Here is a 72,089-nt window from a genome sequence, read left to right as displayed (position 1 = left end):
TTCATGTGACTCGTTAGTGTTACAAGGTCTCAGGTGTGATTGGGGAGTAGGTGTGTTACAATTGGTGTTATTGCTCTCACTCTGTCATACTGGTCACTGAAAGTTTAACATGGCACCTCATGGCAAAGAACTCCTTGAGAATCGGAAAAAAGAGTTGTTGCTGTACATAAAGATGGCATAGGCTATAAGAAGATTGCCAAGACCCTGAAACTGAGCTGCAGCATGGTGACCAAGACCATACAGTGGTTTAACAGGACAGGTTCCACTCAGAACAGGCCTCGCCATGGTCGACCAAAGAAGTTCAGTGCACATGCTCAGCGTCAAATCCAGAGGTTGTCTTAGGGAAATAGACATATGACTGCTACCAGCATTGCTGCAGAGGTTGAAGGGGTAGGGGGTAAGCCAAACAGCTGAGGACAAGCAGACTAAGGATATGGATTACTGGAACCACATCCTGTGGTCTGATGAGACCAAGATAAACTTTTTTTGGTCAGATGGTATCAAGCGTGTGTGGCGCCAACCAGGTGAGTACAGACAAGTGTGTCTTGCCTACAGTCAAGCATGGTAGTGGAAGTGTCATGGTCTGGGGCTGCATGAGTGCTACCGGCACTAGGAAGCTACAGTTCATTGGGGGAACCATGAATGCCAACATGTACTGCAACATACTGAAGCAGAGCATGATCCCCTCCCTTCAGAGACTGGGCCGCAGGGCAGTATTCCAACATGATAACGACCCCAAACACACCTCCAAGATGACCACTGCCTTGCTAAAGAAGCTGAGGGTAAAGGTGATGGACTGGCCAAGCATGTCTCCAGACCTAAACCCTAATGAGCATCTGTGGGGCATCCTTAAACGGAAGGTGGAGGAGCGCAAGGTCTCTAACATCCACCAGCTCCGTGATGTCGTCGTGGAGGAGGACTCCAGTGGCAACCTGTGAAGCTCCGGTAAACTCCATGCCCAAGAGGGTTAAGGCAGTGCTGGAAAATAATGGTGGCCACACAATATATTGACACTTTGGGCCCAATTTGGACATTTTCACTTAGGGGTGTACTCACTTTTGTTGCAGCGGTTTAGACATTAAAGGCTGTGTGTTGAGTTATTTTAAGGGGACAGCAAATTTACACTGTTATACAAGCTGTACACTCACTACTTTACATTGTAGCAAAGTGTCATTTCTTCGGTGTTGTCACATGAAAAGATATAATCAAATATTTACAAAAATGTGAGGGGTGTACTCACTTTTGTGAGATACTGTATATGGACCTAACTGTATGTTCATGAACATAAGGCTGCTTTCACAAGCGTAAGGCGGTAAAGCGCTGCTCGTTCTAGCGGCGCTTTACTGCTGTTCTAGCGGCGCTATTTGGGCGGTAGCAGGGCGCTTTTAACCCCCAAGAAGGGGTTAAAAGTGCCCGTGTTGCGGTGCTTCCAAAGCGTTTTTCAGCTGCTTCAAAAGCACTGCCTATTCATTCCAATGGGCAGGGGCGGTCTGGGAGCGGTGTATACACCGCTCCTAAACCGCCCCAAAGATGCTGCTTGCAGGACTTTTTCTAACGTCCTGCAAGTGTACCGCCCCAGTGTGAAAGCACTTGGGCTTTCACACTGGGGTCGCAGTTTTCAGGCGCTTTACAGGAGCTATCTCTAGCGATAAAACGCCTGAAAACTGCCCAGGTGTGAAAGGGGTCTAAGTCTTGCAGATAGTCATGAAAGCAAAATATACACAACTGAATCACAGGAGTGACTTCAGTATAAAGGTATGTATCCCCTTATCTGCAAAGACGTCTCCAAGCCGAATAAAGGAGTGCTGTAAAGCATTCACAACACACCATAGAGTGAATGCAATTCACTTCAGTATTGCTCTTGGAAACTCTTGGTATTTGTTCATATTCGAACACAGGGTCTCTGCTGTGTCTGGTAGTGGCCCTTCCTATTAAACCACTGATAGCTGTATGTCCAATTCCTTGCTCAGTCTTCATTAATACCCAGTTTCTTTGCTGAACTGTGTACTCCTGGCTCCTCCCGTGAACTTCCCATGTCTCTGAACTTGTTTGCTTGTTTTTTGTGCTTATGCCAGTATCCTTGCTTTTTGCTGCTTATTGACTACTACTCATGTGCTGCCAATTCACTGACCACTCTTCTTCGGTCTCCACTTCAAACCTCATAACTTGGACTACTGGCTTTGCCTGTATCTCTGACTGTGCTTCTGCCTCCTATACTGCTATTTGTGTACTGAACCCAACCTTTTAAAAAACACAAACTTGCCTCCTGTTTCAGCTACTGGATGCTGATCCTGAGCCCTGACTACACCCCTGCTTTTGATATTCAGTTTTAACTCTCAAAATGAAACGTGGATTGTAATAAGCACGAATAAGGCTCAAGACAATACATGGATGGTAAATTGCTGGTATGTACTCATATGCATAGAAATATGCACTATATCCAGATTGTCAGCAAACATCACCCTTGAAAGAAGCCTTGGAGGGGAACAGAAGTGAAATACATTGCATCCAAGATGCATTTCATTTCCTGTCTGGTAATTTTTCCAAATTGACATGTGTTGGCGAGCTGTGTGGCTGCTAAACACATCTCTGGTGTCCAAGGGGTGCCTCTTATAATGTCATATCTTGTGCAGGGTGACACTCCAAGGCTCTCTAAGGAACGCCATGCACACAATTTCTATTAAGAAAATTATCTGTAAAAAAACAAAATAATATTAATAATAGTAATTAAAAAAACAAAACAAAATGGTTTGATCTAGGTCATTGCCGGTTTTAGTGTTTGGTTTAGGGTCAAGGTCAGTTTTTTTTTTTTCTTTTTACAGGATTACTTCTTTTTTTTAATTAGCATCAGTGTCAGTTATAGGGCGTACACACGGTCGGACTTTGTTCGGACATTCCGACAACAAAATCCTAGGATTTTTTCCGACGGATGTTGGCTCAAACTTGTTTTGTCTACACACGGTCGCACAAAGTTGTCGGAAAATCCGATCGTTCTAAACGCGGTGACGTAAAACACATACGTCGGGACTATAAACAGGGCAGTGGCCAATAGCTTTCATCTCTTTATTTATTCTGAGCATGCGTGGCACTTTGTCCGTCGGATTTGTGTACACACGATCGGAATTTCCGACAACGGATTTTGTTGTCGGAAAATTTTATCTCCTGCTCTCCAACTTTGTGTGTCGGAAAATCCGATGGAAAATGTCCGATGGAGCCCACACACGGTCGGAATTTCCGACAACACGCTCCGATCGGACATTTTCCATCGGAAAATCCGACCGTGTGTACGGGGCATTAGTGTGTTTTTGGTAAGATTAAAAAAAAAAAAGAAGCAAAATGCGCACTATTGTTTCTGGGCACAAACAACAATTAACAAACATATATGTGGTATCACTGCGATCGTCAGGCGCAGGTGGTTCTTTGCTGGAAGGTTATGGTAGTAGCAAGAAATATACAGCTACATTTAAAATATATATATTTATATATACATATATATTGTAGGGCCTGCAGAGGTGTCAAGACTTTTGTGATCTGAGAGCAGAGGACGGGTCAAAAGGCAGTGCAACAAACTAGAAGTGCAAACTGCAAAGTGCTCATGAGATTGCTAAATGGGAACATGCAGATAGGAATCTTGGATATCCAGTGATGCCAGGTATTTCCCTTGTCCCTGAAGCAATTATTGACCTTGCAGATTCCACGTGGAATTTGAATGAATCTGTTGAAGGATTTTAGGGCCAAAATAGGGTGAATAACCCTGTTGGCTTTGGTACCATGAACAGGTTTAAGTAGAGACCTTTGAACCTTTTATTATGAGTATGGTGCTAGATAATTCATACACGACATACCTTTTAATCAAATTGGCAGACAGTAGAGAGAAACATGAGACTTTATCTGGTGCTTACCTTTAGAAAAAAAAGAAAGCAATAGGGTAATGGGACTTTAAATGATGTGCATGATTACATGCACCTCCATCCCCAAATCGGAGAAATTATGTAAATTGTTTAATTGGCATAAAAACAAAGCATACCTCATAACATGTGATACATGATTGAACATGAGTATTTAAACCATATACAAGACGATGACATACAAAAAAAAGAAAAAAAAGAATATATATATAAAAATATTGCATACATGTGCATCGGAAAATCGCATAGTATCCCATAAAAGTAACTGGTAAAAAAAGGCAAATGCTTATTTTGGTAAATGAATAAAAATGGGTTATAGGATACAGATAACACACAGTTGAGGTCAAGCTATGAGAACATGATGACACTGAATAGGCTCGAAGCGTTTCGTGTCCAGTTTCCACTCATCAGGAGCAAATGCATAGCGTATGTATAAATTGCTCTAAATAAGCAGTGTTGCAAGCGAGGATCTGCAAAGCGAGTCTATCCCAGGAACTGAGGGAATGAACCCAAGGAAAAAACGAGCGCACGACACACCCCGGGAGCACCCTCTAAACGTAATGGGCAAGGGTGAAAAAAATTTGAATAGGTCTGGTGACATTGCACAGAGACATGCTTGAAGACATGATGTGCATGTATATGCTATGTGTTTGCCCCTGATGAGTGGCAACTGGCCACAAAACACGACGAGCCTATTGAATGTCATCAAGTTCTTAACACATAGCTTGACCTCAACTGAGTTTCATCTGGATCCTATAACCCATTTTTATTCATTATCAAAATAAGAATTTGGCTTTTTATACCAGTTACTTTCATGGGATACTATGCGATTTCAGATGCGTGCATGTATACATATATGAATTCTTCTTTTTTGTATGTTATCGTCTTGTATACGGTTTAAATACTCATGTATAATCATGTATCATATATATGTATGTTATGAGGTATGCTTTATTTTTTGCCAACTAAACAATTTACATAATTTCTCCTACCACGTGTTTTGTGCCTCACTCAAAGTTCCAAAAAACTCTCTTCCTTTTTTTACCTTAGAAAAAAAAAAACACAAAAAATGTTATCTGAATTCAGAAGCTAATTTAGGTGTGTTTCATCACGCAAAGACAATGTTTAAAAGTAAATCAAATGGCAGGATAGTATTTCACATAGGGTCAAAGCACAAAGTTATAATAGCATACCTGACCATCACATGGCCAGTAGTGGCAGGATGAATAGGAAGCTGCAGCTCTACCCCCTGCTCCTGCCGTGGGACATAACAGATGCCCAAAGGAGTCATAAGCTAGACCAAGCATGTGCACCCAGTTCCCAGTATTGGTTATGTTCTTTGGCAGGAGCACATCTGTGGGGGGGGCTGGAGCTGCAGCTTCCTATTCATCCTGCCACTACTAAACATGCGCTGGTCAGTTACATCATTTTGGCAGCACACCCATGCCACATCAATGATCTTGGCCTACGGTCTAATGCCAGCCTATATAGGCAATTTGACTTGGCAGCGGTCCCAGGAAGAGACACATGGTCACACCAGTCCAATGGCAAGTACTTTACCTATTTATTTTCCTTTTTTGTGAAGATCAATGGGCTTGGCATCCTGATGGAACTTTATTATTATTTTTATAGACATTTTTAATAATTTTTCTGACCATTGAGCAAATACTTGAGCAAATAATGTCCCATATGCTTACCATAGGTTAACACTTAATGGGTTTTATTTATATGGTTTATGTTAGCAGACCAACTTTTGTGTGCATACAAGTGCCTTTGGTCCTCTGGTTGTCCTCCACCTTCCTCTATGGGGGTGCGGATATGGATGTTCTCTCCTGGGGCTCTTGTGGATCACATTGATCCCACTTGTTGATACAGGTTAGAGCTTTCTGTAAGTATATTTTATGGGTTGTGATTCATTGCTCAACTTGACAGTTATACCCCTTTCACACTGAGGCAGTTTTCAGGCATTTTAGGGCTAAAAATAGCGCCTGTAAAGTGCCTGAAAACTGCCTCTCATGCTTGCCCAGTGTGAAAGGCCAAGTACAGCACTCCTACACCGCCCCTGCCCATTGGAATGAATGGGCAGTGCTTCTCAGGAGCTTCAGAAGCGCAGCAACACAGGCGTTTTTAACCCCCATCTTGGGGTTGAAAGCACCCCGCTAGCAGTCAAAAAGTGCCACTTAAACAGTGGTAAAGTGGCGCTAAAACTAGCAGAGCTTTACCGCTAACAAACCCACCACCCCAGCGTCAAAGCAGCCTTATGGATGGATGAATGCAATACTTGCAACAGTTTTTATTGTTGTTCAGATTTCCCTAATAGCACCTCACTACCTGCTGTGGAAGCTATAATGTGAAATGCGTAGATCTTCAATTTTTCCCCACACCCAGTAAAACTATTGCAATTTTATAGAACATGCATATGCAGTTATATAAACACAGTGGTAACATAGGATTAATTCAATTGGGTGAGATAACAGGCGTTATGACATTATGCCTCGATTCCATGTGGATTATAATACTGGCATTTTATTTACTTTTAACCATTGTCTTTGCATGACACTACATGTAATATTAAAAAGAAAAACACAGCTTCTCTCTCCCGTTTGCCAAAACCTTTGAACCTGTCACGTGGAGGTACTGGCACAACAACTCCATGGCACAAAAATTCTTATCTAAATACCCAGCACAGTAGCCATAATGGTGCCACATTCTGATGAGCAAATACAAAAAAATTGGATTTTTTGACTTACCATAAAATCCATTTCTCTGAGTTCATTGACAGACACAGCGCTCCATTATTCAGAACCATAGGGTTATACCGCCCCCTACAGGAGTAGGACACTGGGCAGAAAAAAAGGACTTGGCTACGCCTGTGGGCAGTCCTATGTGGTATATACCCCCCTCTCTGCTATAGGCCTTCAGTTTAGCAGTGTCAGAAGTATTAAAACTCCTTAGAGGGGTGGGTGGTGTGTCTGTCAATGAACTCAGAGAAATGGATTTTACGGCAAGTCAAAAAATCCCATTTTCTCTTTCATTCATTGACAGACACAGCGCTCCAATATTCAGAACCATAGGGACGTCCCAAAGCAGTGCCAAACATGAGGGGTGCGACAACGAAAAATCCCAAGGCTAACACAAGAGACAACAAGGTAACAGGAGCTCAACACAGAACAAGCTGGAGCCCAACCTGAACAATACCCCTTCAAGAGGGAATAGACCCTCTAAACAGTAGCCTGCAAAACCTTGCGACCAAAAGAGGCATCCGCAGATGCCAACACATCCACTTCGTAGAACGCTGTGAAAGTGTACACCGACAACAAGTGACTGCCTTGCAAACTCGCGCAAGGGATGCCTGATGACAGAAGGCCCAAGAAGCACTAAGCGCCCAAGAAAAATGCGCTGTAACAGGGAAAGAAGAAACCCGATCCCCGCCAGAATAGGCCAGAGTCATCATCTGTCTGATCCATCCAGAAATGGTCGCAGAAGAAGCAGACAGCCCCTTTCTTGGCCCACCCGTGATCACAGTGAGTCTGCCCTCCAAAAAGACTTAGTGGCTGCCAAATACACCCGAATCACCCAAACCACATCCAGGGCAGATAAGGCAAATTCCTTAGGATGTGTTGACCAGGGACACAAGGAAGGCACCACAATGTCCTTATTCAAAAGGAAATCAGAGGAAGGAACGATAGAAAAGGGAGAAGAACCACCTTAACCTAGTGTAACCCTGGGTAAGGTGTATAACAAGATAACGCCACCATTTCCCACACCCTGTGAGCAGAGGTAAGAGCCACGAAGAGGCCACCTTCCGAGACAGTGTAAGCAGTAGAAAATCCAGAATATTTTGAGAGAGAGGCTTCCGGAGAACCGAAATCACCAAGTTCAGATTAATATTATACAGATCCCACAGCGGTAGAAACAGACGTCGAACCCCTTGAATAAAGAGGTACGCACCAGGGAGTACAAGACCAGGGGATGCTGAAGAAGACCACCCAGGCTGACATCTGGCCCCTGATGGTACTCGAGGCTCATTCCTGCTCAACCCCCCGTGAAGGGAGGTAGGAATCGGAGCCACGGAGAAAGAACGAGGATGAATGCCGGTGACTCACACCAGGATATATGCGCTTTCCCCATCCAGAGGTAGACTCTCTAGCCATCAGCAGCGTTAGAACTGCAGCACCTGGCTGATCACAGCTAGGCCATTAAAACCAGTGACTCTAAAGCAGGATGGAAGAATGGCCCTTGGGACAGTAGATCCTTCCTAAGAGGCAGTCGCCAAGGAACGTCGGCGACCAGGCGCACCCGGTCGGGGTACCCAGACCACAGAACCCATCCTGAGCCAACAGAATGACCGGAATCCCCACGGCCGTGATCCTGTGCAAAAACCATAGAAGAAGCTGGAGAGGAGGAAAGGAGTAGAACAAACGTCACTGGCCTCATGGGCCACCAGAGCGGTTGAGGTGCCCACCAGAGGATCCCATGACCTTGCCAGAAACCTTGGTACCATCCTGTTGAGCCAGGACGCAAACAGATCTAACTCAGGAGTGCCCCATCGGCGACATATCTGATGAAATACGGCCCGGTGAAGGGCCTACCCCGTGGTCCTACCCTAGTTGACTGAAGCATCCTACTCAGTATTCCACTATTGAAATGCGTACGTCGGAGAGGGCCTGAACGAGACGTTCTGCCTACCGGGAGGTCACCCGCCTCCCAGGCCCAACCACTGCAGCAGGTGGGCCCAAGGGATACCTCCCAGTAGCAACCCCGAGGGTGGGGGGGTACAGTGTGTCCCAAAAGCACCTAGGCCAGAAGCCTGAGCCTCACCCAGGAAGGAAGGGAGGGAGGGGGTGGAGAACCCTGGAGGGACCGACCACCCCAGGGAGTACCCACGCCCTACACCATGTCCAGGGAAGGAGAGGGGGGCCCCCATACTTACCGATCCAGCGAAGCGTGCGGGTAACGCTCCCAGACAGATCCTCTCACCACCGATGTGGGGGGCTGTTGGCCATGAGCAACGCTGCGACTCAGGCCAAGCCCTGGTCGTATGCGAGCCCGCGAGACGTTTAACTTGCAGGGCCAGCCCCCGTCCAGTGGGGCTATGTCGCAGCCAACCTAGCGTGTAGGTGCAATCTGCTCGCACTCGTTGGCAAGACTGGGGAGACCACTGGATCTTACTGTCCAGCCCGTCAGTTGATTGTAGATCGCACCGGAGAAAAATCCAGGAAAAAATTAAAATAACAAACAAAAAAATTCCCAGGACTAGAGATCCCAGCAGGGAACTAGGTCCTTACTCCTGACTAGGCAGAAAAAAACTGAAGGCCTATAGCAGAGAGGGGGTGTACACTACCTAGGACTGCCCATAGGCGTAGCCAAGACTTTTTTTTCTCCCTATGGTTCTGAATAATGGAGCGCTGTGTCTGTCAATGAACGAAAGAGAAATGGAGATTTATGGATGGGACTTTTGAGAAGGCACCACTACGTATATTAAAAATTACAAACTTTTTTTTTATTGGATACAATCTTAAAACAGTAAAAATACATGCAACAGTAATACATGTTAAATTGTTTTCTACTTGTGGAGGCTTTGGAGGGACCCTGGGTTCTTGCATACATGCAGCCTTTGCCATATGCAACAAGTTGATTTATTTGAGATTTCCCTATACATATGTGTTTATATGCATTAATGTTTTCATGATACTTACCACTGTTTATATTTTAGACAATTGTTCAATCTATTGTTCTTGAGAACCCCCAGACGAAGACCCATGAGTCAAAACACGTAGGGGTACCCACTACTTTTGGGATATAAAGCTATTCTTTGGATGAAAAAAATCTCATCAACTCGTGCTAATTTTGCATGTATTACTGTTGTATTACTGTTGCATGTATTTTTACCGTTTTAAGATTGTAGCCAATAAAAATGTTGTAATTTTTTTATATACAATTTTGTGCCTGCTCAAAAGTCCCTTTCATAAATCTCCATTTTCGTATTAACTCCATGACACAAAAGGTGGTTCAGGGTTTCTTGCAAATTTACCTGTCCAAAGGCAGCCTTTAGATAATTTGAAAGAAGACAGTGTTGGGGAAGCGATTTGAACTCCAGTCTGGGACAGCTGTGACCTAGCGAGAGGCAAACTGTAACAGACATCCAACTTTTTGGAGTGAGGGTGCCCATTCATTGTGAAGATGGCTTTAGGGAAAGCTTGTGGTCATGTGCTTCACCAGACAGACATCTTCATTGGATGGGCGTACATGCGAGTCATCTTTTGCAGACAATTTCAACAGTCCAAGCTTTAAGCCATAAGATTCTGTGCATGAAAACAGATATTTAGAGCCATTCTGGAAATATGACATGTTCCATTGCATCCACACAAAAAAAGCAGAACATGGACGGCTGTTCTGCCGCAGCTAAAAGCATATAATATGTTCTGTGAAATTCAAGACTCCAGGCACTGCGATCAGCTGCATTTGTACAGTGTGATTACCTTACTTTACTTGCGCTTACCTGCAGCTGTGTTTAGAACATTCTTGCCATTTCTGATGTGCTTCCTGTTGCTTTTCTTTCCTTGTTGCCACTGCTATCTGCAGGAGAAATAGTACACTGCAATTACCTGCAGTTATGTGCAGATAGCTGCGCTAAATCGCTCCTGGACGCAGTCAATTCTATTTTTTCTATCCCCACGAAACTGCATGTAACTAAATCGCAGCTAAACACAGTGTGTCAATGGGGCCATAGGAAAGCATTGTGTGCTTTTAGCTGCAGTAGAAAACTAGAAAATCCGCAGCTAAAAGCACAATTCCATCCGTCTGTGTGAAAGGGGCCTAACAGCACAACAGAACAACGTTGATTGTTCATTGTCCTAGTCCAGTTAGCAGCAATTTGACATACTGAAATAGCAGCAAGAGTTGGTGGCAGGGTTAATGGTGCTTGTGATCCAATCAAAAAGAAAAGCAGCTAGCACACCACAAGGTACAAATGATTATAGAGCACAGAAAAAAAAAAAAACTGTGCTGCGCTAATCAACATATGTAAATAATCATACTGCAAAAATGTAAATAATCAAAATTCTGTGCAGGGCTGGACCTGCAAGAGCAAAGAGAGCCTTTAAGAGCATCTCCAACTTTCTATCTGCATGAGCTTGAAAAGAAGAAAACATCTTCAATAGGTACAGCGAGATGTTCGTTTATCCACTTGCAGATCACCCCATTGCAAAAATACTGACAGGGCAGCCGCTCTTCACTGGATCATGTACATGATCCGGCAGATTTGGGGAGTGAGTCGGTACAGCAAAATTCTAGCAGGTGCTAGCTAATGATTTATGGCCTGGACCTGCTGATCAGCTTAGCAAATGACAGTACAGAGCCTTGTGGTTACGAACACAGGGTTCTGTACATGGAGCAGGGAGAAAAACCAACATTGATTAGTAAAAGCAGCACACATTGTTAGGCACAGTGTTAATTCCCTTCTCAGCTAGTATCATTGGTACAGCGAGTGCATTTTAGCACTGATTAGTGTCACTGGCGATGTCAGTTAAATCCTAACTAATGTCAAATTGCCCGCCACACAATTACAGTCCCCCTATAAGTTGCTGCTCACCATCAACAGGGTCTTCAGGGACTGGGCTCCATAGCGAGGGATCATAGCCCTAGACCTGTAGGGTAAGGTGAATGCCCATGCAGGATACAGTGCCTGAAGCAAGCATTGCACGCCAATCCCCACAGTGTAGGGACCAGGTACAGCAAGATTGCACCAATCCAGATACTCTGCTTTTGTGTAGGCATTAGACAATAGCAAGGTGTTCACTTCACTGAAGAAAGCAAAGAGAAGAGAAAAAAATAAATAAATAAGAAAAAAAAAAAAGGGGGTGGGTACTACAATGAAGATGAATTCTCCACGAAGAAAAGCACAAAACTGGAGCTTCACAGAGAGGGGTAGGGAGTCTGCAAAGACTGGGTCAGACCAGAGACTTGACAGAAGAAAAAACAAACACATTAGTAAAAATGATAGAACTTTTCTTAATTGAGAGATTGGTTTTAAAAGGTGACGTCCAGCCAAAGCTTGTTTGGCCGGGCTTCTCCTACGGATCACAGGAGTGCAATTTGTTTTGCACTCCTGTGACCTCTTTTAAGCAGAGAGCGTGCTATGAAGTCAGCTCTCTGCTGATGTCACGGATAGTGGTCCAGACACCTCATCATCCTGACAATGGGAGTCTGGATACGCCAGGTGCCTGGACTGATACCAGTCTCAGCAAGCCACTGAGAGCCTGGGACGGCTGCTCCCTGCCCCTCCACAGCTCAGCACTCCAGTGAGCGCAGAGGGAGATGAGCAGAGAGCTGTGATCGGTGGGGTTCAATTGCTCAGTTTTCAGTGCAGAGACACCGGGGGACAGATGCAGCATTGGACAGATACTGCATCCACCTAGACAAGTATGAAACTGGAGAAAAAAAAAAAAAATATATAGGATTTTTTATAACAGCTTACCTGTAAAATCCTTTACTTGGAGTACATCACAGGACACAGAGGCTTTACTGATGGGTTATATAGGCACCACTAGGTGATGGACACTGGCACATCCTAGACAGGAAGTTTAGCCCCCTATATAACCCCTCCCCTAACTGGGAGTACCTCAGTTTTGTAGCAAAGCAATACATGTGCAATACATATCCCCCCCAAAAAAAGGGACGGGAGCTCTGTGTCCTGTGATGTACTCTAAGAAAAGGATGTTACAGGTAAGCTGTTATAAAAGAATCCTATTTACTTTATCGTACATCACAGGACACAGAGCCTCAATATTTACTGATGGGATGTTCCAGAGCAATGCCACCTGAGGGGAGGGGACACAAACAAAAGTAGAGAGCAATCAGACCTGAGGACCCTGTACCGCTGCCTGCAGCACACTGCGCCCGAAGGCGATATCCTCATGCCTTTTCACATTCACCTGATAGAATATGGTGAATGTATGGACTGAAGACCAAGTTGCAGCCTTACAGATTTGAGCCATGGAGGCCTGGTGATGCACTACCCATAAAGCACTAACAGCCCTGGTGGAGTTTGCTTTGATTTGAAAAAGGTGGAACTTTCCCCTTTAAACCATAAGCTTGAAAAATTACCTGTCGAATCAATTTAGCAATGGTGGATTTCGACGCTGCCTGTCCTATCTTAGGACCTTCAGGCAACACAAACAAAACATCCGTTTTGCGAACCTGAGCGGTCGCTTCCAAATATAAAATAGAACAGGAATCTGGAAAGAATGAAGGCAGAACAATATCCTGGTTTAATTTTCATTTTTATAATTCTTTTTATATTTTTTTATCCATAGACAATATACCAAGGTTTCGCTCCTGATGATAGGCTATAAGGCCTTGAAACGCGTAGAGCTAACACCGACATGTATACATTCATGAATTATTTTGTATGGCCGTTCCTATTCAATTTAATCTGCTCCTTATTCCAGCCTCATTTTGGTGGTATTTCCATTGTTGTGATTTATTTAGCTATTTTTGCTTACACAATTTTGTCCAATTTCATGTATTCTATATATTCGTACCAACTCATTGTTGGAGTGCTTATCTATGTGCAATATTTGGTTCTGATGAATTGTAATGAAATGTACAGATATTTGTATATAGCAAAATGCATTAAATATTTTGATATGAAAATTTATGACAATTTGAACCAATTTAAAAACAATCTCCAATTAACTTTATCTTGCTACCGTGTGCTTCGTTAAAGTCCCATCAATTTTTCACTTTCTATAACATTACCCGGGATGGAGGTGGGGACTTGAACGGCCCCGTCTTACCTCATTTAAAGTCCCAAAACTCTCCATTTCAATATCCTGGTTTAGATGAAAATCTGAAACCACCATCGGAAGAAAACTAGGATGAGGACGCAATACTACTCTATCCTTATGAAAAATTAAATATGGCTCTTTACAAGAGAGCCGCCAATTCTGATACCCCTCTCACAGAAGAAATGGCTACAAGAAAAATTAGCTTCCTTGTCAAAAGGACCAAAGGAATATGTCCTATCGGCTCAAAAGGCTGTTTCTGTAATGCCAACAGAACTAAATTCAAGTCCCAGGGGTTCAGGGACGCTCTAATCGGTGGATTAAACCGCGTTACCCCCTGAATAAAGCGTCGGACCAAAGAATGCGAAGCAAGCAGACGTTGAAACAATACCGACAAGGCCGAGACCTGGCCCTTGATAGTACTGAAGGCCAGCTTCATCTCTAACCCCATTTGCAGAAAAGCAAGGATTCTCCCTATGACATACTTTCAGATATTTCTGATTATTATTATTATACAGGATTTATATAGCGCCAACAGTTTGCGCAGCGCTTTACAACATGGGGCAGACAGTACACTTACAATACAAATCAATACAGGAGGGATCAGAGGGCCCTGCTCGTTAGAGCTTACAATCTAGAAGGGAGGGTCGAGTGGAGACAAAAAGGTAATAACTGTGGGGGATGAGCTGATGGAAAAAAAAAAATGAATGAAAGTACAGTTGTTAGGTGTGGGTAGGATAGGCTTCTCTGAAGAGAAGGGTTTTCAGGGATCTTCTGAAAGCTAATAAAGTAGAAGATAAGCGGACAGATTGGGGTAAGGAGTTCCATAGGATTGGAGAGGCTTTGGAAAAGGCCTGGAGGCGAGCATGGGAGGAGGTGACAAGGGAGCTAGAGAGCAGGAGGTCTTGAGAGGAACGAAGAGAGCGAGTAGGTTGGTATTTAGAGACCAAGCTAGTGATGTAGCTGGTGGGCGAAATTGTGGATGGCTTTGTACGTAGTTGTTAGAATTTTGAATTTAATTCTTTGGCCGAGCGGAAGCCAGTGGAGGGATTGACAGAGAGGAGTGGCAGACACAGAGCGATCGTTAAGGTGGATGAGTCTGGCAGCGGCATTTATAATGGATTGAAGAGGTGATAGACTATGTAGAGGTAAGCCAATGAGAAGGGAGTTGCAGTAGTCAAGGTGAGAGATGACCAGCGAGTGAATTAAGAGCTTTGTTGTGTCATTGGTTAGAAAGGGGCGTATTTTGGAGATGTTGCGGAGGTTGAGGCGGCAGGATTTGGACAGTGATTGGATGTGTTGCTTGAAGGAGAGTTCAGAGTCTAGGACTACACCTAGAACCTTGGCATGTGGGGATAGGCTTATAGTTGTGCCATCGATTTTGACAGTGAGATCAGGGGAAGAGGCATAGGGGGAGGAAAAATTAGAAGTTCGGTTTTGGCTAGATTGAGTTTAAGGAAGTGGTGAGACATCCAGACTGATATATCTGAGAGTAAATTACTGATACGTGAGGAGACAGAGGGAGTGAGCTGAGGGGTAGAGAAATAGATTTGGGTGTCATCAGCGTAGAGGTGGTATTGGAAGCCATAGGAGGCTATCAGTTGACCCAGGGAGGCAGTGTAGATTGAAAATAGTAGAGGTCCAAGAACGGAACCCTGAGGGACCCCAACAGAGAAAGGAAGAGGAGAGGAGGAAGTAGAGTTATATGAAACGCTAAAGGTGCGGTTGGATAAGTAGGAAGAGAACCAGCGAAGTGTACAGTCACGAAGACCAAAGGCGTGTAGTTTTTTGAGGAGGAGGGGGTGGTCAACCGTATCAAAGGCAGCAGAGAGGTCCAGGAGTAGGAGTACAGAATAGTGTCGATTGGTTTTGGCCGTTAGTAGATCGTTTGTTAGTTTTAGGAGAGCAGTTTCTGTGGAGTGTTGAGGACGAAATCCAGACTGAAGGGGATCGAGAAGGCCATTATCAGCGAGGTGGACGCTCAGTCGGTTGTAGACCAGAAGTTCGAGGAGTTTGGATAAGAAGGGGAGTAAGGAGATGGGGCGTAGGTTGTTAAGATTGGATGGGTCCAGTGAGGGCTTTTTAAGTATGGGTCTGACAAGTGCATGTTTTAGATAGTTAGGGAAGATGCCAGAAGAGAGGGAGAGATTGAAGATGTGGGTTAGAGAGTGTAGTATAGGGCCAGAGGGTGAACGTAGCATTTGTGAGGGAACAGGATCCAGAGGGCAGGTGGTAAGGTGGACATTAGCAAGTAGTTTAGCAACTTCGTCTGTAGTGGTGGGGTTGAAAGAGGGAAATAATGATTGTGCCTGTGGGCATGAAGTGTAAAGCGTGGAGGGTGTCGGCACAGTAGAGATCTCAGCGCGAATAGTATCAATCTTCTGTTTGAAGCGATTGGCGATCTCCTGTGCAGTGAGTGAGTTGGCAGGTGGAGGCGGTGGAGGACGAAGTAGAGAGTTGAAGGTGGAGAAGAGTTGACGGGGACAGGATGATAAGCTGCTAATGAGAGTGGTAAAATTGGTCTGCTTGGCAGAGAGGTGGCAGGAGTTGTATTTTTGGAGGGCAGATTTATATTGGTAGAAATCTCCCTGGGACTAAAGCTGGCCATACACCATACAATTTTCTTATTCAATTTTCTTTACATTTACCTTCAACTGTGTAATAGAATGGCTTGCCTGATTGCATGCAAATTGAAAAAGTTTAGGTTTGAACTCCTATTAGATGTTTTTGGTAAATCTAAAGGAAAGTTGCACAAGAAAATTGTATAATGTATGGCCAGCCTTAGTCTTACACCACAGGCGCTCCAGAGCATGACTACGTTTTTTCAGACTTCTAGTATCATCTGTTTGCCAAGGCTGAAGGGGTCTGGGCTTGATTCTGTGTGTAGTGAGGGGGGCAAGTGAGTTCAGTGAGGCTAGAAGTGAAGCGTTGTACACAGAAGTGGCTAGGTTGGTGCAGGATAGGGGTGAGATTTTGTTGTAGAGGTTGTTGATAGCAGAGAAGAGAAGGGTTGAGATGACGTAGGTTTCTGCAGGTAACTTTAAGGTGGTTGGAGGGAGAGGAGGTGAAGGAGAGGGAGAGAGTGAAACTAATAAGGTGGTGATCAGAGAGAGGGGATGGATAGTTAGAGAGGTTGCATGGAGTGCAAAAGGTGAGAGAACACGAGGTCAATGATATTGCCTTCTGAGTGAGTTGGAGCATGTATCCACTGCTTCATGTCAAAGGAGGATGTTAGGCTGAGAAGTTTGGAAGTTGAAGGAGTGTTAGTATTAATAGGGATGGTGAAGTCCCAGAGAATGATAGTGGGGATTTCAGAAGAAAGAAAGTAGGGTAGCCAGGCAGAGAAGTCTTCAAGAAAGGTTTATACTGGTCCAGGGGGCCTGTAGATCACAGCTATCCTTAGGGAAATTGGAGTGAAAAGGCGAATGCAGTGTGCTTCGAAAGAGGAGAGTGACAGAGAGGGAGGTAGCTGAAGTACCTGAAAGGTGCTATGTGGGACTAGAAGGATTCGGACACCTCCTCCCTTACGTCCGCTGGATCTGGGGGAGTGAGTCCAGAGAAGACCACCATGGGATAGGGCAGCAGAAGATGCAGTGTCGGATTCATGGAGCCAGGTTTCAGTAATGGCGAGTAGGTTAAATGAGTTGGCAATAAAGAGGTCATGGAGAGAGGTGATCTTGTTGCAGACAGAGCGCGAGGTCCAAAGGGCACAAGAGAAAGGTAGTCTGGATTTGGGAAGAATAGAAATGGGAATTAAATCGTGTTGATTGTGGCGGCTGCTGCCAGAGGGTGCAGGGTGATGGGTGCATGGGGTACAGTTAAATGATGGAGGCCCAGGGTTTGGGGATATATCTCCAGAGGTTAGGAGAAGCAAGAGGGTGAGGGAGGTAATATGGGAGTGGGATTTATATGAAGCGACGTGCCCCAGGGTCTTGGAGATTTTTAGTGTATGTGGATTTAGAATTGGCAGGAGTTGGTGGGTGCAGTAATAAGGACAGGACAAGAGTGAGGGTGATTATATATATATGCTGTGTGGGGGGGGGGGGGGGGGAGAAGAGGGGTGAAGGAGAGATAGTTTTAGGATGGAGGACAGAGGACATACTTTCAGATATTTCTGATGAGCGTGGAAGATAGGTACATGCAGGTAAGCATCCTTAATGTCTTTTGATGCCAGAAGTTCTCCTCCTTGTAGGATGGAGAATACTGATCGGATTGATTCCATGTGGAAAGAGCGAATCTTTAGGAACCGATTTAGATCCAAGATGGGTCTGACATCTCCATTTGGCTTTGGCACCGTGAAAAGGTTTAAATAAAAGCCCAACCCCTGCTCTTGCATGGGAACTGCCATGATTACTTTTTGCAACAGAAGTCAATCCAACAATTGGAAGAGAGACTTCTTTTTCTCTGGGTCTTTGGGGACATTGGATCTGAGGAAACGAGGAGACAGGAATTCTCGGAATTCTAGTTTGTAACCTAGAGTTATTGTGGAGATCACCCATCTGTCCTGAAAAGCCTCCTGCCAGACCTTTGAGAACTGTAGCAGTCTTCCCCCCCACTCAAACGAGCGGCGGCATCCCTTCATAAAAAGGCTTTACCATTCTGTCGTGTAGATTTCCTCCCCCAGGATTTCTTTTGTCCTTGGGGTTGACTGAGTTTTTCCTCCTGAACCTGAGGGTGGAGGCCGTCGCGCCTGCCTGGAGGCTGATGCCCCTGGCACTGGAGAAAGAGTCCTTTTAAATGAGGGACGTTTACTCAGTTTCTTAACTGGCAAAAGGGTACTTTTCCCACTTGATATCTTTTGTATATATCTGTCCAAATCATCCCCAAACAGCTTTTCACCATGGAAAGGGAACCCAGCCAGGAGCTTTTTGCATGGTGCTTCGGCTGACCAATTTTTCAACCACAAGAGTCTACGCCTATGCACCAACCCAAGCATAAGACGAGAGGTCTGAAGGATAGAATCTGTGATTGCGTCAACCACAAAATACAAGGCTGCTGGCAGCTCGGCTAATTCTTGGGCCTGCTGTTCAGGGAAAACCTTGAGCACCTGTTTCAAGTGATCTCTTAAGGATTGGCATACCCAATGCAGGTTGAGCTACTGAACCTGCCAAAGCAAAAATTTTTTTCAACAGAAATTCCATTTTTTTTTTTATCAGTTGGATCCCTAAGCATTTGAGCGTTGTCAACAGGACAAGTCAAATTTATGTTCACAAAAGAGATAGCGGCGTCAATTGACAGAATACCCCACATCTTTGTGAACTTTTCTTCCATAGGATAAAGAGTTGAAAACTTTTTAGGAGGGAAAAAATGTTTATCTGGGTGATCCCACTCAAAATAAATAAGCTTTTCCAGCAGGAAATGAACAGGAAAAGCACATGCAGCTTGAGGAGGCTTAAATGAACCCAAACTAGACGTGGGTTTTTCAATCAGCTCAGTTACGGTTAACTTGAATGTGGAGCGGACCCTTTCAGTAAGAGATTGCGCCAGCAATTTCTCAGCCTGTGAAGCCGAAGAGGGTCCTTTCCCACTAGATTCCTCAGAACAGGAGTCATCCTCATGCCAATCACTAGAAGGGGAATCGTCTCCCCTTTCCCAGAGTTCCTGTTTGAGGGTCCTTGGTAGAAGGGGACCTAATGTGCTTTCTTCCCCTTAATGAAGATGCAATCATGGCCAATCTTTCCTCTAATCCACTTATGGTTGAGGAAAAAGCCTCCTGAGTAACATCTACAGGGGCTGAAATGCCAGCAGCAGATGTAGCCCCTGACCCCGACGGCTTATCCTGACCAGTCTCCCTAGGTCCATCAGGGGGAGATAGTGCTGCAGAGAGGGGGTCCTCGGAGCCTGAGGGAGATCCCCTTGAGCCCCTATTTCTCAGGGTACCTGTACCTCTTCTGCCCATAGTGCCAAGCACAAATGCAGAGGTACTACCAGAAATGCACCTACTGCTGAGCAAATAGCCCAGCAACTGCTATCAAGACCCAGTCTGGTGCTAAGTAAATGCTGCCTGGGGATGCCTATCAGCCACACTCACATGCCCTCCATCCGCTCTGTGTCCCTCCTTGAGCTGTGCACCTGCAAAAGAGTGAGAGTGCATCTTATAGTTCTGTTTATCCCTCGTTGTGGGGCGGAGAAGAGCAGGTGGATGAAAGGTGGCGGTGCGGGGTACCACCGACTGCCCTATGGCCCTTTAGCCTGAAGAGAGCTGTGGGGAAGACATTCCTTGAAAAGAAACCCCCCCCCCCCCCCATCCCACATTCTACCTGGAGCATGGGCTCGGAGGAGCATGCAACATGAACAGAGACAAAAATGACAAGCATGGAAAGGTACGTACTCTTGCCAGCCCCCGGTGGCGACTTTAGGCATAACAGCATTATACGTAAAGGAGAAAAAAAAAAACAATAAGAAACTAGAAAAATTCCTTAGGCATCTCCCTTACCTTATTCAGCCGCAGGGTTCTGTGGTAACAGACCCAATCTTGACCTCTCATGGTGGGCTCAGTTTGAAAAAACCTTTAGGGACTAGGGCCTCCTTAAAAAGGGGGATCCTAGCTCTGGGCCTGTAAAGCACCCCGCCGGGGACATGGCGGAAAAACCAAAATACTGGATACCAGGGTCCAGCTTTCTAAAAAGAAAAACATTACAAGAAGAACCTCTTTCTTCAGACACGAGGCCCAGGAATCATTCAATTCGGCCTAGAAAAGCACTTCGAATGGATCCAGTTGCGTGGCTTGCCCCAGAAGGAATATTCCAGCGGAGCTCAGCACATCTTTACTCATGACCAACACCTAAGACACTGGCAAAAAATAACTGATGTACTCCCAGTTAGGGGTTATATAGGGGGCTAAACTTCCTGTCTAGGGTGTGCCAGTGTTCATCACCTAGCCTATATAACCCATCAATAAATACTGAAGCTCTGTGTCCTGTGATGTACGATAAAGAAAAAGGGGGGGGGGGGGACCCATACTTCTTTTAACCATTGGTTATGTTACCACCTTCAGGTGGCTGGATGCAAAAAACAAACACCACCACACATCTTCGTTTTTCAGCAAGCAATAGATAACAGTGGAACCTGTGTCCTTTACCATACTCCAAGAAAAAGATTAGATACTGGTTTTCTTATTTGTAGGAGCTAGGCAGCACCTATGGGTGGCACTGATGAGGAGCTACTGATAGGCATTACTGAGTGGCAACTAAAAGGCACTGGCAGGCATTACTGATGGGGCACCGATTGGCACCCTTTATGGGGCACAAGCTGGCAGCTGATGGGCACATCTGATGGGGCTGTGCTGATAATCAATGTGCCGATTATCAGTGTAGACCCCCCCCGACAGGGAGAGCTGCTTATCGGCTCTCCCCGTCAGCGCAAACTGAGAAAAGCCTTTCCTGGCACTTCCACGCGATGATTAGCTGCCATTGGTCACAGCTGATCATGTGGTAAGAAGGCTCATCAGCGGCTCCATACCACGATCGGAGATGCAGTGTGTCAGACTAACACACAGCACCTCTGATCGCCGCGCTGCATGCCCCCACTGGCTTTGTTATCCTGATCACGTCATTGACGTCCGGTCAGGATAACAGAACCACTTTGCAGACGTCATATTGCTATATGGCGGGTGGCAAGTGGTTCGTATTTTACTGAACTTTCACTTTAATTTGCCTTGAATTATTCCATTTGTGTGCACCTATGTTTGGTAGCAAGGAAGCGATCAAATAGCTACTTTGTTTTTTTTGCCATTTTCTCTTTACAGAAAATGAATAAACACAAAACACACACACAAACTACACTTCAAATAATGTATTTTTTTTTTTTTTTTTTTATGTGAAAAATAAAGGGAAGGGTGTTCAAGCAGTTTGATCAAACACAAAACTCATAAAGCTGTTTGACAGGGTACTCCTTTTACTCACATCTTTTTAAAGAATCACCAAAGAAAAAACAAAATAATTTAAGGGTTAACTTTACCCAAAACCTGTCAGTTATTTTTAGGATGCTGACAGACTGAACCTGCTTGCTGGGTTTCTCCCTCTTGCACATAATAAAAGCCTTCTATTCTTTTACATTATAGATAATCCAAAGGGGGGGGGGGGGGGGGGGGAGCACAACTTTACCTTTTTACTTTATAATGGATAAATCTGAGAATTCTAGTGGATCTCACCAGTGCAGATCCAAAGAGACAGAAAAGCCAGCATTTTGGTAGAATTTGCCTTAAAACTAAAGTACAAACTTTAAATTTTTCATAGATTTAGTCATTTTAAAATAAAAAATACCAATATCAGCTGTATGTCTTTTTTTTTTTTTTTTTTAAATACAAATGTAACAAAAAATATAAACACGTTTTAACAACTGCAAATAAAATGGAGGCAAATGTTAAAGTTTGACAAATCACAAACATTCACAAATTTCACATGATCTCCTTTTAAAAGAATAACCAAATTGCTTTTACTTTCGAAAAGAAAAAAAAAAAAAAAAAAAAAAGAGCACGAGATGACTAGCTCCAACAGTTGCTATGACTACTCCAAAATATTTGAAAACCTTCAGTGCAGATGAGGAACTGTAACCTTTATTTGCTCAGAACATTCCAGAACCACATACAAGTAGAGAAATGTACCTAGCAAGCTCTCAGTGGGAGCATCTATTAAGTGAACTTAAAATCTCCAGGGAGATGTATTTAAGGAGCTGGAGGAAAAACAGACAACCAAATGCTATACTTTTTGCCTCAAGACTCTGGTGCCAGTTACTGAAATTAGAACACATTTTACAAATGGCATTGTATTACACTGTTATGTAATATGGGAATCTAAATGAACTGTTTAGAACTGTAGAAGTTTGCAACAGCTAAGTTGATGTCACTGTCTACAGTTTCTTTACCATTTTATTGTAAAGAAACAGTTACAAACCCCCCCCCCCTCACTTCCCTGCTGCTCCTTCCCCAGCACAGCAATGACACTACTTAACACTTCTAGGTCTGGGGCAGCATGTGATCGCCCAAGGACAATGCTTGGGCCTAACAGCCAATTGCAAAGCCACAGCACCAATCACATAACCAAGGAAGCAATGTAACAGCTCACCTTGATTGCCGACACAGTTATTTCAGCCTTGGCTGGGACAAAGAAAGGATCACATATAGGATGCATACAGTTACCTTTGAAAGTCGTCCTGAGCACTGAAAATGCAAGGTGCTTTAATGTGTAGATTTTAGCAATTCCTAGGTGTTTAGCCTGAACAATCTACCTTCGAAATTGTAATTGCCAGCAAATCTGCCAATCAGGAAATTGGACTACTGTCAAGTTTTTGGTGCTACAAAGTGTCACGATTACCACATAATAGTGCCCTGGAGAGCCTGGGCCACTTGAAAGGACTTCTAGAAAAAAAGAAGTTATAGGCATCAATGGGTGCCTGCATATTGTCCTGTGTTTATAGCACTTTAGCATGGGATAGCTGTATTAAAAAAAATAAATAAAAATAATAATAATGCCAATCCCAGTGCATCCAGGAAAAAATGCTTGACCCTTGTAAAACGCCCATTAACACTAGGCACATTTAGCACGCGAGTGTTAAATTTACTTCGATGGCCAGAATTATTCTGGCCAATGAAATTAACTAAAGTCCAAGCTCTTGACACGTGTAAATGCACTTGTAAAAGCTTTAAGATACTTTTACAATTGTCATGTGTTTTTTCTGCCAAAACGCTGCTGCTAGGAGGAAAGGCTTCTAGGAGAGTTTTCAAAACATTCTGCGTGCATGAGGCCTAAATATGTGTTGATCTGCTAAGTCCTTCACTGCGCTGAGTAGTTTGGTTTCATAAGGCACTTGTAGAGGATTTCTTAAAGGGACGGCTTTCAGCAACGCACACAGGAGAGGTAAGCGTTTATTTTTCCTTTAATAAGGACACCTTTTTTTGTCAACTTAAATGAAGGAATCACTTCAAACGTTTTAAAGTAAAATTATTAGAATGTATTTAAAACATATTTAGAAAAACTATTAAAAATGTATTTTTAACCAGAGCTTAAACCTGAACTCCAGCCTAACTTTCTGTCTTGCAAAGTTTTACAGTCTCCTCTCCGGTACTGAAGTTGCTTACTAATTTCAGTGCACACTACAAGCTTCTCACAGCATTAGAACCTGTATCAAGCCAGATATGGCCCATATCCTCTCTTGGATGACATCCAGCATCAAGCCCTTTTCTTCCCAATCTAGCTGTCCCTGACCTACCCACCCCCCCCCCCCCCCCCCTTTTGTCTATTGGGTTCAATTCTTTCACTTATGGAGGCTTAGCATCACATGTGGACATTTGTTTTCAGGAAGCCGCATACTGTAACCTCTCAACCCTTTCTGAATTGCACTGATTCGCACAAAGACCTAGTTATGTTGTCACCAGGTCTATTAAAAAAAAAAAAAAAAAAAAAATAAAGAAGGGTTATGCAATGAAAAAACAGAAAGGACTTAAAATTTTATTAGCATGTTTGGAGGGGCAGATTACACTTCAGCTTGTAAGGTTCACATCACCCTAACAGTAGCAGTTGTGCCATTTGCAGGTGTCAGATTTCCAATATTGCAATCCTTTGTACTGGGCTCAGGGAAACTGACATGCCTAGCCCAAAGCAGTCATATAGTTCTTGTGGACTCCAAACTTCCATGAAAAAGGCAAAATGACAGTGTCTGGAGATAGCTCACCCATCAAAAATAGACAGTTACTGAACCGCACTTCCAAGCCACCACAGCCTTTGCCAACTTCTTTAAGCTTCTGTGTCAAAGGGAGCACGTGAACTCCCCCATGTGACAGACAAAGCCCTATAGGCGGGGGGTGCAAATCTGTAGACACTATCAATACATTACTTGTGGATTAGATTTAAAGGAGAAGTATGGTCAAAAGCGGTTTTGGCCATACTTATCCTGTGGGTCACAGGTGTGCAGTTAGTTCTGCACTCCTCTGACCCATTTTCACAGACCTGGTGCAGGCTCTGAAAAGATCCTGACCATATGGTTGGGATCAGCTCACAAGCCTGAACTGGCAACTAGCTCAGCCTCTCAGTCCTCTCCCACCCCCTCCGCAGCTCAAACTCTAGTAAGCACTGGAGGGACAGAGTAGAGAGCCAGTGACCAACAGTCACCAGCTCTCTGCAGGCTAAAGACCGAGAGCTGAGCGATCAGTGGTGTTTGAGGCAGTCTTCGAGGTGGTGGGGGGACAGCTGCAGCCGACTAGGCAATTATGATTTTTCTTTTTTAGATTCCCAGACTTCTCTTTTAAAGGATACCTTTATCCACTAGGGCAAAGTGACAAAAATAAATAGATGTCAGCTATATAGTTATTACAAATACTGTGTGTGTTACATTCTACTGCTTTTGTGTTAACCACAAGCTTAAAGTACAACTAAAGGGAAAACTTTTTTTTTTTTTTGGATATAGATAGAGCAGTGAGGTTGCAAATTTATCAAGGGTTTTACCTCTGGCTTTTCATTACCTGTTCACATTAATATAGCTATACTCAAGACAATAATGCAGAGTTGTAAGGACATGGTATAGGGATCATTCCAATGATGGGTTTCACTTTAGACACTTGACCAAACAGAATTACAGTCTCCAACATTTGTAAAGAAAAAAGGAAGAATTCCACTATATAGTCTGTCATTCATTGTTTCCCAGCTTGCCGTCCTGGCTTTTTATCCTGGGAACCACCTCTGCCACCTCCAGGCATTCCTCTACCTCTTCCACCAAAAACCCCCCCTGTAGAGAGAAAAAAGAAGAATTGCATATTAAAATGATTTTATATAACTATAAAGTGAAGTTTACCACACACACATTAAAAAAAACGAGTTATTCAAGCAAACTATACCACTCAGGATATAGCTAGTGGTTAATGCATTGAGAAGTGTGCTTCACTCACTACCGATCCACAGGTCTACCATCTTAACAGAAGGAGAAGTGAGAGAAACACATTCCAGTACATAAGGTCACAAAGAAAGCAAAAATATGACAGTGCCAATACCAAGTTTCTCTTTTTTTGTATAGAGATGTCAACCAATTCTCTTCAGAGAAACAAATGTGTCAAGAACAGCAGCAAGCATACCAACAATTTTCTGGTTTGCCAGTGTCACCACTTTACTCTTGTCATTTTGGGCATTATATTGACATTTAGTAACAAAATAAAAAATTGTGTATTGAACCCGCCACATTTCCTAAAGCAAAAACAACTATGCATTTAAATTTTATTCTTAGTTAGTATTTGGCAATACTGACATCTAGTGACCCTTTCATGTCACTGCATAATGCTAAAAAAGAATTCTGGGTGTTTTTTCTTAGCTTTAAATAGTATGCATAACTGTTGGAACCTCTGTTAAGCTAGGTACACATTCACTTTCCCCCCCCCCCCTTTCAACCAGCAGGCTGAACGTGTATTAAAAAAAAAAAAAAAAAAAAAAAAAAAAAAAAAACCCCACACACACACCACACCACACACACACACACACACAAAACAAAACCAAAAACATACAAACAGAGCTGCCCTAACCCAAGCAATGTTGATGCAGCAATCTCTCCCTCTGAGGCACACGTGTCAAACACGTGGCTCTCAGGGCCATTTCATGTGGCCCTTGCAGCTGTGGCACCCCCTCCTGTCCACCCCCACCTTGTCTCAGCAATTGGCAGCAGAGAGGACAGAACTCCTACAGGTCCTGTGCCTCGCCGTGCAGCCGCAGCACCACTTCGTCTCTGTCTCCAGCCCTCCTCTAGTCCCGCACTTTGATTCCCAGCTCTGCCCCCAGCTTCTGGCCGGCCGCAGCACAATGTAAGGGGGGTGCACCATGATATAAGGCAGGAATGGGGACTCTTGACTTCCGATGGTGGGGGGGGGCGGGTTTCTCTGAACATCTAATCTTACAGATACAACCGGCCCTTTGAGGGCAACCATAATGCTGATGTGGCCCGTGATGAAATAACGTTTGACACTCCTGCTCTAAAGCTAATGGGGTTTATTCACTAAAGCTGGAGTGTGCAAAATTAGGCTCATTTCTGCATAAAAACCAATCAGCTTCTAACCTCAGCTTGTTCAATTAAGCTTTTGCAATAAAACGTGGAGGCCAATTGTGGTTTCTATGCAGAAGTGAGCCCGATTTTGCACTCTCCAGCTTTAGTAAATAAACCCCATTGTATTCTGAAAGGGGGGAAGGTTATGTGTTTTATAGATCGTATATACATAGAATACATACATACAAGAATTATGTAATGTGCAGGTATGGTAATCTATGTGGAAATCCCAAACCACCTGGGAGGGGACTGCAGGGGACATAAATGCCAGACAGATTGTACCCTACCAGCAGAGACTACATATTTCAAACCATCAGTCCAGCTGAAACCTAGGAAATGTGTGGACATTTCTTTCAGATCATCAAAAGATTCTACATCGCCAAACCACCCAGAAAGCAACTGGATATGTGTCCAGTTAAAAGTTCTGCTGAGCCCTCTACACCCTCTACCACCAAAGAACAGCACTTCCCATAGATGTAGACACACTTGCACGAAAGGACCTGATTTTCTTACAGCTGGCAGACCTAAAGATATACAGTACTGTGCAAAGTTTTTTAGGCAGGTGTGTGGGCTCATGCACACAGGACGTTTTTTCCAGCTGCAGTTAGGGGCATTTGACATTTTTGTTTTAACTGGCTCTAAAAGCCCCTCCATGTTAGCCTGTGTGTCCATGCACACAAACTGTCAGAGGCTTTTGGAGGCATAAGCATGTAGTGGCAGAAAAAAAAAAAAAAAAAAAAAAAAAAAAAGCCAACCTGTGCTTCCAGGAGCAGTTAAAAAGCATCGCGTGTTTAGCGTTTTTTATTGAAAAGACTCTCTATAATATAAAAAACGTCAAAACGTGGGAAAATATGCAAAAACACGAAAAAAAAAAAAAAAAAACAGGGGTTTTTAGCGCTGGCGTTTTTAAAAAGTCCTGTGCATGAGCCCTAAAGTGTTTATTTTTTATTAAACAAAATGGAAAGTAAATGAACAGAAGAGAAATCCAAATCAATATTTGGTGTGACCACCCTTTGCCTTCGAGGCATCATCTATCTATATCATCTTCTAGGTACACTTGCAGTTTTTGAAGGAACCCGGCAGGTAGGTTGTTCCAAACATCTTTGAGAACTAACCACAGATGATATTCTGTGGATGTAGGCTGCCTCAAATCCTTCTGTCTCTTCATGTAATCCCAGGTAGACTATGAAGTGAGATTAGGGCTCTGTGGGGAGCAAAACCATTACCTCCATAACTCCTTTACAGTGAAGATAGTTCTTACCGTAGATGCAGTTGGAAGCAACAGTTTGTATAGAATTCAGTTTGTCTGCTTAATTAATCCAAACATACAGCCAATTTCATTAAGAATTATCTTCAGCGTAAAGACGTTGTCCTAGAAGTGACGATTTAGCCCCCCACAGAGCCCTAATCTCAACATCACTAAGTCTAAGTATTTGAGGCAGCCTACATCCACAGAAGATCTGTGGTTATTTCTCCAAGATGTTTGGAACAACCTACTTGCCGAGTTCCTTCAAAAACTGTGTGCAAGTGTACCTGGAAGAACTGATGCTGGTTTAAAGCCAAAGGGGGGTGGGGGGGGTCATATCAATTATTGATTAGATTTAAATTTTTCTTCTGTTCGCTCACTTTGCATATGGATAAAAACAAACAATTTAAATATATACTGTATTTATGAAAGCATTCCTACTTTAAAGCATTTCTTCACACCTGCCTAAAACTTTCACAGTACTGTATATTTAACCTCTTGGCCACTTTAAGAGGAATATGATGCCGGGAGGTGGCTTAAGAACACGTGACCGTTGTGATGTGCTCCGAAAACTTTCGATCAAAAGGAGCGATCGGGAGCTTTCGGTAAAGCGACGATAACTGTTGGGAGCGCACAGCAAACGTGCTCTCAGTACAAGTGTATTGGGGGCAGATAAAGCAAATATATAGCCCCTCGGTGCCAAGCTACAGGTGCCCAGAGGCCACATATTTACATACGACTAGCGCCAAGGAGTTAAATGACTAGCAGTGCAACCTAAAACATTTTGGCTCAATTCACACTAGGGTTACACTGATACCATACATATTTTTTTTTTTTTTTTAAGACCGAGTACTTTTAAATGTCATGCTACAGTGGCACTAATATGCAGCACTGATTATGCGTGGACTGTGTAAGTAGTTTTTTTATTTAACTTTTTTTTTCTTTTTTTTTGGGGGGGGGGGGGGGATTGGGAGAGCCCTGACATGTCCCCTTTGAGATAGGGAAAGGGACTGAGGACAGAAATTCCTTAGTCCCTTTCTCAGCAGCCTCAGCTAAACTGAAGATGTATGGACAGGAGACAGTCGTCCATTCATTCAAACATTGTAAACAGTTTGCAATGCTCAGTGACAGTTATGATATGAATGGACAGTCAGTGATCACCAACTGTTCATTCAGAAAAGGAGCCGGTAAATGACAGATTTACCGGCTACTTCCTCTGGAAGGAGCAGGACCCGGGGAGCCCGAGGAGGCCACAGGGGACAGCTCGGGACGATGGTTGTGGGCAGTTACAGGCACCGATCTCCCGATATAGCCGCTTCTCCTCCTCTCCCTACCGCGGCTGTCAGCTGCTTTACTGAAAGGTATACAGGGAGATCGGCGCCTGCAACGATCACCCGTGGGGCTGCCCAGCCCCCTGCTATGCCGAGTACACCACAAGTATTGTATTAGGCATCGGAAGCATTTGCAGGAGTACAAGTACTCCTGCAAATGCAGAATGGTTTACCTTACTGCAAAGGAAGCAGAAAGGCAAAAAAACCCCCAAAAAACCTTCTGCCTTTACAACCACTTTAAATACAAGTCAGCATGCACTGCTGCATGTTGCTGTGTATTTCCATGTGTGCTGCAATGAACACCATTGCACATCACGTTGTGTGTTTTGCAATGACATGAATGCTAATGCATTTCCATTTTAATGAAAAAAACCATCAGGCAAAACTGCAAAGGTGTGAACTCAGCCTAAAAAAGGTACTGCATTCACATACCCTTCCATTAATTTTACTTTTTAGAAAGACATACCGCGTCCAGCTCCACCACCTCCTCTTCCTTTCATCTGCTTCTGTTGCTGCATTCCACCACGACCTCTGCCTTTTGACATCACTTCTTCTTTCACCATATCAATAATTTCATCAGGGATGCGCAAGTATTTTATTGTGCTACCACGTATGTAGCACTCAGGCATTCTCCAAAATTTGTCACCATCCTGTTAAGAGAATAATTTAAAACCCATATCAAAACCCCTTTACTTTGATCTCCGTCATACAAAACGTAAGAAATTCTAACATTCAAATATCAGTTTTAAGTTGGTCTGCATTAACACTACTGCATTTTTCATGCGGTGCATAGGCACCCATTAGCTGTGTAAGCATTCATCCCTAAAGAAAGTGGAGCCAAGGGGAGAGGGGAGTTAGTAAGGGCTGTTTGGTGTTCTAGTACTAAAAAGGCAAAACCTCTTTATTCTCATTTTGGATAGAGTTATAACCCATGAGATCTTTTTTTTGCCATCTGTGTCCCATTGCAGAGATTTCACTTCAGGTTCTGTCCCATAGCCAAAACAGGAAGGGAGAGGGAACCTCTTAGGGACCCCCAGGTCACCAGAACTAGTGTCCCCATTGGTGGATTTCCTCTTTATTACTTTTCTGGGGACAACACGAAATTTGTGATTTTCTTTTGTTTTCACTTTCAAGCATAATGGTAAACAGGACAAATGGAGAGGGTGAATCTCCTTCTCAGGGGCACAGACAGCAATAAAAACTGACAATCCCTCTCCATTCTGTCCAAAACGGGGAGGGGGGGGGGGGAAAGAAGATTTGCCTTTAGTTATACTAAAGCGGAATTAAATCCTTCTAGCCTTTACAGTCAAGGAAGATCCCATCTTAGCCAGTGTTTGATCTGCAGTTGCCAAGGTGCTGTAGATGTGATCAGTTATGACACCAACCATTAAAATGGCTTGACAAATTGAGTTCTTAAGTAACTGACATTTAGGCTACTTTCACACTCAGACCGCTCAAGCGTTAGTAGTAAAGCGCCGGTAGTTTTAGGTGGCACTGTGCAGGCAGGAGCAGGATGCTTTCAACTCTAAAGAAGGGGTTAATAAGGGGTTAAAAGCACCGCTTGATAAGCGCTTTGCAGGTGCTTCAGCAGCACTGCCCATTGATTTCAATGGCAGGGGCGGTTTAGGAGCAGTGTATACACCGTTCCCGCTTGCAGGACTTTTCTCCATCCTGCAAGCACACTGTCTAAAAACGGCACAATTTAAAATGTACAAAATATTTGTTATTTATTAACTCAATACAGGTTAAGCTTTTATATTTAGTAGGAATTTTGTAAAATTTTCTGTTTGTATCTGCCAACAATGATTTTTGTGCATTTCTAGAGAAAATATTGTTTTGAAAAAAACATTTGCATAAATACCGTGGGGCCTAAAAAAAAAATAAAGTAGCACTTTTTTATTCCAAAGGTCATATGCTTTCAGAAAATATATGGTGTTGGGGGTCTTTCACAAATTCTGAAAGCTGTAAGGAAAAGATGAAAACTTTGAGATATTTATACTTTTGCATCTGTTCAATATTTCGCAAAAAAGGCACAATTTAAAAGTTACAAATATTTGTTATTAACTCAATACAGGTTAAGATTTTATATTTAGTAGGGATTTTCTAAAATTTGCTGCGTTTTTATCTGCCAATAATGCATTCAATACAAGGTGATCTCTACACCCCCACCCCCCTCAGAGAGGAGCCTTGCCGCGGACCATGTTAAAAAAAAAAAAAAAAAAAAAAAAAAAAAAAATCAAAAACATTCATGGGGGAAAATTTGCTGACACAATGAAGGTACCTGGCAATAAACCTCATCTCCGAGCCCCCTGGAGGTACTCTGAAGAGCTAACGGAGTGGTGGAGGGATCAGGAGCATCCGGTTGAAACAAGTTGTACACATATGTCAACTGGGAGGCTAGAAAGCAATTATAGAAATTAGGGCAAGCTAAGCTGACCCGTCAGAGTAGGTGCTTGGATGTAATTTGCTCCAAATAAATGAAGAAAAAAAGTGAAACTTTACCCATAACAACTTAAAAAATAAATGTTCTTTAGCAAGTAACATACATTCCGCATTAATTATGCTACCAAAATTAGTGTGTGCTGTTAATTGCCTCCAGCATGGTTTTGGTTTCTTCTTACTGGAGGCTGCCATTTTGCTGAAGCACAGAATAGTAAATCTTTAGGCTGTCAGCAAATGGCCTCTAATGGCTCGGATTTAGCATAATGCCAAAAATGGAGAGCAAATGAGCATGCGCAGAGCAGGGTGAGAGTTTTAAACAGTATAGGCACTTATTTTTAATGTTTTACATAGCTATACCTGCAAGGTATTCTAGCATGGCTTAAATTTTCTGACTAAAAGGTCCACTTTGAAGTGGTTGTAACGGCAGAATTGTTATTTACCTTAATACATTCCTTGCATTAAGGTGGGAAAAAAAAAAAAAAAAAAAAAACACACGTTTCAGTGTTTGTTTTAAGCCTTTAGTACTCAAGTTCTCTCTTGATCCAGAGCTGTGCTCATCTGCAGCAGAGTTTCTTCTCTCTCTACTCACAGGAGGTAGCAGCAGGAGTCACTGGCTCCTGCTGCAGTCAATCAAACCCTGTGAGCATAGAGCTGAGCTGCGCTGTGTGCATCTGTAAAACACATACAGCCCAACTCAGGATCAAGCCTATGTCTGCTCCCATAGCAAGCCATTTTCTACGGGGGCAGACACTGAAGAGGAAGAGCTTAAAGGAGGAGGTTTGGAGCCACGCGGAGCAGGCAAGTAGAACTCCCCCCAAAAATAACACACCACACTTTTCCAAACACTTGCCAACTGGGCCAATTCTGACACACACATACAGTTCTTATAAGTTTACATACCCTGGCAGAATTTATGATTTCTTGGCCATTTTTCAGAGAATATGGATAACAAAAACCCTTTTTCACTCATGGTTAGTGTTTGGCTGAAGCCATTTATTATCAATCAACTGTTTGCTCTTTTTAAATCATAATCACAACAGAAACTACCCAAATGACCCTGATCAAAAGGTTACATACCCCAGTTCTTAATACCGTGTATTAACATCAATGACAGCTGGGAGAAGGAGAGAGACACACACACACACAGTGGAGACGGAAAGTATTCAGACCCCCTTAATTTTTAACTCTGTTATATTGCAGCCATTTGCTAAAATTATTTAAAGTTCATTTTTTTCCTCATTAAAATGTACACACAGCACCCCATATTGACAGAAAAACACAGAATTGTTGACATTTTTGCAGATTTATTAAAAAAGAAAAACTGAAATATCATATGGTCCTAAGTATTCAGACCCTTTGCTCAGTATTTAGTAGAAGCACCCTTTTGATCTAATACAGCCATGAGTCTTTTTGGGAAAGATGCAACAAGTTTTTCACACCTGAATTTGGGGATCCTCTGCCATTCCTCCTTGCAGATCCTCTCCAGTTCTGTCAGGTTGGATGGTAAACGTTGGTAGACAGCCATTTTTAGGTCTCTCCAGAGATGCTCAATTGGGTTTAAGTCAGGGCTCTGGCTGGGCCATTCAAGAACAGTCACGGAGTTGTTGTGAAGCCACTCCATTATTTTAGCTGTGTGCTTAGGGACATTGTCTTGTTGGAAGGTAAACGTTCGGCCCAGTCTGAGGTCCTGAGCACTCTGGAGAAGGTTTTCGTCCAGGATATCCCTGTACTTGGCCGCATTCTTCTTTCCCTCGATTGCAACCGATCGTCCTGTCCCTGCAGCTGAAAAACACCCTCACAGCATGATGCTGCCACCACCATGCTTCACTGTTGGGACTGTATGGACAGGTGATGAGCAGTGCCTGGTTTTCTCCACACATACCGCTTAGAATTAAAGCCAAAAAGTTCTATCTTGGTCTCATCAGACCAAAGAATCTTATTTCTCACCATCTTGGGAGTCCTTCAGGTGTTTTTTTTTTAGCAAACTCCATGCAGGCTTTCACGTGTCTTGCACTAAGGAGAGCCACTCTGCCATAAAGCCCCGACTGGTGGAGGGCTGCAGTGATGGCTGACTTTCTACAACTTTCTCCCATCTCCCGACTGCATCTCTGGAGCTCAGCCACAGTGATCTTTGGGTTCTTCTTTACCTCTCTCACCAAGGCTCTTCTCCCCCGATAGCTCAGTTTGGCCAGACGGCCAACTCTAGGAAGGGTTCTGGTCGTCCCAAACGTCTTCCATTTAAAGATTATGGAGGCCACTGTACTCTTAGGAACCTTAAGTGCAGCAGAAATTTTTTTGTAACCTTGGCCAGATCTGTGCCTTGCCACAATTCTGCCTCTGAGCTCTTCAGGCAGTTCCTTTGACCTCATGATACTCATTTTCTCTGACATGCACTGTGAGCTGTAAGGTCTTATATAGACAGGTGTGTGGCTTTCCTAAGCAAGTCCAATCAGTATAATCAAACACAGCTGGACTCAAATGAAGGTGTAGAACCATCTCAAGGATGATCAGAAGAAATGGACAGCACCTGAGTTAAATGTATGAGTGTCATAGCAAAGGGTCTGAATACTTAGAAGTCGGACCATGTGATATTTCAGTTTTCCTTTTTTAATAAATCTACAAAAATGTCAACAATTCTGTGTTTTTCTGTCAACATGGGGTGCTGCGTGTACATTGAGGAAAAAAAATTAACTTAAATGATTTTAGCAAATGGCTGCAATATAACAGAGTGAAAAAAATTAAGGGGGGTCTGAGTACTTTCCGTTGTGTGTGTAATATATATATATATATATATATATATATATATATATATATATATATATATATATATATATATATATATATATATATATATATATATATATATATATATATATAATTATATAGTGTGTGTACACACACGCACGAGGTTACAGCACATGATTTCTGCTTGTTGACTGGTTGCTAGAGAGATTACTGTTACTGTACATCAACATTGCTCACTGGTTGCTAGAGGTTACTGCACATCATCTCCTCACTGCCTGCACACCATGGACTGCAGAGATGAGGGGACTCATTAATAGACAGAAAACTCCTAGGGATCCTAGGACTCCTGGGATCAGTGGCAGTGCTGAGGGGAGGGTGTGATCAATGGCAATGCTGTTTTTTTTTTTTTACTGAATACCAATATAAAAAGAGGAGTTTCAACACTGGCCATCAATGCAATATGGGTTTATACTGACCATTAATGTAATAGAAGCATTCACAGTAATCACCAATGTAAGGAGGGATTTACACTGACCACCAATGTAAGGGCGAGATTCACACTGGCCACTAGTGTGAATGAAAGGATTCTACACCAAGAAGCAATGTAATGAGAAGATTTACACTGACCACCAATGTAACTGAGACATTTAGCCTGCGTTCTCATTTGTGTGTGTCGGGAATGCATGCAAAATCGCTTTCCTGACACTCAAGAAACATGCTTTGCCTTAGCAGATACACAGCAGTGCCATTAATTGTTAATGACACCATCAGGCATCTGCTGACGTGTCTTGGCACCATGTGATTTTGAAAAAGGGTTTGTGACTTTCTTCCACATTAGTAGCGCATAGAGCAGCCCATTGAAATGAATGGGCTGCCCTACATCTTTGCATCCTTAAACCCATGCCAAAACTCTGCACCCCAAACCTCCCCCTATTCTCTCCACTACAATCCCCCTCCATTTTAACTCTCTGCCTCCTCTGCTCATCTTTGCACCCACCTTACTTACCTCTACACATCCCCTCCTTGCTCACCTGTGCACACCAAATTCCTTCTCTGTCTACCTCTGCACACCCCACACTACCCTCCCCCCACTAATTTTCTTACCTTTGCCGAACAGGCTGATGGTAGGCTTAATGACCACAGTTATAGGCAGGACTTTCAAGCATGCCCCTTTATCTCCCCAGTGGGCAGCATTCAGTATAGGTGATAGTGAATATGACCTGGGGGGGGGGGGGGGGCATGACATACACATGAATACTGCCGCCATTTACATATGAATGCTGCCTGTCTGCCACTATTTGCATATGAATACCGTCGCTATTTACATATCAATGCTGGTATTTACATGTAAACACAGGATCTGCAGGGGAGTCATCTGTACACAATAGGGCAGAGCTGGGCGGCATTAGTAACAGAACTTCACACTGAGATATCAGGACACAGCACGGGACTAAAACTTCAAGGGATAAGGGGATTTAAACTGGGATAGTTGACAAGTATGAGGCAGCAGCTTTGGGCCCCACAACAATGACAGGACCCTCAGCAACTGCCCCTTTTGCCCTGCCTTAAAGACCGCCCTGCGCGATATTTGCTCAGTGGTTTTTCAAATGCAGGTTTTGTTTTTTTTTAGAAAAGTATACATTTAAGTTTTTCTTTGTATAGAAACAAAATATAAAATACAACATTTTTGGTAAAATGTAAAAGATGGCGTTACTCCAAGTAAATAGATACCCCAACATGTCACGCTTTAAAATTGCTTATGCCTGTGAAATTGCGCCAAAACTATGGTACTTAAAATGCTCCATAGGTGATGCATTTACAATTTTTGCAGGTTACCAGTTTAGGGTTACACAGGAGGTCTGGTGCTAGAATTATTGCTCTGACATTCGCAATGGTACCTCACATGTGTGGAGCGATCACCGTTTACATATGCATTCTTATTTGTGCATAAGAACCTATTAGACCCCAAATCTCTCCTCTGGCCTCCAATGCAACCGATCAGGCACAGATCATCAGTCTTAGCTGCTTTCCTGGCAGCTAACAGCCAAGTAAACAGAGAGGTGGAACTGGAAGCAATGAAATTCTCATCACTTATGGTTTCTGGGGTCACAGAGAGGGAAGAACAACATCAGTTCCTCTCTCACGAGCGCTCAGATGGCAGAGCCCAGGGAGAAGCGGTGGCAGGAGGGGACCACAGTTCACCACCCGCAGAAGTGCTTGAGTGCTCAGCCACTCTAATCCCTTCTGCATTAGAGGGAACCACTGGCTGCACAGAAGAGAAGCCAACTGTGAGATTAGCTGCACAATATGGGACAGCATATCACAAAGACATAAACTGTGTGTGGGGGTGTGTGTGGGTGTGTGTGTGGGGATGGGGGCGAACACACCAAAAAAAAAAAAAAAAAAACTGCCATAGAGCCATCCCCCGACAAACTTAACTGCGTTGGCAATGCGAGAATATATTTTGGAACTGCTAATAAAGCTTATTTGAAAGCCTGTAGAAATGATGCTGCAATAATGGTCTTGTCTGTTGGGGGAAGCATAAAGCCTTTCCATGACCTGTCAACTTAGCACAAGAAATAACTAAGGAGGTGTAGTCTGGTAGGGCCCCAAGAACTTTCTGCTTCCCATCTTAGCTGGGTAGGCTATCTAGGGTTAGAAATGCCACGAGAAGGCTCAACATCTTTTATACGCTGAAAAGGTCACTCACCTAAATTAATTTTTCTCTGAGCAAACGTTCTTCCTATTCATGGACATTTTCAGTTGCACGCATTATACAGTGTATGCATTGATGCATCAGAAAATAGAGATTATTTATTGTCAAACTTGCTACAAAGGGAAAAAAGGAAAATACATACAACATACATACCCTAGAAGTACAAATTACTTCACGTAAATTGATGTTCATCCAGTTGTCACAGCTAACCAAGTGCCCATTGTAAGTTTCACCATTCTTTAATTCAACCAACTAATCAAGAAAAGAAAAGAAAAAAAAAAAAGAAAAAAAAAAAAAAAAAGTTACATTTTTTCTAAATTATTACAAGAAAGACCACAAACCGCATAAACATGGTTGTAAAACATGAAATAAAAAGTCTAAAGACAAAAACACACCATAACTCTAAAGCTGGCCATACATGGATCAAAATTCTGCTGGTTCAGCAGGTACCGGCTGAATTTCGATCTATGTATGAGCAGGCTAATTGTACCAAATTCGATCCTATTGATTGACTTGGGTACAACCAGCCTATTGGATTTTTCTACATTATTACTGCCAGCGGCCGAGAAGGCTCCCTGCGCCCCCCACTGGCAGAATACAATAGCGCTGTGGGAGGCATTACCCCATCAACATTTTCAGTGGTGGAAGGAAAAGAAAAATCGAGTAATTTATGGCCTGCCTTAACCTTGCCCGACTCTCTCAACCCAAAAGAAATAAAAAAAAAAAAAAAAAAAAGTGATTTAGTTTCTCTCATCACCTCAACATGACTCCACTCCCCCCCCCTGTTGTTTATTTCCTACCATTCTCACCGGTAAGCCTGCGCAATGACAATGCAGTTTGCGTGGCTGGCCGTAGGAGGTGAGCAGAGACCAGATTTTTTTTTTTGGAAAGCATCAGATTAGTGATTTATTTTTTTTTTGGTCTGACGCTTTCAAGGGTAGAAAGCAGCTGCCCCAACACGCCCTAATTACTTACCTGAGCCCCTTCTCTCTCCAGCGATGTCCACGAATGTCCTCCTGATTGCCCGAGACACAGCAGTGAACAAAAACAAATCTAACAGGGTTTAGGGTTGTAGACCTACCTTATTCTTTCCAAAAAAAAAAAAAAAAAAAAAAAAAAAAAAAAGGGGAGCACATATTGCCTTTAGTTATACTTTGAAAAAGCCAACTGAAACCCAAGTACTTTAACCACTTGCCAACCGCGCTATAGCCGAATGACGGCTACAGCGCGGCCGGCTAGTTCCGGGAGGGCATCATATGACAGCCCCGTGATCACGCCCACTGTGGGGCGCTCTGTGATCAGTGTCCTCCAGCCACTGCTTATGACAAATTGAGGTGTAGAGCCAAATCAGCAGCTTTTTACCACATAATCAGCTGTGTCCAATCACAGCTGATCATGAATGTAAACAGAAGCAGAAAGCGCTGAAAGCTGAAAATACGTCTGGGCAGGAAGGGGGTGAAAGTGCTCAGTAGGCAGGTGGTTAATAGATGCTCAAAAAGACTACATACCATAGGATGGTTTTGCGCAGTCTTCAACAGAGATAAAGGAAGCTGCAAAACAAAACACATTGTACACCATAAATGAAAGTGTAATAAATTTAAAAATCGTCATATTGTGCATTAACCAGTGCAAACCAGACCCTATTTAGTGGGCTTCTGAATCTTGAGTTTTTCCAGAAACTAGAAATGGTTGAACAGGAAAAATGCAGCTTAAAATGGTAAACTCCAAGCAAACATCTAAAAGTGCTGTTCTAACTGCCAAATGGCCTATAATTCAGCTGTCCTATTTTTTATTTTATTTTTTATACAGACACCCTTTCCAGACAGCACAAACTAGACCTGAAAGCAGGCTAGAATGCAGATAAGTAAAGCTGGCCATACACCTATAGATTATCTGCAGATTTTCTATGGTTAGATGGAAAAAGTAGGAGATTCCTCCATCCACACAGTTTAGCGAACATGGAGAAATCTGTTGCACTTTTTCCATCTAACCATAGAAAATCTGCAGATAATCTATAGGTGTATGGCCAGTTTTAGACAGCGAGAAAAAAAAAAAAACACCCAAATATGAAAATAAGTCTTGGAAGATTCCCATCTATCTCCTGCAAGCACAATAATCACCGTATTTATCAGCGTAAAACACGCACTTTTCTTACCCTGAAAATAGAGGGTAAAACTGTGCCTGTGTGTTATGTGCTGATATATTTTTTTACCAACATGGGGGGGGGGGGGGGGGGGGCGTTCCTGCCCCGGGTGCCACAATTGGGAGGGTGTCAGGCCGGCCACCCCGCCTCTCCTGGCCCTGGGACAGCGCTGCCATACTTTAAAAACAAAAAACAAAACAACTTTAGAAAACATTACTGCCAGCCCTTTCTTATAAAATGCTCCTCCTGTGTCATGGAGGAAGGAGAGGGAAGGAGAGGGAAGGAGAGGGAAGGAGAGGGAAGGAGAGGGAAGGAGAGGGAAGGAGAGGGAAAGAAAGACAGTCATGTGACCATTAAAAAACAGCAGAGGAGAGTCACATGACCGGGTCCACAAGCGAGCGCCGTTAATTGAGGTATATAGAAGCTGTGTTTTACAATGACAGTGACACAGGAGGAGCGGTGTATGAGAAGGAGCTGGCAGTGATGTTTTCTCAACTTTAGAGTAGGCTGGCAATGCTGTCCCAGGAGACTGGGGGCCTCCTTGGAGTGCAGGGGGGACGACGACTTCTAATGAAAGGGGGCTGTGAACTGTGCTGTGCAGGGGTCTGTGTGCAGAGCGGGGGCTGTGGAAAGTTTTTTTCCTGAAACTTCCCTGTTATAAGTTAGGGTGCATGTTATATGCCGATAAATACGGTGATCAGTGAGTGGAACAGTTATATTTTGCAGGGTGGATTTGATTTAAATCAAGTCAATTTAATCACTAGTAAAAAGGCTTGATTTAAATCATAATTTTTAAAGAGCAACTGTCATTTCTGTCCCGCAGCGGCTCCTCCTCTGACCCGCTGTTGACTCACCGGCAGCCCCATTCAAGGACAATCCTAGGGTCACAGACACCTGGGTGTAAAAGTATTTCTGGCGCCCCCACATGGGCGTGATAATCATACTATCTCCTCCCCTTTACAAATGTTTCTATGGCAATGACTCAAACACAGAGATGCTCCCCTAAGGAGTCTTCGTTACCCTGGGATCCTCCCATGAGCTCTTAATAAACAAAACACAGGAAGAGAGACTACTCGAATGGGACCTGGAGGGGAGTCTCTAATGGACACAAAAAGGGCCTCTGTTAGAGTGTGTTAGAAAGAGCTCCCCAGACATACTGCAGACATGATACAGGAGATGATCAGAGATTGCAGACACGGTGCCCACCAAATGCAGCCTACCACAGCCACAATTCCCAGCATAGGATGATGCCATATCTCAGTCGCCCACAGAGGGCACTACCCAGCAAAGTGGGCTGTCACCAGTCGTCCACACACAGCATGAGGAGATTGAAGCCTTCCACCCCACCCCCATACACTGCGCCTCTCCCCACTCTCTTCCTGGGGGGGCTGGCACAGTTCACCCCCCTAGATTCGGCCATGAGCTGTCCCTGCTGCTCCAAAGCTGGGACAAATTTGAAAGTACTTTTTTTTTTTCCACACGCATGGAGAGGAGGAGAGAGGGGAGCACCCTGGTACTTCGACGCCCCCCCCCTCTGCAGCGCACTCCACGCACCCACCCAGGATCGGCCCTGGTCCCATTCACTTTTATTGGAGGGCTGGTGATATGGCAGTGACACAAGGTGAAGGACGTGGCGGGAGCAGGTGAGCGGATGCCCGCTAATAGGCGCTGCCATGATGGATCTGAAATGGCAGGTGCCCTTTAAATGTAAGGACTTATTCTTACTGGTAGTTATAATAATAACAACAACAGGATTTATACAGCGCCAACAGTTTATGCAGCACTTTACAATATAAAAAGGAGACAATACAGTTATAATACAATAGAATACAAGAGGATTAGGAGGGTCCTGCTCAGAAGAGCTTACAATTGGTAGTTGAATCTTTCATATTTGCAAACAAAATGAAGGTTTCCTATTTAGAATAATAAGCTGTCAGGTTAGTAAAACAGCGATAACAGATTCAAACAGTTTGAAGTGTACATACAGTTGTGCTCATAAGTTAACATACCCTGGCAGAATTTATGATTTCTTGGCCATTTTTCAGAGAACACAAAACATTTTTTTCACTCATGGTTAATGTCTGGCTGAAGCCATTTATTATCAATCAACTGTGTTTACTCTTTTTAAATCATGACAGCAAACAAATGACCCGGATCAGAAGTTTACATACCCTGGTGATTTTGGCGTGTGCGTGTGCGCGTGCGTCTCCTTTCACACTGCCCTTTCCAAAGATGCTGTTTGCAGGAGGATTTTTTTTCCCTCCTGCCAGTGCACCGCTTAACTGTAAAAGCCCTCAGGCCCATGGACCAATCTTAAATGGCCATGCCCATGTTGGAGACAATACTCCATAATGGCCAATAACACACTTCCTGTCTCTGTACATAAATTGATTTGGCTTAGAACCAATCCGGTCACCCTGATGAAGACACGTGGTGTGTCGCAATGCATAGGAAGTAATCGGACGCTACGAGAACAGGAAGTGTTGTAAGAGGCGCCTGTAACGTATTACAGATCTGCCATTTTTACATTATATAACTGTAAGCGCCCATTTGGCCCCCTTTTTAATTAATAAACTTGCTTGTTCATTCGTTACTATGCTATGGGAAATTCTTTTTCAACCCCTACATATACCGGCTATGTGTGAACACCCATGTTGATAAACTGGGAGCCAGCACTTGGAACGCAGGACCAGGAGAGGCACTATTCACCTTTATTGAACCATGGGAGGTTCCCCCCAGTCACATTAACCTTAGAGCCATATACCATCTGTATGGAGGCAAGAGTGTAGAGAGCACTGTGTGGTACACACGAAGATCCCACATTGGAGATTATTCACTGAAGATACCGATTGAATGCACTTTTTCTTCTTTTCTAACTGACTGACTAACTGGACTAACTGACCACTATCCTAGACATTTTGATAGTCCCAGATGATCAAAATCAGAGGCTAAATGAACCATCCATCTGTTATTAACTCAGACAGATTCAGTAACAGCCATTTTATTTGTTTTGCACATTATGGTGTTATGTGCACTGTTCTGAAATTTTGCACTGAATTATTGGATTTGATTTTTTGCACAGAACCATTGGACACTGTCACACATATTTAGTCACTTTATTATATTGTGAAGTTCTGATGTCGTGTTCGCATAGAATTTATGTTTCGTACTTCTGCAGAGAAAAATAACCAGTTACACGTAACGGTGTTTCTGGGAAGTCTTCCAGGATGGCACCCTGAGAGATGACTGGTCCACCTGACAGGAAACACAATCAAGAGGTTAAATGCCCCTGCCCCTCCCGATGCTCCTCAGTTGTGACAAAGTTTTGACCCACACCAGAGCACGAGTGTGAAAAACATAACCACCACCACACTCTAGACATTGTATCATACCTAAATAGAACGGGTGGGAAGTAGGCCTGCTGTCCTGGAAGACTTCCCAGAAACACCGTTAAGTGTAACTGGTTATTTTCTCAAGTCGTCTTCCAGGACGGCACCCTGAGAGAAGAGCAAGTAGCTCAGGCCTACCTTTAGGGCGGGACCACTGCTTGCAGGACCTTCCTGCCAAATGCCAGGTCCTGAGGGGATAGTAACTCCACTCTGTAATGCCTCAGGAACGTGTTCTGGCTTGACCATGTAGCAGCTCTACATATCTGCTCCACCGAATCTCCGGCCCTTTCCGCCCAGGAGGTTGCCAGAGATCGCGTGGAATGCGCTTTGAGGTTTCTAGGAGCTGTCCTACCGGACTGCTCATAGGCTAAAGAAATGGTATGTATAATCCATTTAGCTCTAGCTATAGAAGCTTTGGATGCCTGTTGGCCCTTCTTTTGGCCAGAAAAATTAACTAAAAGGTGGCTGGACCTTCTAAATTCCTTAACCCTTTCTAGGTAGGATAATAAACAGCGTCTGACGTCCAGACAATGAAAAGAAACTTCCCCTTCACTCTTGGGGTTACTACAAAAGGAAGGTAGCACTACTTGAGTCCTATGGAACTTTGATGCTAACGTAAGGAAGGTACAGGGGGTCCTGCCTAAGTATAACCCTGTCCTCGAATAAAGTAAAAAATGGTTCTTTAATAGAAAAAGCCTGAATGTCACCTACTCTCCTAGCTGAGGTGATTGCTAGTAAGAAGGCCAACTTAAAGGTCAGGATCCTAAGGGGGATTTTATCTATCGGTTCAAATGGGGCACTTGTTAACCCATCTAGTACTAGGGTAAGGTCCCAAGGAGGGCACCTAGACATTTGAACAGGGGACAACCTCTCTCTGACCAGAGAAATCTCTTGATCAGGGGGTGTAATGCCAAACGTTTCTCGAGGAAACAGGACAAGGCTGAGACCTGCGCCTTAAGGGTCTTGGTTGCCAAGCCTAGATCTGCTCCATCCTGGAGAAATTCTAAAATAGCAGGGATCTCGCTTCGTGAAGTCCCTCTCTCCTGACACCAGCGAGAGAAAATCGCCCAGGTCTTGGCGTAAATACACCTTGTGATTGGCTTTCTACTAAGGAGCAGTGTATCCACTACTCTGTCCGATAGGCCCCTCTCCCGCAGGTTCTGCATTTCAAGAGCCAGGCCGTCAGCTTGAAGAAGCTGGGGTCTGGGTGGCGGACTGGACCATGAAGAAGAAGGTTGCACCGGACAGGGAGGTGAAGCAATGGACCAATCCTGCAGGGTTGGAAACCAGGCTCTCTTGGGCCACCAAGGGGCTATCAGAATCAATTTGCTTTCCCAGAGGAACAGTTTTTGAAGAACCCTCGGAATTAACCCCAGAGGGGGAAAGGCATAGGCCAGTCGGAAGTCCCAGACTTGTGCCAATGCATCTATCCCCTCTGAGCCCCTCTCTCGAGCAAGAGAAAAGAATCTCCTTACCCTTCTGCTTTTTCTGCGGGCAAAGAGATCTATTTCTGGAACGCCGACTTATCAGGGAAAAGACCTCTGGATTCAGTTCCCATTCCCCCTGCAGAATCGGCTGCCGACTGAGGTAGTCTGCCTCTACATTTAACGCCCCCTTTATGTGGCTTGCGGAGATGGAAAGAATCCGACTCTCCGCCCAGGACAGGATCTCTGCTGATAGGGATAGGAGTGTTGTGGATCTGGTACCTCCCTGATGATTCAGAAATGCTACTGCCGTGGCATTGTCTGACAAGACCTGCACCTCCTGGCCCCTGATCCTTCCCTCGAAAGCCTTCAGCGCTTCGCCTATGGCCAAAAGCTCCCGAAAGTTGGAGGAGGCCCTTCTTCGTTTTGAATCCCAGGACCCCTGAGCTATTAGATCCTCCAGGTGGGCTCCCCACCCCCAGGAACTTGGGTCTGTAGTTATCCTGAGAGGCTGAAGTTGGCTCCAAAGGAGACCCCCCTGAAGCCTCTGAGGAAGAAGCCACCAGTGAAGAGAGTTCTTTACTTCGACCGGAATGGCAATCTCTATGTCCAGAGAGTCTTTTTTCCTGTCCCAAGAGGATAGGAGGAAGTGCTGGAGGGTCCTGGAATGTATATCTGTGCCCAAGGAACTGCTGGGATAGATGCAGTCATCGGACCCAGTACATGATACCTCTGTAGGAGATGGTTCTTGCCTGTAACAGCGACGTGACTGCTGCTATGAGGCCCTCTACTTTGCCCTGAGGTAGAACTAACTTTTGTTCTGAGGAGTCCACCAGGAAACCTAGATACAACTTTGTCCGGGCAGGAGTCAGCGAGGACTTTTCCCTGCTGACAATCCATCCCAGGGATTCTAAAGTCTCTATTACTCTGGATAGATCCAGAAGTAGTTGATCCCGACTCAGATTGTAAATCAAAATGACGTCCAAGTAGGGAATCAATGCCACTCCCTGGAGGTGCAGGAAAGCCACCACCTCTGCCATGACCTTCGTGAAGACTCTTGGACTGGATGCCAGTCCAAAGGGGAGGGCCGCGAACTGCCAGTGCTGCACTCCCTCTGGAGAGGCAATCGCGAATCTCAGGAAGATCTGATGGTCCTGAAATATGGGGACATGAAGGTAGGAGTCCTTTAAATCTAAGGTCACCATAAACACCTCTTTGAAGAGATGTCTCCTGAGAGAATAAACATTCTCCATGCGGAACTTCTTGTAACGAAGAAAAACATTGAGGTTCCTTAGATTTATGATAAGACGATAACTTCCTGAGGGTTTTGGCACCACAAAAATGTGGGAATAAAACCCCTGACCCTGCTGGCCCACTGGGACAGGTATTATGACCTCCTGACTGGCCAGCTCTTTTAGGTTCTGAAGGATTCCTGCTGCCTTGCTGGGATCCCTGGGAAGGCAAGTCAAGAGAAACTTGGGGGGAGGAGGGGAGAGAAACTCCAATCTGTAACCCTCTCTTATAATTTGAAGAACATGGGGGCTCTGAGTGACCCTTTCCCACTGAGAGGCAAAGTGGGAAAGTCTTCCCCCTACCGGAAAGTCATTTAGGGGCCTTGTCACCTGACTTCTGGCTGGAAAAGAGAACGCCTGATTTTTGCTTGTCTTTTCCAGCGCCCCACCGTCTATTAGGGGAGACCTTTTTCTCCGAGAAGCGGTTCTTTGCCTGAGGGCCTCTCTCTCCTAGGTTTGGTAGGAAATTTTTTCCCTTTTTCGGTGGATTTGGCCAGGGCCTGATCTAGGCCAGCACCAAAAAGGAGAGTCCCTTCAAAAGGGAAACCACATAGATGGGTCTTAGATGAGCTATCCCCATCCCAAGTCTTAACCCAGAGGGGTCGCCTGGTTGAATTTAGTAAAGCACCTGATTTGGCGGTTGTACGTACTGTCTCAACCGCAGCATCCGCTAAGTATGCAACAGCATTCCCTATGACCTCCAGAGAATCCAAGACCTCTTTGGATTTGGAGGTTCGGGATACGTGGTCCATCAACTTACAGACCCACATGTCCGCATTCCTTGCAATGCAAGCTGAGGCCAACGCGGGGCTCATAGCCGCAGCGTTAGCTTTCCAGGCTCTGCGTAAAATGGTTTCAGCCCTCTGATCCATTTGTTCCTTTAAATTACCGGTATCTTCGAAGGAAAGATCAGACTGCTTAGAAACCTGTGCTAAGAAGGCGTCTAGGAATTTTGAAAAATTTTTCCTCATTCTCCTCAGAAAAGGGGCATCTACGCTTCCATGTTTTATATTTCAGGAGCCTTCTTTCTGGTTCTTTCCACTCCCTTAAGATGACTTCCTTGAGAGCGGATTACACTGGAAGAACCCTGGCCTGAGGTTTAAATTAAGCCTCTATACATTTTATCCTGAGCAGACACCTGCGCAGCAGGCTTCTGAATTTCTTCTGAGGCATAAATAGCTTTCAGAAGATCCTCCATGTCGTCAGCAGAAAATATATGCCTGCTAGACCTGGAGTCCTCCCTCCCATCCTCCTCTTGGCTGTCCACCACCCCTTCATCAGAAAACCCCTGATTAGGGGCTTCTGACTCGCACTCTCTCTCTGAATCCTGAGGGAGTGGATACTTCAGAGCATCCGCCCGGTACCTGGACCCCCTAGAGGAGGCGGAGCCCTCCTGGGAAGAGGCATCCTTACTAGAATGAGCCTCCAAATCCCTAGGCTTAAGGGTGGCCTGAAAAGACTTTAAAGTGGACAGCATCAGTTTGCACAGTGAGGAACTCCTTCATAATCTGAGATGTCTCCTTCCCTGTCAATTTCTGTATGCACTTAAAACAGAAGGGATTTGGATGATCTGGGGGTAATCTGTCATTACAGTTCCTACATCTCTTAGAGCGGGTGGAGGATTTCACGGGACAGCTGGCAACCTCACGGGCAACAGCATCATCCCCTGAAAAAAAAAAAAAAAAAAAAAAAAAACACACAGGCACTGAGACTCAGGAGAAGAGTTGGGGTACCCTCCCCATCTAAAGCTCCGGAGGCCGGTCAGACTCACCCCCTGTGGTCTCTTCCATGGCCGCAGACCCTGCAGGTCTCTCCTTCTCATGTTCCATGCTGACTCCAAATCTTGCATAAAGGAACGCAGAGGAGACGTGGGCACCTGTTCCCTGTGGCTTTTATATCCTTCTGTGTTTGGCTGCATCGGGCTACCGCCGCCATCTTGCCAAAGACTGGAAACAGCATGGCACACCTGATCTGCTGAGGTCACTTCCTGCTGCAATCTTTCCTCTCCCTCTTCTAGAGGAGGAAGTGATGTCATTCCCTGATCATCAGGAAAATGGCGCCGAGCGCTCCCAGGACGCTGAGCTGCACTTAGCAAAGGAGACACCGCGCGATCCCAGCGAACGGTCGCTCTGGTCGGATGCCCTGGCCAGACTCACTGGACGGGTGCCACAGTCCTGCTGGGAAGGAAAAAATCCTGCAGCTGCAAAGGTCTAGAAGGAAAACCAACAACTTCTTCATCTGCACGGCCACCGTGCAGGAAGGGCGACAGGAAGATTGGCCCCTGAAGTTCTGGGTACACCACTGTACCCAGGATCCTTCAGCATTCAGGGGGGGTCTTCTATGGAAAAAATGCACGGTCACCGCACCAGGGTCCAACTTCTGCTGCCCCCCCCCCCTGAGAAAAGAATCGGGAGACTCCCCCCAGGAAGGATGGAAACATCCAGCCGGACCCAGCGGCTTCCCAGGCATTTGGTCCGGCTCCCAGGGGGAGACCACCAGCCCCAGGCTTTGGGTCAACAGAAACATAAACGGTTTCGCTGCGGGGAAACACAATCAAAAACTGAGGAGCATCGGGAGGGGCGGGGGCCTTTAACCTCTTGATTGATTGTGTTTCCTGTCAGGTGGACCAGTCATCTCTCAGGGTGCCGTCCTGGAAGATGACTTGAGAAAAATAAATAAAAATACCTCACATGACAGCAGTGCTATGGTGCTAACAAGGCACATAGAAAGAAAACAATTGTGTTTTCTTAGTGTCCTTGCAGAGATCTACCTAAAAAATACACGTCTTTGCACATTGTGTGAACAAGCCCAAAATTTTCTGTGCAGATCAAATCTGCACCTTTTTTGCATGTATGGTGTAAACGAGGCCTTAAACTATTGCACCCAATGATGTATTTCACATCTGTGCATGGGAATCTAAGAGGCTGACTGTTGGCAGCGATCCAGCATCTGAACAGCCCCCCTACACCACCTATTGACTCCATGGGCCCCTAGTATGTTCGCCACTTCCAGTTTCTGCTGTCACTTTCCCTGGCTGTTAGCGGAGCGCAGAGGTGACATCGAGGCCCTGATGCCTCATTAAAGAAGATCTAACGTGATAGACAAAGTTACTGAAACCTTACCTTATTTTTTCCTCTTTACTTTACCAAAATACCTAGTACTTCTATTGCGTTTGCATGCACTATAATAAACCTCAGTGTATTTTTTTTTCCTTTACTGAAAATTGCACTAATCTAGTGTTGCATTAAAAATTGGAACTACAACTATTTTTTTCCATGCTTTCAGAGATTGCAGAATGTTTTGAGGGTTTTACCTTATTTCAAAGCCTAAATTGTGCATTTTAATAATGGTGGAAAAGGTTTCAAGAGGAATTCCAGGCTTTACCTAACCCAGTGATGGCGAACCTTGGCACCCCAGATGTTTTAAAACTACATTTCCCATAATGCTCCACTACATTGCAGAGTGCATGAGCATCATGGGAAATGTAGTTCCAAAACATCTGGGGTGCCAAGGTTTGCCATCACTGACCTAACCAATCTTAACCACTCGCCGCTCAAGGATGTCCCTCTACGTCCCTGAGTTGCATTTTTTTTTGTCTGGCGATATGCTGTAAAAGAAATGCTAGTGGCTAAAAAGTGACTGAATTGCTTTTAGAGGTGGCGGGAGGGCCTCCACCACCAGGGAAACCAGGGACTGTAGTTAGTGGTTCCACTGGCTGACCATAGAGATGATCGAGAACTGGAACGTCCCTGTACATCTCTATGGTCTAAGAAACTGGAAGTAATGAGTATATTGTAATTTCTGGTCTCCGTTCTGTGTTTACTGGCTGGTTAATGACTAGTGAGGCAGCTGACATCTTTTAGATTTTACCAATCAGGTAATATATTTTGTTTTTGCGCATTAAATTGTATTTTTCCCCCACAAAAAAAAAAAAAAAGTGTTTGAAATACTACTCTGTAAATATCATGCGACATAAAAACATGCAACACCCACCATTTTATTCTCCGCTGCAAAAAAAAAATTATATATGTTTGGGGGTTCTAAGAAGTGAAAATGGTCAGAATAGGCTTGGGAGGCAAGTGGTTGAAAGTACTCCCTCCTAACGCCAATGCTGACTAACCTGTGTAAGCAAGATGTATATACTTATTTTCAGGCCGCTCTGATTGCCCCCTGTGTTAGCCAGTGGCAGCTACAGAGGAGAGGAGTGAGCACCAACAGCAGCTAGTAATTCCTGGGAGAGGCGACATCACCTAGACTCTATAGCTGGGGTCAGCAACCCGTCGATCATGATCCAACAGTTGACCGCGAGTAGGCGACTGGTAGATCGCATGTTTGTTCCTGCCTTGTCGAACTGCAACTGGCCGAGCTGCGCAGGAAAGCTGCGAGTGCTGGGAACCTGTCAAAAGCCATTAAAGTTACTCTCCGCCCCCCACAGCATGCCCTCTGCTTTGCGTGGGAAGTTTCTGCATTCTATGCAGCAAGGTTTGGGCTGCGGGTCCTGGAAAGTCTCTGCCGCCAATGACAGCGTGTGGGAGCTAGCATGTATCTGCCGCTGACATCGGCTGGGGCCTGGCTCTTTCGGAAGGCACCTAAGCTGGAGTGCATTGTGCTGACCCCTACCTCTATCCATCCAAGGCGCTTATGGCTGACATCATGTGGGATGGACGAGAGAGGAGGGCTGTCTGGGGTCAGCACAGCCACAGTTAGATCTGCCACTGTAGTTGTATCAGGCAACAATGTTTTCTGTCATCCTGAGCTCCCAGTGGTGTACTCTCCAAAATCCTCAGTAATGTGCCTCCTGATACCCAGCATACCAGTGGCATAACACGTATACCCCCCCCCCCCCCCCCGGGCCTTCAGTGGCATGTTCCTCTAATCACCCCATACCATGCCCCTCCTAACCTTCCTGTGCCAGGCCATCCTGAGCCCCCTGTACATTGCTCTGCTGACCTCTGCCCTACCGCCCTCTGCAGTCGGCACACTGCCCTACCGACCTCTGCAGTCGGCACACTGCCCTACCGACCTCTGCAGTCGGCACACTGCCCTACCGACCTCTGCAGTCGGCACACTGCCCTACCGACCTCTGCAGTCGGCACACTGCCCTACCGACCTACTGACCTCTGCAGTCTGCACACTGCCCTACCTCCCTACTGACCTCTGCAGTCTGCACACTGCCCTACCTCCCTACTGACCTCTGCAGTCTGCACACTGCCCTACCTCCCTACTGACCTCTGCAGTCTGCACACTGCCCTACCTCCCTACTGACCTCTGCAGTCTGCACAAAGCCCTACCTCCCTACTGACCTCTGCACAAAGCCCTACCTCCCTACTGACCTCTGCACAAAGCCCTACCTCCTACTTACACTGGTCAGAACTCAGAGCAGAAAGCCAGGCTGAAACTAATCAAGTCAGCCTGCAGTACCAGATGTCGAGAGGGTGACCAATTACTCCCCAGTCATTGTGAATGAAAGTGAATGTCAAGTTTTTGGCTGAAGCTAACTTTCTAAGGTAGGCTCCATTTGTATTTTTACAGCGGCATTCGTTTTAATGATATTTTCTACGTTTTCTCGAGGCCCATTCGTTGTCGGTGCTCTTTCCTCTCCAACTGCTGCTGGCTGGCACAGGGGATCAGGATCACATGACTGGCCTAGGCAAGTATATACATCTTCCTCATACGGCTCAGTCACAAGAGGTGTTAGGAGGGGAGAATTTTAGGTTTAGTTAGGTATAGCCCCGGAATTCCACTTTAAGGTGACTGGAGTTCAGCTAAACGGTTTTCCGTTCCTCTAATGTACCCCACATATATATTAAAGCAGCAAGAGAACATTATCCCCCTACAATGAAAGCTTAGGATTCTGGAACCGTAAACTACACAGCTTTCAGGTAAACATACATAAGCTCGTCTATCCTAACCCTTCTAGTCACACAGTATCAGACAGCTTGTATGATATGAGAACACTACAGCGTGCCTTCATTTCACTCAAGCCTGTGTTACTAGAGCGGTCTTCCAGTAATCGTTCCCCGCACCTACCATGTTTCACTTTGTCCCGCGTTCCCGACACACACTTCCTGTCTGTTGCTCAGACAACTCACCTACGAAAAAAAAAAGTCTGTTTGACTGACAGAACTTTCCACCTATCAACGAGCACGTCTTACGGCCACAAGACAGCATTCCGCATGCGCTTTAGCGTTTAAGCGCTAGAGGCCAGATTACCACTCTTCCGGCGGCCATGTTTAAGGAGACCAGTTTTTTTTTTTTTTTTTTTTTTTTTTGGTGGGTTAGAAACGCAAATTCATAGAACACGGCAAACACAAGTTATTCAAATATACAAAAACACGCGAAAGAAATTCCAGACGTTTCTGGTCTGGGAGAGGTGAATATATGAAGTACTATTCTCTAGCTTGAGTTTGAAACTGCAAATGTCTTTGGTTTTCAGTCATGAATATTTATGATGTAAACCAGGGGTAAGCAACCTTTGTGAGGTAGAGACCATGACAACATGGATAACAGCAAAGATGCCGCTGCCTTTTTTTTTTTTTTAGTTAAAGCAGAGCTCCACCCAAAGGGGGAAGCTCTGCTTGTTTGCTTCCTCCCTTCCGCTGCCACATTTGGCACTTTGGGGGGAGCGGATACCTATCAAAACCAGGTATCCGCTCCCACTTCCAGGTAAGATGGCCGCAATCCTTGTGCGTAGGGATGCCACCTTTTCTTCAAGCCAAACCCGAACACTTTAGCGGCGCAGGGCACATTTTTTTTTGTAATATACACTATAGCAGTGATGGTGAACCTTGGCACCATGGTGAACAGTGGGTGTGGCCACACTGTTCTTGCTGACATCATCACCCCCCCCCCCCCAGTGATTCCAAACCTGCCCCCACACAGCCACCCGCAGCTCCCGTACAGCAACAGATTTGTGTGTGACTATCTTGGTTACTTGGGGAGTCACAGCCCGGTCTGATTAATGTGTCCGTGTTTCAGTCAGACACATCCTTCAAAACCCGGACTGTCTGGGTGAATCCTGGACAGGCAGCAACCCTAGTTGTGCGTCAATCTACAAAATTTCCGGCCCCTCCTCCTTCTCCCCTGCTGCCTTCTGGGAGACACATAGATCCCAGAATAGGGTGGCCACATTTCCAAACTGCCATTCAGGGACACCCCCCCTCCACTTCCAAAAAATCAGGTTGTGCTGTAACGAATCACAGCACAGTGATTAGACAGAAGAGACAGGATTTATAATTTCTCCAATCACAAGCAGGGGGCGGGGATTGTGCTCCTCCAGACATTCCCGGCAAGGACAAGTACTGTCAGTTAGTACAGCAGTCATGTGGCGGCCTTTTTTGGGGGCATCAGATTAGCCCAGGGTGGGGCTGTGCCAGTTTCATTCCAGGACACTGTATTGTTCTGGAATTAAGGTACCCGGGACAGACCTGCAAAATTCAGGACTGTCCCGGGCAATCCGGGACATGTGGTCACCCTATCCCAGAAGACAGCGGGACAATTCAGAAAGCGCAGCGCAACTCGCGCATGTGCAGTAGGAAACAATTTCCCTTAGTAAAGAGCCGATGGACGGATCAGCTTTGAGTGCCGACATCGCGGGATCCCTGGACAGGTAAGTGTTGTTATATTAAAAGTCAGCAGTAGGGATGAGCCGAACACCCCCCGGTTCGGTTCGCACCAGAACCTGCGAACGGACCGAAAGTTCGCACGAACGTTAGAACCCCATTGACGTCTATGGGACTCGAACGTTCGAAATCAAAAGTGCTCATTTTAAAGGCTAATTTGCATGGTATTGTCCTAAAAAGGGTTTGGGGACCCGGGTCCTACCCCAGGGGACATGTATCAATGCAAAAAAAACTTTTAAAAACGGCCGTTTTTCGGGAGCAGTGATTTTAATGATGCTTAAAGTAAAAAAAAAAAAAGTGAAATATTCCTTTAAATATCGTACCTGAGGGGTATCTATAGTATGCCTGTAAAGTGACGCGTGTTTCCCGTGTTTAGAACAGTCCCTGCACCAAATGTCATTTTTAAAGGAAAAAATCTCATTTAAAACTGCTTGCGGGTTTAATGTAATGTCGGGTCCTGGCAATATGGATGAAAATCAGTGAGACAAACGGCATGGGTACCCCCCAGTCCATTACCAGGCCCTTTGGGTCTTGTATGGATATTAAGGGGAACCCCGCACCCAAATTAAAATAAGGAAAGGTGTGGGGCCACCAGGCCCTATATACTCTGAACAGCAGTATACAGGCTGTAGGTTTGTTGTTAAGTAGAATCTCTTTGTAATTTTGAATGGGTACATTTTTAACGTGTTTAGCTCCAGCCAAAAAATCTTTTTTAAGCTTTTTGGAAAACATAGGGAAGGGTTATCACCCCTGTGACATTTGTTTTGCTGTCTTTCCTCCTCTTCAGAAGATTTCACCTCACTTTTTGTCCCAATGGATTGGAAAGCATCAGTGGAAAGGAGAAATGTTTTTCCCATATTAACTCTTACAGGAGAGAATTTCCCTTCCTAGGGGTAGATTTATTCTCACTTCCTGTTGTCTCCTTCCGTTTGCAAGTAGGAGTCGTTTGTAAGTTAGTTGTTTGAAAGTAGGGTCCTGCCCTATATACTCAGCAGAAATTTGGGCCTTAAGTGTTGCTGTGGCCACAACACTGTAAGCCCTCACAGGGCTCTGCTGTGAAATATTAGATCAAGAATTGTAATTACATGCCCCTGTTGAACAGGAGCTGAAAAATTAGGCCTTAGGCACTGGTGCTGGTGCCACAACACTGCAACCCCTCACAGACACTCTAGTTGGAATGCAGGAACGAGCCCTGCTGCAAAGTATTGCATCAAAAATTGTAATTACACGCCCCTGTTAAACAGGGGCTGAAAAATTGTGCCTTAGGCACTGGTGGTGGCACCCAGAACCAAAAATGTTCTTACAAGCTATCAGCGTGATGATTGAGGAGGAAGAGGATAATTACTCAGGGCTAGTCACTCAGCATCAGCATAGGCAGTCTTTGAAGGGATCTGAGATTTCAAAAAAAATTATTCGGTTACATCAGCATCAGGTGCTTGGTAGCTGGTGGTGATCCAAGACTCATTCATTTTTATGAAGGTCAGTCGATCGACCGAGTCAGTGGACAGACGCACCCTGTGATCGGTTACCACGCCTCCAGCAGCACTGAATGTGCGTTCCGAAAGAACGCTGGATGCAGGACAGGCCAGTAGCTCAATTGCATACTGTGCAAGCTCTGGCCAGTGATCCATCCTCAAGACCCAGTAACCCAGAGGATTTTCGGTGGGAAAGGTGTCCAAGTCTGATCTTGCCCCTAGGTATTCCTGCACCATGTAAAACAGACGCTGGCGATGGTTGCTGGAACCGATCATACCTTGGGGCTGCGGACCAAAAAATTGTCTGAACGCATCGGTCAGACGGCCACCTTCTCCACCGCTCCTTCTTTGACTGACCGAAGCCTCAGCAACACGTTGTCCAGAAACAGGAGTTTGTAACCTCCCAGTCTCTGGGAACGCGTTGCACAGACCTTTCTGCAAGGCCTCCCGAAGATGTTTCATCCTCTGCTCCCTCTGCGATGGCAAGATAAGGTCCGCAACCTTACCCTTGTAACGTGGATCAAGGAGGGTTGCCAGCCAGTATTGGTCCTTCTCCTTGATACCACGAATACGAGGATCCTTACGCAGGCTTTGCAGGATCAGGGAGGCCATGCAGCGTAGGTTTGCTGAGGCATTCGGTCCGGAGTCCTCTGGGTCACTAAGGACGACATGGTCCGCAGCCACCTCCTCCCAGCCACGTAAAAGTCCATGTGTTTCTTGGGACTGATCCCTTAAAGACTGCTGCTGATGCTGAGTGCCAGGCTCCACCTCCATACTGACACAATCTTCCTCCTCCTCCTCCTCTTCCTCCTCGTCCTCTTCCTGTGTGATCGGCGGGCACGCAGGAACACTGTCTGGATAAAGGGGGCCTTGAGAGCTAAGGAAGTCCTCCTCTTCCTGCCTCTGTTCTGCCTCAAGTGCCCTGTCCATTATTCCACGCAGCGTGTGCTCCAACAGGTGGACAAGGGGGACAGTGTCACTGATGCATGCACTGTCACTGCTCACCATCCTCGTGGCCTCCTCAAATGGTGACAGGACAGTGCATGCATCCCTGATCATGGCCCACTGGCGTGGGGAAAAAAAACCAAGCTCCCCTGACCCTGTCCTGGTGCCATAGTCGCACAGGTACTCATTGATGGCCCTCTGCTGCGTGTGCAGCCGCTGCAGCATGGCCAACGTTGAGTTCCACCTGGTGGGCATGTCACAGATTAGGCGGTTCTTGGGCAGGTTAAACTCCTTTTGGAGGTCCGTCAGCCGAGCACTGGCATTATATGACCGGCGGAAATGCACACAGACTTTCCTGGCCTGCCTCAGGACATCCTGTAAGCCCGGGTACCTGCCCAAGAACCGCTGCACCACCAAGTTAAGGACGTGAGCCAAACAGGGCACATGGGTCATTTGTCCCTGTCGGAGGGCAGAGAGGAGGTTGGTGCCATTGTCGCAAACCACCATTCCTGCCTTAAGTTGGCGTGGCGTCAACCACCTCTGAACCTGCCCCTGCAGAGCTGACAGAACCTCTGCCCCAGTGTGGCTCCTGTCCCCCAAGCACACCAGCTCAAGCACCGCATGGCATCTTTTGGCCTGCGTACTTGCGTAGCCCCTTGAACGACTACGGAGCACCGCTGGTTCCGAGGAAGAGGCCATGGAGGAAGAAGAAGAGGAGGGGGTGGAGGAGAGAGGTGTGTCACAATCATTAGCATTTTGGAGGCGTGGTGGCGGAACAACCTCCAACACTACTGCACCTTGTCCTGCATCCTTCCCAGCTGCCAGCAGAGTCACCCAATGCGCCGTGAAACTTAGGTAACGTCCCTGTCCATGCCTGCTGGACCATGAGTCAGCGGTAATATGCACCTTACCGCTGACCGCCCTGTCCAGCGAGGCATGGACATTGCCTTCCACATGCTGGTAGAGAGCCGGAATTGCCTTCCGTGAGAAAAAGTGGCGTTTGGGTACCTGCCACTGAGGAACCGCACATTCCACAAACTCACGGAAGGGGGCAGAGTCTACCAACTGAAAAGGCAGCAGTTGAAGTGCTAGCAATTTTGCCAAGCTAGCATTCAACCGTTGGGCATGTGGATGGCTGGGAGCAAACTTCTTTCGGCGGTGCAGCAGCTGGGGCAGGGAAATTTGCCTGGTACAATCTGACGTCGGTGTACCAAAATCAGATTGCCCACAAGTACGTGGCTGTGACACACCTAATTCTACACCTTCATTCCTCTCAGTGCAGGTCTCAGAGAGGACTGAAGGTCTAGTGGGGTTGGAAATCTCAGCTGATGAGGAGCAAGCAGAGGTCCTCTTTGTTCTTTGGTGTGGGTCTTTTAGATACGCTTGCCAACGAACTGCATGGCAGGTCAACATATGTCTGGTCAAGCATGTGGTACCCAAGCGGGAGATGTTTTGGCCACGCGAGATACGCTTGAGACATATGTTGCAAATAGCAGCGGTGCGATCTGATGCACTCGTCTCAAAAAAGGCCCACACCAAAGAACTTTTTGAATAACGCGCAGAGACTGCAGCGCCCTGCACATGTGGAACTTTGGGGTGTGATGCAGTCAATGTGCTGCCCTTAGGCTGGCCCCTGGAGGGCATCCTGCCTCGTTGGTGATGTGCCTCCTCCTCCTCCTCCTCCTCCTCCTCTCTCCTATCAGGCACCCACGTTGAGTCAGTGACCTCATCATCCCCTCCCTCCTCATCACTGGAGCAAACCTGGCAGTATGCTGCAGCAGGGGGAGCATGACTGCCAGATTGCTGTCCTTCTTGGGCACCCCCTCTGTCCGTGCTCGTGTTACTGCCTTCATCGAGCTCAGTATCATCATCAGAGCCTTCCAAATGCTGGGCATCCTCCTGGAGCATGTACCCAACACTGTGGTCAAACAGTTCGAGGGACTCCTCAGGAGGACATGGTGGGGCTAGGGAAGGAGTCACTGATGACATTGAGCCAAGGGAAGAGGCCGCTGCTTTGCCAGACAAAGTACCCTGGGCATGGGTGAGAGAGGATGAGGAGGATGAGGACGGCTTGGTCATCCACTCGACCAAGTCTTCCGCATGTTGCGGCTCAACATGGCCAGCTGCCGAAAAAAAGGCCAAGCATGTCCCATGGCCACGTGCTGATGAGGATGCACCGTCTCCACGACCAGCACTAGACACAGAGCCTGCTTGCCCTCTCTTATTGGCTTGTGACTGTCTGCCTCTCCTTCTTGGCCTTCCAGACATACTAATGGCCTGTAGCTGCACTAAGCTGGGATATATATATATATATATATGTACTGATACTGCAGCTAGCAAAATCAACTGCCTGCCTGTAGTATGAGAACACCACCAACCTTCTACAGGTAGCTTTAGCTGAACACTGTGAGGTGGACGCACCCCACTAACTTGTAGGTTTAGCTGAACACTGTGAGCAGGGCGCACCCCACTAACTTGTAGGTTTAGCAGAACACTGTGAGCAGGACGCACTGCACTAACTGTAAATAGTCTAGCTGCCTGACTGTGGTACTAATAGGATCAAAAGAACACCAGCAATTTTCTTTAAAATACTGTAACAAGACAAGCCTGCCTGTCAGTAAGAAGATAACAGGAACGGATCTAGCTGAACACTGTGAGCAGGACGCACCCCACTAGCTTGTAGGTTTAGCTGAACACTGTGAGGTGGACGCACCCCACTAACTTGTAGGTTTAGCTGAACACTGTGAGCAGGACGCACCCCACTAACTTGTAGGTTTAGCAGAACACTGTGAGCAGGACGCACTGCACTAACTGTAAATAGTCTAGCTGCCTGACTGTGGTACTAATAGGATCAAAAGAACACCAGCAATTGTCTTCAGGTAGCTGTATTTACTGTAACAAGACAAGCCTGCCTGTCAGTAAGAAGATAACAGGAACGGATCTAGCTGAACACTGTGAGCAGGACGCACCCCACTAGCTTGTAGGTTTAGCTGAACACTGTGAGGTGGACGCACCCCACTAACTTGTAGGTTTAGCTGAACACTGTGAGCAGGACGCACCCCACTAACTTGTAGGTTTAGCAGAACACTGTGAGCAGGACGCACTGCACTAACTGTAAATAGTCTAGCTGCCTGACTGTGGTACTAATAGGATCAAAAGAACACCAGCAATTTTCTTCAGGTAGCTGTATTTACTGTAACAAGACAAGCCTGCCTGTCAGTAAGAAGATAACAGGAACGGATCTAGCTGAACACTGTGAGCAGGACGCACCCCACTAGCTTGTAGGTTTAGCTGAACACTGTGAGGTGGACGCACCCCACTAACTTGTAGGTTTAGCTGAACACTGTGAGCAGGACGCACCCCACTAGCTTGTAGGTTTAGCAGAACACTGTGAGCAGGACGCACTGCACTAACTGTAAATAGTCTAGCTGCCCGACTGTGGTACTAATAGGATCAAAAGAACACCAGCAATTTTCTTCAGGTAGCTGTATTTACTGTAACAAGACAAGCCTGCCTGTCAGTAAGAAGATAACAGAAACGGATCTAGCTGAACACTGTGAGCAGGACGCACCCCACTAGCTTGTAGGTTTAGCTGAACACTGTGAGGTGGACGCACCCCACTAACTTGTAGGTTTAGCTGAACACTGTGAGCAGGACGCACCCCACTAACTTGTAGGTTTAGCAGAACACTGTGAGCAGGACGCACTGCACTAACTGTAAATAGTCTAGCTGCCTGACTGTGGTACTAATAGGATCAAAAGAACACCAGCAATTTTCTTCAGGTAGCTGTATTTACTGTAACAAGACAAGCCTGCCTGTTAGTAAGAAGATAACAGAAACGGATCTAGCTGAACACTGTGAGCAGGACGCACCCCACTAGCTTGTAGGTTTAGCTGAACACTGTGAGGTGGACGCACCCCACTAACTTGTAGGTTTAGCTGAACACTGTGAGCAGGACGCACCCCACTTACTTGTAGGTTTAGCAGAACACTGTGGGCAGGACGCACTGCACTAACTGTAAATAGTCTAGCTGCCTGACTGTGGTACTAATAGGATCAAAAGAACACCAGTAATTTTCTTTAAAATACTGTAACAAGACAAGCCTGCCTGTCAGTAAGAAGATAACAGGAACGGATCTAGCTGAACACTGTGAGCAGGACGCACTGCACTAAATGTAAATAGTCTAGCTGCCTGACTGTGGTACTAATAGGATCAAAAGAACACCAGTAATTTTCTTCAAAATACTGTAACAAGACAAGCCTGCCTGTCAGTAGGAATATAACAGGAACGGATCTAGCTGAACACTGTGAGCAGGACGCACTGCACTAAATGTAAATAGTCTAGAAGATAACAGGAACGGATCTAGCTAAACTGAATACAGTGTATATATATATATATATATATGCAACACCTGGGATGCATATATATACACAATACACTTTAAGTGCAGCTAACTGACTGACTGTCCTGCCTAATCTAGCTAACTCAAATGAAATGACACTGTCTCTCTCTCTCTCTAAGCACACCGGAACACACTGCACAGGGCCGCCGTGCAGGCGGCCTTATATAGTGTGGGGCGTGTACTAAATCCCCTGAGCCATAATTGGCCAAAGCCTCCTTGGCTTTGTCCAATTATGGCTCTCTGTTAAGGCGGCGCTGTGATTGGCCAAGCATGCGGGTCATAGTGCATGCTTGGCCAATCATCAGCAAGCAATGCACTGCAATGCCGCAGTGAATTATGGGCCGTGACGCGCCACACGAATTTGGCGCGAACGGCCCATATCGTTCGCAATTCGGCGAACTATCGAACAGCCGATGTTCGAGTCGAACATGGGTTCGACTCGAACACGAAGCTCATCCCTAGTCAGCAGTTACAGTATTTGTAGCTGCTGACTTTAAAACATTTTTTGTACAGGCTGGAACTGCTCTTTAACTAGCAAGCCCCCAGAGGTCAGTAGAATGTAGGGCAGTGTAGAGAGGTCAGTAGTAGGTAGAGCAGTGTACAGAGATCAGTAGGGCAGATGAGAGGGGTGAGCAGGACAGGGTTAGCAGGGCAAAGGACAGGGGGTCAGGAAGACACAGTACAGAGAGGTCAGGAGGGCCTGGTACTGGGGGTCAGAAGAACCTGGTACAGGGGGTTTTGAAGGGCAGAGTGCAGGGGGGTCTGGAGGGTATGGAACTGGGGGATCATTAGGATTGGGGGTCTGGAGGGCACACAGGGGTCTCAGGAGGATATGATGCTGGAGATCAAGAGGCCACACAGAGGGATCAGGAGGGCACACAGAGAATCAGGAGGACATGGTACCGGGGATCAGGAGGGAACACAGAGGGGTCAGGAAGACATAGTACAAGGGTCAGGAGGCCACACAGAGGGGTCAGGGAATGTCTATGCTTCCCGGTTTGATCGCTTCTCTCTGGGATGGGGTGGTGGGGGAGCACTTGCGGGGTCGTCAGGACAGGGACTTGATCGTGATCTACCTGTCACCTGCCTGCAGTCAACAGGTAGATCGACAAGTTGCCGACCCCCGATGTAAACCATATTACAGTACAACGCGAAAGTGCGACATTGTAGAACTACCTGAATTTGCTGCAATACATTAAACCCTTTCATGACTAAGCCTATTTTTGAAATTTGGTGTTTACAAGTTAAAATCCGTATTTTTTGCTAGAAAATTAATTAGAGTACCCAAACATTATATATATTTTTTTAGCAGAGAATCTAGAGAATAAAATGGCGATTGTTGCAATATTTTTTATCACACGGTATTTGTGCAGCGGTGTTTTAAACGCAAATTTTTGGAAAAGGGACACTTTCATGAATTTTAAAAAATCCAAACAGTAAAGTTACCCCAATTTTTTTGTATAATGTGAAAGATGATGTTACGCCGAGTAAATAGATACCAAACATGTCACCCTTTATAATTGCACGCACTCGTGGAATGGCGACAAACTACGGTACCTATGAATTTCCATAGGCGACGCTTTAAAAAATTTTTACGGTTACCAGGTTTGAGTTACAGAGGAGAATTATTGCTCTCGCTCTGACGATCGCGGCGATACCTCACATGTGTGATTTGAACACCGTTTACATATGCGTGCGCGACTTCCGTATGCGTTTTTTTCGCTGCGCGAGCTCGCGGGGCCAGGGGCACTTTAAAAAACATTTTTTTTTATTTATTTATTTTTTTTTTTTTTTACTTTATAAATTGTGTTTAAAAAAAAATTTTTTTTTTTTTTACTTTTATTGCTGTCACAAGGAATGTAAACATCCCTTGTGACAGTAATAGGTGGTGACAGGTACTCTTTATGGAAAAGACCCCCCATCCCTCCTTTACACTTCAAAGTATTCAGACCGCCGAAAACGGCGATTCTGAATACTGTGTACTTTTTTAAATTCGGCGCCATTGGCAGCGAGAAGGCTGGAACGAAGCCGCCCACAGCTTCGTTCCAGCCCGCCCCCGGCTGCCGAAGATACCCGATCGGACTCCGGGCCTCCCGATCGCACGGGAGGCCCGGTAACAGCGGCGGGAGGCGGCGGGAGGGGGGGGATGTTCCCTCCCGCTCCTCCGGTATAACAGCCGAGCGGCTTTTAGCCGCATCGGTTGTTATACTCGGGTAGCCAATCGCCCGCTGGAAACAACGGTACCGGGATGATGCCTGCAGCTGCGGGCATCATCCCGGTATAACCCCGGAAAGCCGAGTACGCATATCTGCGTACGGTCGGCGGGAAGGGGTTAACAAGAGGGACTAACACCAGAAAAGCGGTACTGCCGTTTCACTGAATTCCCCCACAGTGTCTTATGCCATTCTATTGCAAACAGAGTATCATGCCTTTGCTGCATGTACATACTTACCAACTGTCCCGAATTGCCCGGGACATTCCCGGGATTTAGACTCTTTTCCCGATTTTATTAATTCCCGGGAAATGTCCCGAGAAATCCACTTTTTCCTGATTTTTCACCGCCGCCGCTATAGGTCCACGGCCGGCGGAGACAATGTCTCCATCGGCCGCCATTTTTGAGAAGACCAGAAGTGGAGTGGAGTTGGGTGGCTACAATAGAAACCGAGCTGCTGCGGCGCCGCCCACCCCCCAAATCCGCATCGCCCCGCCAACCCCCGCCCCACCCACCCTCCGCCCCGCTCCGCCCCGCTCCGCCCTGCTCCGCCCCACTCCTCCCCGCTGCCAGTCTGTTATGGAAAGGGGCGGGGGTGGGCGGTGGTTCTATTGTAACCACGCGGCCGGCGGAGGCATTATTTTGTTCCCCCTTGGCCTTCTGTAATGGCGGCGGATTCACCACTGGGGACTCCTGATGTGAGGGGGGGCTCCGCTGTGGACTCCTGATGTGAGGGGGGCTCCGCTGGGGACTCCTGATGTGACGGGGGGCTCCGCTGAGGACACCTGATGTGAGGGGGGCTCCGCTGGGGACTCCTGATGTGAGGGGGGGGCTCCGCTGAGGACTTCTGATGTGAGGAGGGCTCCGCTGGGGACACCTGATGTGAGGGGGGGCTCCGCTGAGGACTCCTGATGTGAGGGGGGCTCTGCCGAGGACTCCTGATGTGAGAGGGGGCTCCGCCGGAGACTCCTGATGTGAGGGGGGCTCCGCTGGGGACTCCTGATGTGAGGGGGGCTCCGCTGGGGACTCCTGATGTGAGGGGGGCTCCGCTTGGGACTCCTGATGTAAGGGGGGCTCCGCTGGGGACTCCTGATGTGAGGGGGGGCTCCGCTGGGGACTCCTGATGTGAGGGGGGCTCTGCTGGGGACTCCTGATGTAAGGAGGGGCTCCGCTGGGGACTCCTGATGTAAGGGTGGCTCCGCTGGGGATTCTTGATGTAAAAGGGGGCTCCACTGGGGACTCCTCATGTAAGGAGGGGCTCAGCTGGGGACATCTGATGTAAGGAGGGGCTCCGCTGGGGACGTCTGATGTAAGGAGGGGCTCCGCTGGGGATGTCTGATGTAAGGAGGGGCTCCGCTGGGGACATCTGATGTAAGGAGGGGCTCCACTGGGGACGTCTGATGTAAGGAGGGGCTCCGCTGGGGACGTCTGATGTAAGGGGCGGCTACGCTGGGGACGTCTGATGTAAGGGGGAGGCTCCGCTGGGGACGTCTGATGTAAGGGGGGCTCCGCTGGGGACGTCTGATGTAAGGGGGGCTCCGCTGGGGACGTCTGATATAAGGGGGGCTCCGCTGGGGACGTCTGATGTAAGGGGGGGCTCCCCGCTGGGAACACCTGATGTAAGGGGGGGGGCTCCGCTGGGGATGTCTAATGTAAGGCTCCGCTGGGGATGTCTGATGTAAGGGGGGGCTCCGCTGGGGACGTCTGATGTAAGGGGGGCTCCGCTGGGGACATCTGATGTAAGGAGGGACTCTGCTGGGGGCACCTGATGTAGGACAGACTCTGCTGGGAGCATCTGGTGGCAGGCGACGTGGCAGGTGATACGTTCAGGGGTCCCACTGATTCTGGATTATGGTGAGTTGAATGATTTCATTCTATATTACAATGTAATAATAGTAATAATGCGCCTCAATCATCCTGACACCACAACAACCATGGTGTTTGGAGTATCTTTATCTGCTGATTTGTTAAACTCTGGAATACACATTTCTATTGTGTTGTAGCATTTGGCCTACTGTCCCTCCATCCCTCTTTCCTTCCTTCTCTCTCCTTCCCTCCTTCTTTCCTTCTTTCGCTCTCCCTCCCTCCCTCTTTTCCCCTTTCTTTCTCCATCTCTCATTCATCTCAGACTCTAACCACACCCCTATGTAAACCACGCCCATATAAGCCACGCCCACTATTTCACGTAAACCACTCCCATATTTCTTTTTTTTTACTATGCCACACCTACAAACCCATGCCCCGCCCCCTACTTATAAAAAGACTCCACCTACAGCCAAAAAAAGTGTCCCTATAATTTTATTTTTTACAATGTTGCCAACTACGCATGTATAATGCCCAATACCTTTCTTTTACGCACACAGTTCCTCATATGCCTCTATTATCCAGAATGCCCCAAGCCTATGTATGACATGCTGCACCTTATATGGCTGTATTACACAAAGTCATATCTCCCAACTTTTTGAGATGGGAATGAGAGACACCTATTATCAAAAGCATGTAGGCATAGGACACACCCCTGCCACACCCACTTAAAGAAGACTTATACAAAAAAAAAATGATTAAACCCACAAATGTTTTTTTTACCTCTTCCTTTCCTTTATACTGGCTTTTGAAATTTACAAATGCAGTAATTTAGAAATTGGATGAAAGGTTTAGCACTATGAAACACTTTTTGAAAGATAGTGAAAAAAAGTGAACTTTGTATACAACTATAGATCAGACCAAAATGAGGGACAAATGAGGAAGAAAGGGGGACAGAGGGACTTTATTCCAAATTAGGGACAGTCCCTTAAAATCAGGGACAGTTGGGAGCTATGCACAAAGTGATCATGACATATTACATGCATTGGCAATTACCTATTGTAAGCAGTGCTTTATACTTCTATGTTACTTGTATACCTCTCTATTATACACTGGGACTGATTTATATTTTGCCACAAGTTGCGGGAAAATGACAAACAATTTTTTTTTTTTTTGCACAAAGTTGTCACTAAATGATATATTGTTCACACATGCCATGGGCATATGTGGAATTACACCCCAAAATACATTCTGCTGCTTCTCCTGAGTGTGGGGATACCACATGTGTGGGACTTTTTGGGAGCCTAGCCACAAACGGGGCACAGAAACCAAGCACCACCTTCAGGATTTCTAAGAGCGTAAATTTTTGATTTCACTCCTCACTACCTATCACAGTTTTGAAGGCCATAAAATGCCAAGATGGTACAAAACCCCCCCAAAATGACCCCTTTTTGGAAAGTAGACACCCCAAGCTATTTGCTGAGAGGCATGTTGAGTCCAGGGAATATTTTATATTTTGCTACAAGTTGCGGGAAAATGACAAACTTTTTTTTTTTTTTTTCACAAAGTTGTCACTAAATGATATACTGCTCAAACATGCCATGGGCATATGTGGAATTACACCCCAAAATACATTCTGCTGCTTCTCCTGAGTACAGGGATACCACATGTGTGGGACTTTTTGGGAGCCTAGCCACGTACGGGGCCCCGAAAACCAATTACTGAGGGCGTAAATTTTTGATTTCACTCCTTACTACCTATCACAGTTTTGAAGGCCATAAAATACCAAGATAGCACATGACCCCATTTTGGAAAGTAGACACCTCAAGCTATTTGCTGAGGGGCATGGTGAGTATTTTGCAGCTCTCATTTGTTTTTGAAAATGAAGAAAGAAAAGAAAAATGTATTTTTTTTCTTTTTTCAATTTTCAAAACTTTGTGACAAAAAGCGAGGTCTGCAAAATACTCACCATACCTCTCAACAAATAGCTTGGGGTGTCTACTTTCCAAATTGGGGTCATTTGGGGGGGGGGGGGGTTGTGCCATCTGGGCATTCCATGGCCTCCGAAACTGTGATAGGCAGTGAGGAGTGAAATAAAAAATTTACACCCTTAGAAAGCCTGAACGCGGTGCTTGGTTTTCGGGGTCCCGTACGCGACTAGGCTCCCAAAAAGTCTCACACATGTGGTATCCCCGTACTCAGGAGAAGCAACAGAATGTATTTTGGGGTGTAATTTCACATATGCCCATGGCATGTTTGAGCAATATATCATTTAGTGACAACTTTGTGCAAAAGAAAAAAATTTCCCGCAACTTGTGTCAAAATATAAAATATTCCATGGACTCGACATACTATAGTGCCCAAATGTTTGATGAAATAAAAAAGATGATCTTAGGCCAAGTACATGGATACCAAACATGATATGCTTTAAAATTGCGCACAAACGTGCAGTAGCGACAAACTACATACATTTTCAAAAGGCTCTAAAAACCTTTATAGGTTACCACTTTAGATTTACAGAGGAGGTCTACTGCTAAAATTACTGCCCTCGATCTGACCTTTGCGGTGATACCTCACATGCATGGTGCAATTGCTGTTTACATATGACGCCAGACCAACGCTTGCGTTCGCCTTTGCGCGAGAGCAGGGGGGGCAGGGGTGCTTTTTTTTTTAATTATTTAATTTGCTTTTTTATTTTATTTTTAAACTGTTCCTTTCATTTTTTTTTTTATCATTGTTAATTGTTATCTCAGGGAATGTAAATATCCCCTAATAGGTAGTGACAGGTACTCTTTTTTGAAAAAAATGCGGTCTATTAGACCCTAGATCTCTCCTCTGCCCTCAAAGCATCTGACCACACCAAGATCGGTGTGATAAAATGCTTTACCAATTTCCCAATGGCGCTGTTTACATCCGGCAAAATCTAAGTCATGAAATGCTCGTAGCTTCCGGTTTCTTAGGCCATAGAGATGATTGGAGCTGTTCTGGTCTCTGATCGGCTCTATGGTCAGCTGGCGGAACCACCGGCTGCATTCTCAGGTTCCCTGTTGGGACAGGAAAGCCAGAGAATACCATGGAAGACAGTGGGGGGGGGGACATTCCCTCCCACTGCTTGTAAAAGCAGTCTAGAGGCTAATTAGCCACTAGGATTGCTTTTACATGAAACCTGACTGCTGGCTGAAAAGAGTGATACCAAGATGATACCTAAACCCGCAGGCATCATTCTGGTATAATCACTCACGTGCGTTGCTGGTCCTTGTTGGGTATATATCGAAATCTTTTTTTTCATGCAGCCTGTGGGCTGAACGAAAAAAAGAGATTGATCGGTGGGTATGCCCACCATTAGAATACCTCCCTTCATCCACCCACTTCTAATGATGGGCATACATGCACCAGTTTGTTTTAAACTGTTGTGGTGAAATCACCTCCTACAGCGCTGGAGTCACGGCTTTATGTATCGTGGGAGCAAACACCATTGCTGTCAAGATAATCAAATCCGCGCTGCAACTGAACGGTTAACAATAAAACACAGTAAACAGTAAAGTATAAAAAAATTACATACCTGAAAAGTAAACATGATAAAACATAATAACAATAAAACATTGCAGAATAGAATACAGTAAAAAAGAGCAGAACAATAGAGAGAGAATAGAGAGAGAGAACAATAAAACGACAACTATTTTTGTTTTTTTTATTTTATATATTTTTTTGTGTGTTTTTTTTTTTCACACTTTTTTTGTAACTGTAACGGTTGTAACTGTAACGGTTCCAGGTTCTGATCTCACAAAATGCGATGGCATCTTTGGAGACCCTGTGAAAGTGTGTCCTAGTCTGTGCAGTGCTGTGCTGTACCCTACGCTAATACTCAACTAGTGTATGGTAGCGTTCAAAACATTCACCAATGCAAAGACCTATATCCGCGCTTGCTGCAGACACAACCACTTCTTTGGGGGGCTCGTTGGGTATGGGGTACTCGGGAGGACATACAGAAAATGCCTCTCATGCAGACGGCTTACGGCATTTGGATTGGGAAGGTGAGGTGGAGCACCGTCTGGAAACAGAAGGGCTCTGACGATCTCTTCCTGGAATTTAAGGAAGGATCCAGTCCGTCCTGAAGCTCTGTATAGCACATGAGCTTTCAGCAAAGCCAATTGAAATAAATAAACAGACATTTTTTTGTACAAGCGTCTGGCCTTACGGGCAACTAGGTACGGCGCCAACAACTGGTCATTGAGGTCCACCCCTCCCAAATTTTGGTTATATTCGTGGACACAGAGGGGTTTCTCCACAATACCAGTCGCCGTAGGAATTTGGACCGTCGTGTCTGCATGAAGGGAGGAAAGAATGAAAACATTCTTATTATCCCTCCACTTCACAGCGAGCAAGTTATTACACTTCAAGCAGGCTCTCTCCCCCAGCCTAAGATGGGAATCTACAAGCCGCTGGGGAAAGCCCCGGCGATTAGATAGCGCGGTGCCACATGCACCAATCTGATGAACAAACAAGTAACTAAAAACTGACGCGCTCATGTAATAGTTGTCCACATACAAATGGTACCCCTTTCCGAATAAGGGTGACGAAGGGTGAATAAGAGCTATCTGTCATGGAGCCGCTGTCGTCTACAGGATCGTATTCTGAGCCTGAATCTGACAGATGAGTGACTTCCTCTTCACTATCTGTCATGCTCAGAAATGTGTAGGCCTCTTCACTACTATACCTTCGATTTGCCATTTTGGGCTCTAAATTTACTGGTACAGTAGTGAGACTCACAGGTAAAAAAGCTCCTAGGCTGTCAGCAACTGTATCAAACGCTACCAAAAAAACTGTTAGCGATCGCAGGGATCAGGCCTGACTCTGAAAACACTGCGGTTATGTGTTTAGTGTGTTGTAAGTGACAGTGATTGATCGATACTGCACTTGGGTGGGCTGGGCTGGGCGGAGGAGCAAAACGCAGGTGCTAGCAAAGAGCAGGTGCTAGCAGGTGTCTGGGCTGAACCCACTAACACTGAGTTTTTGGGAACCCTAAACGTCTGGGGACGCTAGTATAGATCTAATCAGTTCAGATATCGATCCGTTCAGACACTGTACCACTAAGGGAGGTGTATGCTGCGTGCGTGTTAGCGGTACTGGCACCCATCTAATGCTGCCTGGGGCGACGCAGACCCTATCTGACCCTAAAACCTAACTGATATCACCCGCCGGGCCTACCAGGGGGTTAAACCTTTATTGGGTAATAAACGGCGGGTATAAAAAAACAAACTAACTAACCAGCGTCACCCGTAAAACTTATACGGTGATCACTGGTGAAAAGGTTAACTAGGGGGCAATCAGGGGGTTAAAACCTTTATTAGGTAGTATATGGGAGTACCTGACGCTATAAAAAGCTGACGGTGAACCTAAATACCTACCTGGCTAACTAGCGTCACCTGTGACACTAATACGGTGATCAGAAAAAAGATTGCTTAGTGACACTGTCGACAGGGGATGAAAGGGTTAACTGGGGGGTGATCAAGGGGTTAAACCTTTTTTTAGGGGGGTACCCTAGACCTAAAGGGGCCTACCACTAACTGCCCTAACACTTATAACAGTCACAAAAGACACCAATGCAGTGATCAGTAAAAAAATAAAAACTGCTATTGGTGTCACTGTGACAGGGGGTGCAGAGGGGGGTGATCGGGGGGGTTTTATGTGCCTATGTATGCTAGTGTTAGTGTAGTGTTGGTGCAGACTCACTGTGATGTCTTCTCTCCTCGGGCGCTGGAACGAAAAGGCTGCTCCTGGAGCGATGCCGATGGCCTCGGGCAGAATGACATACAACATACCCCATACCCATTTTAAAGCTAATAACTAGAAGATAAGCCAGCCAAGTGGGGACTAGCAACATTCACAAGTCAGTTCCCATAGACTGCAATGGTATTTGTTGTATAACTTTTGCCCATGTTAGGCTCTTTGTTTGCCCCCCTGTACTGGGGGGTGTTTGTCCCATCTGTAATTTTGTAGCATGCTGGATGATGTGCTTCATTTTGGACAGGGGGGTGGCTTATTTTGTGCTAGCTGCATTTTGGTTGGTCTGGGCATGCTCATAGACTTTGTTTTTTTTTTGTTTTTGTGTGTAAACAGCACTTGGATGTTTCTGGGCATGGTCAGAGAGTGTGTTTTTTGGGTTAGTAATGTAAGGACATCCTTAACATGTGTGTACCCACTTTGAAGTTCTGTCTCTACACTGGGTGAACTTGCATTTTGTGTGTTTCATGGACGGTGCTTGTGTTTTCAATTGCCTCATTACCACGCAAACCTATGTTATATAAAGCTTGCAGATAGCATTCTTTACCTTGCCCTGAAAAGTGTGTGTGTGTGTGTCTGTCTGTGTTGTCCCCTGAAATATTTTTGATGTTGTCAATGTCTGTAGGTTGTTTCACTTTGATTTAATTGTCTGTGCTGCATTATTTTGCAAAATCTTCCTCAAGATGTTGTTATTAATTAATGTTTAAATCCTTAATAGATGGCCATTTGTGGGCACACTCCTGTTAATTTCCTTTGCAAAATGGTCAGACCTCAAAACGATATTCTGTTAGGCCTCATGTACACTGCTGCTGGTAAACGGACACTCAGAGGCAGTTGGATGCTTTTTTTCAGCTGCCCCTGAACTCATCCAATGTTATCTTATGTGTACATGGACACAGGTTAGTTTAATGTCGTTTTTAGGCAGGTTTGAAGGCAAAAAAATTAGTTCAGACGTTGAAGTTTCAGACGTCAAACGTATCCAAACGTGGTACCAGTGTTTAGCCGCGTTTTCATTTAGAAGCGTTTTTAGGTGCCCTATTTTTTTTACATTACAAAACTTAAAAATGATAGCAAATTATGAAAAAACCACTAAAACATTTTTTAAAAACTTGCAGTGCTTCATAGACCATTTATATACCCCTAATGAGCCCATGATCCAATCCAATACACCACTAGCATTGCTATTAGCCAAAGTAGAATTGGAATTTGACCTATATGTTAGATTTGAACCAGATGACCCCACCATTGAGCTTGACACCTCTCCCCCCCCCCTTTTTCCTTTCTTCCCTCTTTTTTTCTTTTTCCTCTTCCTTTTCTTCCCCCCCCCCCCTTTTCTCTTTTTCTTTAGAATCACATACATACTCCAGAAAAAAATCTTTTTATCTTGTTACCTCCTTCAGCTACTATTAAAGATTAGGTTGTGTACACCCCCATGGTAGCCTTTCATCACCTCTTTGGTCTGCGCACCTATCCCTGCACTGTCCGAATCAGCATGAATTTTTCTGAGATTATAATATGCGGTGTCATTATAGATACCGGTTTTTATGGTTCTATATACTAACTAAGTCTGTTATGTTATGTATTTTGATAGCCACAATATATACTGTTTCGCTTTTGAAGAAGCGTGATGACACGCGAAACATGTCGAGCATTGAATACCTACATGATATGACCTAATGGATTGCGGACTTGCTATCTAGCCATCTTCTCGGACCGATTGCTACTTGGGATGGTTATCCAGATGTCCGAAGAATTATGTACTTAGATGGTGTTGTATAGCTACCACCTCCACATATATATACATGATTTGTGGTTTTTAATCAATTTTTGTAGAGTATCTTTGTAGTTGTGCCTAAAAAGTCCAAAGGTCCCTCCTGCTTGCTCTTTGACACCCGACTTGCTCAAACATAGTTGCATGCAATTTAATATCTGTTTTTTTTCCTCACATATGCTCAATCCATAGTAAAAGCACCAAAATTGAGGTAGATACAAGTACACTGCTTCTCTCTCGGCTGCTGCTACTCACTCTGGTCTCACAGAATGGCTGAAATAGCTAAATAATACTGTTTTTTGTGCTTTGGAGGGTCTTATGATGTTATCTTAAATAAACGCTCCTAGACGCCAACGAGGAAAAACACCACTAAACGTGCCATGCAAACGCGGCTAGATGGGCATTTTTAAACGGTTTCAAGCTGTCAAAAAAATAGTTAGAAGAGGCTGCCTCAGCGTCCCGTGTACATTAGGCCTTAGCGTCGCAAATAAACATACATGTGTTTTTTTGCTTTCCTTGCTCTTTTCCAAGTCCTGTTTTGTTGACCAATAAAATTTGTAGCAAATTTTTATGTGTTTTGTTAATTTTCATGCAACATATTTCCCAGCTGCAGCTTAACTAGGCTGATTGG

General features: G+C 45.3%; 1 protein-coding gene across 1 annotated transcript; it reads right to left on the bottom strand.

Annotated features, from left to right (window-relative positions):
- Positions 1-25,018: 25,018 nt before the first annotated feature.
- Positions 25,019-51,587, bottom strand: LSM4 (LSM4 homolog, U6 small nuclear RNA and mRNA degradation associated). Its single transcript, XM_073599423.1, has 5 exons — positions 51,475-51,587; positions 38,705-38,746; positions 37,350-37,448; positions 29,760-29,943; positions 25,019-25,417 (listed from the first exon to the last, which is right to left on the bottom strand). Exons 1-5 carry the CDS (start codon positions 51,475-51,477, stop codon positions 25,323-25,325), a joined length of 423 nt encoding a protein of 140 aa, XP_073455524.1. The 5' UTR covers positions 51,478-51,587; the 3' UTR covers positions 25,019-25,322.
- Between the last annotated feature and the right edge of the window lie 20,502 nt (positions 51,588-72,089).

The sequence above is a fragment of the Aquarana catesbeiana genome, linkage group LG01 (assembly GCF_042186555.1).
Source record: "Aquarana catesbeiana isolate 2022-GZ linkage group LG01, ASM4218655v1, whole genome shotgun sequence".
NCBI classification, from domain to species: Eukaryota; Metazoa; Chordata; class Amphibia; order Anura; family Ranidae; genus Aquarana; species Aquarana catesbeiana.
Note: the sequence above shows the minus strand (reverse complement) of the source record. Positions and strands in the feature narration are given on the sequence as shown.

Excerpts from the sequence above, each read along its gene's own strand:
- LSM4 (XM_073599423.1), bottom strand. Across the intron at positions 37,449-38,704 it reads CTGCGCAAAACCATCCTATG|TTGGTTGAATTAAAGAATGG; the intron begins GTATGTAGTCTT and ends TTTCTTGATTAG. Across the intron at positions 25,418-29,759 it reads AGGTGGTGGAGCTGGACGCG|GGGGGGTTTTTGGTGGAAGA; the intron begins GTATGTCTTTCT and ends TTCTCTCTACAG.